Here is a 71,712-nt window from a genome sequence, read left to right on the forward strand (position 1 = left end):
TCGGCATTTAGAAAACGTATCAATGTCCAAAGAGAAAATAAGCGAATTCGCGTCTTTTCATTCACATAAATTCAGAAAATACAACACATCATTCACAGTGAACAAGGATTTATAATACAGCTGAACAAACATGACAACACAAGATTTATAAGTTTTTTTAGATTTACGATAATACTGTAAATTACTTATTAACCAGTCCTCAAATGTGGTTTGTTGCATTGTTTTGTGGTTCACAGTATGTCCTGGTGGTGGGGTTCACAGTATGTCGTAGTGGTGGGGTTCACAGTATGTCGTAGTGGTGGGGTTCACAGTATGTCCTGGTGGTGGGGTTCACAGTATGTCCTGGTGGTGGGGTTCACAGTATGTCCTGGTGGTGGGGTTCACAGTATGTCCTGGTGGTGGGGTTCACAGTATGTCCTGGTGGTGGGGTTCACAGTATGTCCTGGTGGTGGGGTTCACAGTATGTCCTGGTGGTGGGGTTCACAGTATGTCATGGTGGTGTGGTTCACAGTATGTCCTGGTGGTGTGGTTCACAGTATGTCCTGGTGGTGGGGATCACAGTATGTCCTGGTGGTGGGGTTCACAGTATGTCCTGGTGGTGGGGTTCACAGTATGTCCTGGTGGTGGGGTTCACAGTATGTCCTGGTGGTGGGGTTCACAGTATGTCCTGGTGGTGGGGTTCACAGTATGTCCTGGTGGTGTGGTTCACAGTATGTCCTGGTGGTGGGGTTCACAGTATGTCCTGGTGGTGGAGTTCACAGTAAGTCCTGGTGGTGGGGTTCACAATATGTCCTGGTGGTGGGGTTCACAGTATGTCCTGGTGGTGGGGTTCACAGTATGTCCTGGTGGTGAGAGTCACAGTACATCCTGGTGGTGGGGTTCACAGTACATCCTGGTGGTGGGGTTCACAGTACATCCTGGTGGTGGGGTTCACAGTACATCCTGGTGGTGGGGTTCACAGTACATCCTGGTGGTGGGGTTCACAGTACATCCTGGTGGTGGTCCTGCTCGCTGCTCCTAGCACGGCCCAACGCTCTCCTCCGAGTTATCAAGATGAACATTAAACTGATGGAGTTAAGGTTCATCCATTCAACTGCCCATTGTGCCACAGTTTCCCGTCACAGTCCCAAACACCTCCGGAACGTTTCCGGCCTTGTGATTGCTCCAGGGAGCCCCAAACTACTGCAACAAGGCTGTTCTAAGCCACTTCTAAGCATCTTAGGGAATTCCTTGCACCCCAAGAACTTAATGTGTGGTGGGCCGAAGACTCTGCTTATGGAAGACCTCGTGAACACAGACGTCTTCTCACTTCTTATCTAGGGCTGGGACACGGTGGGTCATGTGACTCAGTCTGAGGTACAGTGTTGGCACCGGCACCTCCCGGGGTCACCTCCCAGGGTCAACAGTGGCCTGCACTTGAGGCCTGCGTAGTGCTCCTTGCTGACCCCCACTGTTGCGAGCAACATATCTGCCCCATGCTTGGAGACAGGCATCACTCGAGCAGCGGGAACTATACAGAACTGGCGGGCTTAAGACCTGGATCTACTATGTGGATCTTCTATGAAACTATTGAAGCTTAAACTTCCGGGTTTCTAATCCCGGAGAGGCCCCCAGAAGTGACATAATTCATATTGCTAGAACACGGGGACACACCACTGGTCTTGGAGCCAGAACGGGGACACACCACTGGTCTGGGAGCCAGCACGGGGACACACCACTGGTCTGGGAGCCAGCACGGGGACACACCACTGGTCTTGGAGCCAGCACGGGGACACACCACTGGTCTGGGAGCCAGCACGGAGACACACCACTGGTCTGGGAGCCAGCACGGGGACACACCACTGGTCTGGGTGCCGGCACGGGGACACACCACTGGTCTTGGAGCCGGCACGGGGACACACCACTGGTCTTGGAGCCGGCAAGGGGACACACCAATGGTCTTGGAGCCGGCACGGGGACACACCACTGGTCTTGGAGCCGGCACGGGGACACACCAATGGTCTTGGAGCCGGCACGGGGACACACCACTGGTCTTGGAGCCGGCACGGGGACACACCACTGGTCTGGGAGCCGGCACGGGGACACACCACTGGTCTGGGAGCCGGCACGGGGACACACCACTGGTCTGGGAGCCGGCACGGGGACACACCACTGGTCTGGGAGCCGGCACGGGGACACACCACTGGTCTGGGAGCCGGCACGGGGACACACCACTGGTCTGGGAGCCGGCACGGGGACACACCACTGGTCTGGGAGCCGGCACGGGGACACACCACTGGTCTGGGAGCCGGCACGGGGACACACCACTGGTCTGGGAGCCAGCACGGGGACACACCACTGGTCTGGGAGCCAGCACGGGGACACACCACTGGTCTGGGTGCCAGCACGGGGACACACCACTGGTCTGGGTGCCAGCACGGGGACACACCACTGGTCTAGGAGCCAGCACGGGGACACATCACTGGTCTAGGAGCCAGCACGGGGACACACCACTGGTCTAGGAGCCAGCACGGGGACACACCACTGGTCTGGGAGCCAGCATGGGGACACACCACTGGTCTGGGAGCCAGCACGAGGACACACCACTGGTCTGGGAGCCAGCACGGGGACACACCACTGGTCTAGGAGCCAGCACGGGGACACACCACTGGTCTAGGAGCCAGCACGGGGACACACCACTGGTCTAGGAGCCAGCACGGGGACACACCACTGGTCTAGGAGCCAGCACGGGGACACACCACTGGTCTAGGAGCCAGCACGGGGACACACCACTGGTCTAGGAGCCAGCACGGGGACACACCACTGGTCTAGGAGCCAGCACGGGGACACACCACTGGTCTAGGAGCCAGCACGGGGACACACCACTGGTCTAGGAGCCAGCACGGGGACACACCACTGGTCTGGGAGCCAGCACGGGGACACACCACTGGTCTGGGAGCCAGCACGGGGACACACCACTGGTCTGGGAGCCAGCACGGGGACACACCACTGGTCTGGGAGCCAGCACGGGGACACACCACTGGTCTGGGAGCCGGCACGGGGACACACCACTGGTCTGGGAGCCAGCACGGGGACACACCACTGGTCTGGGAGCCAGCACGGGGACACACCACTGGTCTGGGAGCCAGCACGGGGACACACCACTGGTCTGGGAGCCAGCACGGGGACACACCACTGGTCTGGGAGCCAGCACGGGGACACACCACTGGTCTTGGAGCCGGCACGGGGACACACCACTGGTCTAGGAGCCAGCACGGGGACACACCACTGGTCAGGGAGCCAGCACGGGGACACACCACTGGTCTGGGAGCCAGCACGGGGACACACCACTGGTCTGGGAGCCAGCACGGGGACACACCACTGGTCTGGGAGCCAGCACGGGGATATCACGGTAGTGTCATCACAAAGGTATAGCCAGATGCAACAGACTGTAGAGTGCCTTTCATCGTGATTTATCTAATACATCACAGGAGTAAAAGTCAAGTCAATGCTGGAGTGAACACTGTATGATATACCAGAGTGCAGTGACACATTATTCTAAACATGACGGGCTTTTAAGACAGTTTGAAGGATGAATAACTGTGAATTTGTGATCCAGTGATAATGCCAACCCCAGGATATGGCAGAGGAAGCCCGAGTGATGGTCCCCATGTCGTCTTATTTATTCATGTTGGTGGGTGGAGGCGGCCTGCGGTTGTTGGAGTCCACTGTGTGTGTTCCTGTACCTTGTGTGTTAATGTGCTGGTGGTACTCTGTGCTTGTGGGACCTTACTCGTGTTCCACTTGTGTGGTGGTGTCCGTGTGCCCTGGTGTGTGCCAGTGTGCCCTGGTGTGTGTCAGTGTGCCCTGGTGTGTGACAGTGTGCCCTGCTGTGTGACAGTGTGCCCTGCTGTGTGACAGTGTGCCCTGCTGTGTGACAGTGTGCCCTGCTGTGTGACAGTGTGCCCTGCTGTGTGACAGTGTGCCCTGGTGTGTGACAGTGTGCCCTGGTGTGTGACAGTGTGCCCTGGTGTGTGACAGTGTGCCCTGGTGTGTGTCAGTGTGCCCTGGTGTGTGTCAGTGTGCCCTGGTGTGTGTCAGTGTGCCCTGGTGTGTGTCAGTGTGCCCTGGTGTGTGTCAGTGTGCCCTGGTGTGTGTCAGTGTGCCCTGGTGTGTGACAGTGTGCCCTGGTGTGTGACAGTGTGCCCTGGTGTGTGACAGTGTGCCCTGGTGTGTGACATTGTGCCCTGGTGTGTGACATTGTGCCCTGGTGTGTGTCAGTGTGCCCTGGTGTGTGACAGTGTGCCCTGGTGTGTGACATTGTGCCCTGGTGTGTGACAGTGTGCCCTGGTGTGTGACAGTGTGCCCTGGTGTGTGACAGTGTGCCCTGGTGTGTGACAGTGTGCCCTGGTGTGTGACAGTGTGCCCTGGTGTGTGACAGTGTGCCCTGGTGTGTGTCAGTGTGCCCTGGTGTGTGACAGTGTGCCCTGGTGTGTGACAGTGTGCCCTGGTGTGTGACAGTGTGCCCTGGTGTGTGACAGTGTGCCCTGGTGTGTGTCAGTGTGCCCTGGTGTGTGACAGTGTGCCCTGGTGTGTGACAGTGTGCCCTGGTGTGTGACAGTGTGCCCTGGTGTGTGACAGTGTGCCCTGATGTGTGACAGTGTGCAAGAAGGACAGGAAGGCACCATCAGGGGGGGACAGGAAGGCACCATCAGGGGGGGACAGGAAGGCACCATCAGGGGGGGGGACAGGAAGGCACCATCAGGGGGGGACAGGAAGGCACCATCAGGGGGGGGGACAGGAAGGCACCATCAGGGGGGGGACAGGAAGGCATCTTCAGGGGGGGGGGCAGGAAGGCACCATCAGGGGGGGGGACAGGAAGGCACCATCAGGGGGGACAGGACGGCACCATCAGGGGGGGGGGGACAGGAAGGCACCATCAGGGGGGGGGGCAGGAAGGCACCATCAAGGGGGGGGGGGCAGGAAGGAACCATCAGGGGGGGGACAGGAAGGAACCATCAGGGGGGGGACAGGAAGGCACCATCAGGGGGGGACAGGAAGGCACCATCAGGGGGGGGACAGGAAGGCACCATCAGGGGGGGGACAGGAAGGCACCATCAAGGAGGGGGACAGGAAGGCACCATCAGGGGGGGGGACAGGAAAGAACCATCAGGGGGGAAGACAGGAAGGCACCATCAGGGGGGACAGGAAGGCGCCATCAGGGGGGGGGACAGGAAGGCACCATCAGGGGGGGGACAGGAAGGCACCATCAGGGGGGAAGACAGGAAGGCACCATCAGGGGGGAAGACAGGAAGGCACCATCAGGGGGGAAGACAGGAAGGCACCATCAGGGGGGAAGACAGGAAGGCACCATCAGGGGGGGGGGACAGGAAGGCACCATCAGGGGGGGGACAGGAAGGCACCATCAGGGGGGGGACAGGAAGGCACCATCAGGGGGGGGACAGGAAGGCACCATCAGGGGGGGGACAGGAAGGCACCATCAGGGGGGGGACAGGAAGGCACCATCAGGGGGGGGGGGACAGGAAGGCACCATCAGGGGGGGGACAGGAAGGCACCATCAGCGGGGGGGACAGGAAGGCACCATCAGGGGGGGGGGAGAGGAAGGCACCATCAGGGGGGGGGGACAGGAAGGCACCATCAGGGGGGACAGGAAGGCACCATCAGGGGGGAAGACAGGAAGGCACCATCAGGGGGGAAGACAGGAAGGCACCATCAGGGGGGGGGGACAGGAAGGCACCATCAGGGGGGGACAGGAAGGCACCATCAGGGGGGGGACAGGAAGGCACCATCAGGGGGGGGGACAGGAAGGCACCATCAGGGGGGGGGGACAGGAAGGCACCATCAGGGGGGGGGGACAGGAAGGCACCATCAGGGGGGGGGGACAGGAAGGCACCATCAGGGGGGGGGACAGGAAGGCACCATCAGGGGGGGGACAGGAAGGCACCATCAGCGGGGGGGACAGGAAGGCACCATCAGGGGGGGGGAGAGGAAGGCACCATCAGGGGGGGGGACAGGAAGGCACCATCAGGGGGGACAGGAAGGCACCATCAGGGGGGAAGACAGGAAGGCACCATCAGGGGCGACAGGAAGGCACCATCAGGGGGGAAGACAGGAAGGCACCATCAGGGGGGAAGACAGGAAGGCACCATCAGGGGGGGGGGACAGGAAGGCACCATCAGGAGGGGACAGGAAGGCACCATCAGGGGGGGGGGACAGGAAGGCACCATCAGGGGGGGGACAGGAAGGCACCATCAGGGGGGGGACAGGAAGGCACCATCAGGGGGGGACAGGAAGGCACCATCAGGGGGGGACAGGAAGGCACCATCAGGGGGGGACAGGAAGGCACCATCACGGGGGGACAGGAAGGCACCATCAGGGGGGGACAGGAAGGCACCATCAGGGGGGGGGGACAGGAAGGCACCATCAGGGGGGGATAGGAAGGCACCATCAGGGGGGGATACGAAGGCACCATCAGGGGGGACAGGAAGGCACCATCAGGGGGGGACAGGAAGGCACCATCAGGGGGGGACAGGAAGGCACCATCAGGGGGACAGGAAGGCACCATCAGGGGGACAGGAAGGCACCATCATGGGGGGGGACAGGAAGGCACCATCAGGGGGGGACAGGAAGGCACCATCAGGGGGGGGGGACAGGAAGGCACCATCAGGGGGGGGACAGGAAGGCACCATCAGGGGGGGACAGGAAGGCACCATCAGGGGGGGGGGACAGGAAGGGACCATCAGGGGGGGACAGGAAGGCACCATCAGGGGGGGACAGGAAGGCACCATCAGGGGGGGGACAGGAAGGCACCATCAGGGGGGGGACAGGAAGGCACCATCAGGGGGGGGACAGGAAGGCACCATCAGGGGGGAAGACAGGAAGGCACCATCAGGGGGAGGGACAGGAAGGCACCATCAGTGGGGGGACAGGAAGGCACCATCAGGGGGGGGACAGGAAGGCACCATCAGGGGGGACAGGAAGGCACCATCAGGGGGGGGACAGGAAGGCACCATCAGGGGGGAAGACAGGAAGGCACCATCAGGGGTGGGACAGGAAGGCACCATCAGGGGGGGGGACAGGAAGGCACCATCAGGGGACAGGAAGGCACCATCAGGGGGGAAGACAGGAAGGCACCATCAGGGGGGGGGACAGGAAGGCACCATCAGGGGGGGGGGCAGGAAGGCACCATCAGGGGGGGGCAGGAAAGCACCATCAGGGGGGGGGGACAGGAAGGAACCATCAGGGGGGGGACAGGAAGGCACCATCAGGGGGGGGAGACAGGAAGGCACCATCAGGGGGGGGACAGGAAGGCACCATCAGGGGGGGGACTGGAAGGCACCATCAAGGAGGGGGACAGGAAGGCACCATCAGGGGGGGGGGGGACAGGAAAGAACCATCAGGGGGGAAGACAGGAAGGCACCATCAGGGGGGACAGGAAGGCACCATCAGGGGGGGGGGACAGGAAGGCACCATCAGGGGGGGGACAGGAAGGCACCATCAGGGGGGAAGACAGGAAGGCACCATCAGGGGGGAAGACAGGAAGGCACCATCAGGGGGGGGGACAGGAAGGCACCATCAGGGGGGGACAGGAAGGCACCATCAGGGGGGGGGACAGGAAGGCACCATCAGGGGGGGACAGGAAGGCACCATCAGGGGGGGGACAGGAAGGCACCATCAGGGGGGGACAGGAAGGCACCATCAGCGGGGGGGGACAGGAAGGCACCATCAGGGGGGGGGGGGAGAGGAAGGCACCATCAGGGGGGGGGACAGGAAGGCACCATCAGGGGGGACAGGAAGGCACCATCAGGGGGGAAGACAGGAAGGCACCATCAGGGGGGACAGGAAGGCACCATCAGGGGGGAAGACAGGAAGGCACCATCAGGGGGGGACATGAAGGCACCATCAGGGGGGGACAGGAAGGCACCATCAGGGGGAGGGACAGGAAGGCACCATCAGGGGGGGGGGGACAGGAAGGCACCTTCAGGGGGGGGGGCAGGAAGGCACCATCAGGGGGGGACAGGAAGACACCATCAGGGGGGACAGGACGGCACCATCAGGGGGGGGGGACAGGAAGGCACCATCAGGGGGGGGGACAGGAAGGCACCATCAGGGGGGGACAGGAAGGCACCATCAGGGGGGGACAGGAAGGCACCATCAGGGGGGACAGGAAGGCACCATCAGGGGGTGACAGGAAGGCACCATCAGGGGGGGGGGACAGGAAGGCACCATCAGGGGGGACAGGAAGGCACCATCAGGCGGGGACAGGAAGGCACCATCAGGGGGGGGGACAGGAAGGCACCATCAGGGGGGACAGGAAGGCACCATCAGGGGGGACAGGAAGGCACCATCAGGGGGGACAGGAAGGCACCATCAGGGGGGGACAGGAAGGCACCATCAGGGGGGGACAGGAAGGCATCACCAGGGGGGGACAGGAAGGCACCATCAGGAGGGGGACAGGAAGGCACCATCAGGGGGAGGGACAGGAAGGCACCATCAGGGGGGGGGACAGGAAGGCACCATCAGGGGGGGGGACAGGAAGGCACCATCAGGGGGGGACAGGAAGGCATCACCAGGGGGGGGACATGAAGGCACCATCAGGGGGGGACAGGAAGGCACCATCAGGGGGAGGGACAGGAAGGCACCATCAGGGGGGGGACAGGAAGGCACCATCAGGGGGGGACAGGAAGGCACCATCAGGGGGGGGGACAGGAAGGCACCATCAGGGGGGGGACAAGAAGGCACCATCAGGGGGGAAGACAGGAAGGCACCATCAGGGGGGAAGACAGGAAGGCACCATCAGGGGGGAAGACAGGAAGGCACCATCAGGGGGGGGACAGGAAGGCACCATCCGGGGGGGGACAGGAAGGCACCATCAGGGGGGGGGACAGGAAGGCACCATCAGGGGGGGGGACAGGAAGGCACCATCAGGGGGGGGACAGGAAGGCACCATCAGGGGGGGGGGACAGGAAGGCACCATCAGGGGGGGGACAGGAAGGCACCATCAGCGGGGGGGACAGGAAGGCACCATCAGGGGGGGAGAGGAAGGCACCATCAGGGGGGGGACAGGAAGGCACCATCAGGGGGGACAGGAAGGCACCATCAGGGGGGAAGACAGGAAGGCACCATCAGGGGGGAAGACAGGAAGGCACCATCAGGGGGGACAGGAAGGCACCATCAGGGGGGAAGACAGGAAGGCACCATCAGGGGGGGGGGACAGGAAGGCACCATCAGGGGGGGACAGGAAGGCACCATCAGGGGGGACAGGAAGGCACCATCAGGGGGGGGACAGGAAGGCACCATCAGGGGGGGACAGGAAGGCACCATCAGGGGGGGACAGGAAGGCACCATCAGGGGGGGACAGGAAGGCACCATCAGGGGGGGACAGGAAGGCACCATCAGGGGGGGACAGGAAGGCACCATCAGGGGGGGACAGGAAGGCACCATCAGGGGGGGACAGGAAGGCACCATCATGGGGGACAGGAAGGCACCATCAGGGGGGGGACAGGAAGGCACCATCAGGGGGGACAGGAAGGCACCATCAGGCGGGGACAGGAAGGCACCATCAGGGGGGGACAGGAAGGCACCATCAGGGGGGGGACAGGAAGGCACCATCAGGGGGGGACAGGAAGGCACCATCAGGGTGGGACAGGAAGGCACCATCAGGGGGGGACAGGAAGGCACCATCAGGGGGGGACAGGAAGACACCATCAGGGGGGAACAGGAAGGCACCATCAGGGGGGAACAGGAAGGCACCATCAGGGGGGGACAGGAAAGCACCATCAGGGGGGACAGGAAGGCACCATCAGGGGGGGGGGACAGGAAGGCACCATCAGGGGGGACAGGAAGGCACCATCAGGGGGGGACAGGAAGGCACCATCAGGGGGGACAGGAAGGCACCATCAGGGGGGGACAGGAAGGCACCATCAGGGGGGGGGGACAGGAAGGCACCATCAGGGGACAGGAAGGCACCATCGGGGGGGGGGGACAGGAAGGCACCATCAGGGGACAGGAAGGCACCATCAGGGGACAGGAAGGCACCATCAGGGGGACAGGAAGGCACCATCAGGGGGGGACAGGAAGGCACCATCAGGGGGGGACAGGAAGGCACCATCAGGGGGGGGGGACCGGAAGGCACCATCAGGGGGGGAGGACAGGAAGGCACCATCAGGGGACAGGAAGGCACCATCAGGGGGACAGGAAGGCACCATCAGGGGGGGGAAAGGAAGGCACCATCAGGGGGGGACAGGAAGGCACCATCAGGGGGGGAGGACAGGAAGGCACCATCAGGGGACAGGAAGGCACCATCAGGGGGACAGGAAGGCACCATCAGGGGGGGAAAGGAAGGCACCATCAGGGGTGGACAGGAAGGCACCATCAGGGGGGGACAGGAAGGCACCATCAGGGGACAGGAAGGCACCATCAGGGGGGGACAGGAAGGCACCATCAGGGTGGGACAGGAAGGCACCATCAGGGGACAGGAAGGCACCATCAGGGGGGGGGGGACCGGAAGGCACCATCAGGAGGGGAGGACAGGAAGGCACCATCAGGGGACAGGAAGGCACCATCAGGGGGGGACAGGAAGGCACCATCAGGGGACAGGAAGGCACCATCAGGGGACAGGAAGGCACCATCAGGGGACAGGAAGGCACCATCAGGGGGGGGGGGGACCGGAAGGCACCATCAGGAGGGGAGGACAGGAAGGCACCATCAGGGGACAGGAAGGCACCATCAGGAGGGGAGGACAGGAAGGCACCATCAGGGGACAGGAAGGCACCATCAGGGGGGGACAGGAAGGCACCATCAGGGGACAGGAAGGCACCATCAGGGGACAGGAAGGCACCATCAGGGGGGGACAGGAAGGCACCATCAGGGGGGGGACAGGAAGGCACCATCAGGGGGGGACAGGAAGACACCATCAGGGGGACAGGAAGGCACCATCAGGGGGGGGACAGGAAGGCACCATCAGGGGGGGACAGGAAGGCACCATCAGGGGACAGGAAGGCACCATCAGGGGGGGACAGGAAGGCACCATCAGGGGGGGGACAGGAAGGCACCATCAGGGGGGGACAGGAAGGCACCATCAGGGGGACAGGAAGGCACCATCAGGGGGACAGGAAGGCACCATCAGGGGGACAGGAAGAGAGCAGGGGGGGACAGGAAGGCACCATCAGGGGGACAGGAAGAGAGCAGGGGGGGGGGGGGTGCCAGGTCTGGTCGATGTCTCCCTCGGAGTCAATTATCGATCTCTTCTCCAATACTTGGCGAGAGGCGCCTCCACACCTGGCTAGCCCCGCCCTCCACACCTGGCTAGCCCCGCCCTCCACACCTGGCTAGCCCCGCCCTCCACACCTGGCTAGCCCCGCCCTCCACACCTGGCTAGCCCCGCCCTCCACACCTGGCTAGCCCCGCCCTCCACACCTGGCTAGCCCCGCCCTCCACACCTGGCTAGCCCCGCCCTCCACACCTGGCTAGCCCCGCCCTCCACACCTGGCTAGCCCCGCCCTCCACACCTGGCTAGCCCCGCCCTCCACACCCGGCACAGCCCCGCCCTCCACACCCGGCACAGCCCCGCCCTCCACACCCGGCACAGCCCCGCCCTCCACACCCGGCACAGCCGCGCCCTCCACACCCGGCACAGCCCCGCCCTCCACACCCGGCACAGCCCCGCCCTCCACACCTGGCTAGCCCCGCCCTGCACACCCAGCACAGCCCCGCCCTCCACACCCGGCTAGCCCCGCCCTCCACACCCGGCTAGCCCCGCCCTCCACACCCGGCTAGCCCCGCCCTCCACACCCGGCTAGCCCCGCCCTCCACACCCGGCACAGCCCCGCCCTCCACACCCGGCACAGCCCCGCCCTCCACACCCGGCACAGCCCCGCCCTCCACACCCGGCACAGCCCCGCGCTCCACACCTGGCTAGCCCCGCCCTCAACACCTGGCTAGCCCCGCCCTGCACACCTGGCTAGCCCCGCCCTCCACACCCGGCACAGCCCCGCCCTCCACACCTGGCCAGCCCCGCCCTCCACACCTGGCTAGCCATGCCCTCCACACCTGGCTAGCCCCGCCCTCAAACCCGGCACAGCCCCGCCCTCCAAACCCGGCACAGCCCCGCCCTCCAAACCCGGCACAGCCCCGCCCTCCAAACCCGGCCTGGCCCGGCCCCCTGAACACCTGGCCAGCCCCGCCCTCCACACCCGACCAGGCCCGGCCCCCTGAACACCTGGCCAGCCCCGCCCTCCAAACCTGGCCAGCCCCGCCCTCCAAACATGGCCTTTCCCGCCCTCCAAACCTGGCCTTCCCCGCCCTCCAAACCTGGCCAGCCCCGCCATCCAAACCTGGCCTTCCCCGCCCTCCAAACCCGGCCTTCCCCGCCCTCCAAACCTGGCCAGCCCCGCCCTCCACACCCGGACAGCCCCGCCCTCCACACCCGGACAGCCCCGCCCTCCACACCCGGCCTTCCCCGCCCTCCAAACCTGGCCAGCCCCGCCCTCCACACCCGGACAGCCCCGCCCTCCACACCCGGCCAGCCCCGCCCTCCACACCCGGCCAGCCCCGCCCTCCACACCTGGCTAGCCCCGCCCTCCACACCTGGCTAGCCCCGCCCTCCACACCTGGCTAGCCCCGCCCTCCACACCTGGCTAGCCCCGCCCTCCACACCTGGCTAGCCCCGCCCTCCACACCTGGCTAGCCCCGCCCTCCACACCTGGCTAGCCCCGCCCTCCACACCTGGCTAGCCCCGCCCTCCACACCTGGCTAGCCCCGCCCTCCACACCTGGCTAGCCCCGCCCTCCACACCTGGCTAGCCCCGCCCTCCACACCTGGCTAGCCCCGCCCTCCACACCTGGCTAGCCCCGCCCTCCACACCTGGCTAGCCCCGCCCTCCACACCTGGCTAGCCCCGCCCTCCACACCTGGCTAGCCCCGCCCTCCACACCCGGCACAGCCCCGCCCTCCACACCCGGCACAGCCCCGCCCTCCACACCCGGCACAGCCGCGCCCTCCACACCCGGCACAGCCCCGCCCTCCACACCCGGCACAGCCCCGCCCTCCACACCTGGCTAGCCCCGCCCTGCACACCCAGCACAGCCCCGCCCTCCACACCCGGCTAGCCCCGCCCTCCACACCCGGCTAGCCCCGCCCTCCACACCCGGCTAGCCCCGCCCTCCACACCCGGCTAGCCCCGCCCTCCACACCCGGCACAGCCCCGCCCTCCACACCCGGCACAGCCCCGCCCTCCACACCCGGCACAGCCCCGCGCTCCACACCTGGCTAGCCCCGCCCTCAACACCTGGCTAGCCCCGCCCTGCACACCTGGCTAGCCCCGCCCTCCACACCCGGCACAGCCCCGCCCTCCACACCTGGCCAGCCCCGCCCTCCACACCTGGCTAGCCATGCCCTCCACACCTGGCTAGCCCCGCCCTCAAACCCGGCACAGCCCCGCCCTCCAAACCCGGCACAGCCCCGCCCTCCAAACCCGGCACAGCCCCGCCCTCCAAACCCGGCCAGGCCCGGCCCCCTGAACACCTGGCCAGCCCCGCCCTCCACACCCGACCAGGCCCGGCCCCCTGAACACCTGGCCAGCCCCGCCCTCCAAACCTGGCCAGCCCCGCCCTCCAAACATGGCCTTTCCCGCCCTCCAAACCTGGCCTTCCCCGCCCTCCAAACCTGGCCAGCCCCGCCATCCAAACCTGGCCTTCCCCGCCCTCCAAACCCGGCCTTCCCCGCCCTCCAAACCTGGCCAGCCCCGCCCTCCACACCCGGACAGCCCCGCCCTCCACACCCGGACAGCCCCGCCCTCCACACCCGGCCTTCCCCGCCCTCCAAACCTGGCCAGCCCCGCCCTCCACACCCGGACAGCCCCGCCCTCCACACCCGGCCAGCCCCGCCCTCCACACCCGGCCAGCCCCGCCCTCCACACCTGGCCAGTACCGCCCTCCACACCTGGCCAGCCTCGCTCTCCAAACCCCGCCAGCCCCGCCCTCCACACCTGGCCAGTCCCGCCCTCCACACCTGGACAGCCCCGCCCCCGCCCTCCACACCCGGCCAGCCCCGTCCTCCAAACCTGGCCAGCCCCGCCCTCCACACCTGGCCAGCCCCGCCCTCCACACCTGGCCAGCCCCGCCCTCCACACCTGGCCGGCCCCGCCCTCCATAGGGGCCAGGCAGGGGGGAGGGGGAGTGTCACGGGGGCCAGGCAGGGGGGAGGGGGAGTGTCACGGGGGCCAGGCAGGGGGGAGGGGGAGTGTCACGGGGGCCAGGCAGGGGGGAGGGGGAGTGTCACGGGGGCCAGGCAGGGGGGAGGGGGAGTGTCACGGGGGCCAGGCAATGGGTGGGAGTGTCACGGGGGCCAGGCAGGGGGAGGGGGAGTGTCACGGGGGCCAGGAAGGTGGGAGTGTCACGGGGGCCAGACAGGGGGGAGGGGGAGTGTCACGGGGGCCAAGCAGGGTGTGGGAGTGTCACGGGGGCCAGGCAGGGGGGGGGAGTGTCACGGAGGCCAGGCAGGGGGGAGGGGGAGTGTCACGGGGGCCAGGCAGGGGGGGGAGTGTCACGGGGGCCAGGCAATGGGTGGGAGTGTCACGGGGGCCAGGCAGGGGGAGGGGGAGTGTCACGGGGGCCAGGAAGGTGGGAGTGTCACGGGGGCCAGACAGGGGGGAGGGGGAGTGTCACGGGGGCCAAGCAGGGGGTGGGAGTGTCACGGGGGCCAGGCAGGGGGGGAGTGTCACGGAGGCCAGGCACGGGGGGGGGGAGTCACGGGGGCCAGGCAATGGGTGGGAGTGTCACGCGGGCCAGGCAGGGGGGTGGGGAGTGTCACGGGGGCCAGGCAGGGGGGGTGTGTCACGGGGGCCAGGCAGGGGGAGGGGGAGTGTCACGGGGGCCAGGCAGGTGGGTGGGGAGTGTCACGGGGGCCAGGCAGTGGGGGGGAGTGTCACGGGGTCCAGGCAGTGGGGGGGAGTGTCACGGAGGCCAGGCAGGGGGGGGGAGTCACGGGGGCCATTCAGGGGGGCGGAGTGTCACGGGGGCCAGGCAATGGGTGGGAGTGTCACGGGGGCCAGGCAGGGGGGTGGGGAGAGTCACGGGGGCCAGGCAGGGAGGGGAGTGTCACAGGGGCCAGGCAGGGGGAGAGGGATTGTCACGGGGGCCAGGCAGGTGGGTGGGGAGTGTCACGGGGGCCAGGCAGTGGGGGGGATTGTCACGGGAGCCAGGCAGGGGGGGAGTGTCACATGGGCCAGGCAGGGGGAGTGTCATGGGGGCCAGGCAGGTGGGTGGGGAGTGTCAAGGGGGCCAGGCAGGGGGTGGGAGTGTCACGGGGGCCAGGCAGGAAGGGGAGTGTCACGGGGGTCAGGCAGGGGGGTGGGGAGTGTCACGGGGGCCAGGCAGGGGGGGGGGAGTGTCACAGGGGCCAGGCAGGGCGAGGGGGAGTGTCACGGGGGCCAGGCAGGGGGGAGGGGAGTGTCACGGGGGCCAGGCAGTGGGGGGGAGTGTCACGGGGGCCAGGCAGGGGGTGGGAGTGTAACGGGGGCCAGGCAGGAGGGGAGTGTAACGGGGGCCAGGCAGGAGGGGAGTGTCACGGGGGCCAGACAGGGGGGGGTGGGAGTGTCACGGGGCCAGGCAGGGGGACAGGGAGTGTCACGGGGGCCAGGCAGGGGGGGTGAGAGTGTCACGGGGGCCAGGCAGGGGGGGGGGAGTGTCACGGGGGCCAGGCAGAGGGGGGGGGGTGTCACGGGGGCCAGGCAGTGGGGGGTGTCACGGGGGCCAGGCAGTGGGGGAGGGTGTCACGGGGGCCAGACAAGGGGGGCTGGGAGTGTCACGGGGGCCAGACAGGGGGGGTGGGAGTGTCACGGAGGCCAGGCAGAGGGGGGGGAGTGTCACGGGGGCCAGGCAGGGGGGGGAGTGTCACGGGGGCCAGGCAATGGGTGGGAGTGTCACGGGGGCCAGGCAGGGGGAGGGGGAGTGTCACGGGGGCCAGGAAGGTGGGAGTGTCACGGGGGCCAGACAGGGGGGAGGGGGAGTGTCACGGGGGCCAAGCAGGGGGTGGGAGTGTCACGGGGGCCAGGCAGGGGGGGGAGTGTCACGGAGGCCAGGCAGGGGGGAGGGGGAGTGTCACGGGGGCCAGGCAGGGGGGGGAGTGTCACGGGGGCCAGGCAATGGGTGGGAGTGTCACGGGGGCCAGGCAGGGGGAGGGGGAGTGTCACGGGGGCCAGGAAGGTGGGAGTGTCACGGGGGCCAGACAGGGGGGAGGGGGAGTGTCACGGGGGCCAAGCAGGGGGTGGGAGTGTCACGGGGGCCAGGCAGGGGGGGAGTGTCACGGAGGCCAGGCAGGGGGGGGGGAGTCACGGGGGCCAGGCAATGGGTGGGAGTGTCACGCGGGCCAGGCAGGGGGGTGGGGAGTGTCACGGGGGCCAGGCAGGGGGGGGTGTGTCACGGGGGCCAGGCAGGGGGAGGGGGAGTGTCACGGGGGCCAGGCAGGTGGGTGGGGAGTGTCACGGGGGCCAGGCAGTGGGGGGGAGTGTCACGGGGTCCAGGCAGTGGGGGGGAGTGTCACGGAGGCCAGGCAGGGGGGGGGAGTCACGGGGGCCATTCAGGGGGGCGGAGTGTCACGGGGGCCAGGCAATGGGTGGGAGTGTCACGGGGGCCAGGCAGGGGGGTGGGGAGAGTCACGGGGGCCAGGCAGGGAAGGGAGTGTCACAGGGGCCAGGCAGGGGGAGAGGGAGTGTCACGGGGGCCAGGCAGGTGGGTGGGGAGTGTCACGGGCTCCAGGCAGTGGGGGGGATTGTCACGGGAGCCAGGCAGGGGGGGAGTGTCACATGGGCCAGGCAGGGGGAGTGTCACGGGGGCCAGGCAGGTGGGTGGGGAGTGTCAAGGGGGCCAGGCAGGGGGTGGGAGTGTCACGGGGGCCAGGCAGGAAGGGGAGTGTCACGGGGGTCAGGCAGGGGGGTGGGGAGTGTCACGGGGGCCAGGCAGGGGGGGGGGGAGTGTCACAGGGGCCAGGCAGGGGGAGGGGGAGTGTCACGGGGGCCTGGCAGGGGGGAGGGGAGTGTCACGGGGGCCAGGCAGTGGGGGGGAGTGTCACGGGGGCCAGGCAGAGGGTGGGAGTGTAACGGGGGCCAGGCAGGAGGGGAGTGTAACGGGGGCCAGGCAGGAGGGGAGTGTCACGGGGGCCAGACAGGGGGGGGTGGGAGTGTCACGGGGCCAGGCAGGGGGGGTGGGAGTGTCACGGGGGCCAGGCAGGGGGGGTGAGTGTGTCACGGGGGCCAGGCAGGGGGGGGGGAGTGTCACGGGGGCCAGGCAGAGGGGGGGGGTGTCACGGGGGCCAGGCAGTGGGGGGTGTCACGGGGGCCAGGCAGTGGGGGAGGGTGTCACGGGGGCCAGACAAGGGGGGCTGGGAGTGTCACGGGGGCCAGACAGGGGGGGTGGGAGTGTCACGGAGGCCAGGCAGAGGGGGGGGAGTGTCACGGGGGCCAGGCAGGGGGGGGAGTGTCACGGGGGCCAGGCAGGGGGGGTGTCACGGGGTCCAGGAAGGGGGGTGGGAGTGTCACGGGGGCCAGGCACAGGGGAGAGTGTCACGGGGGCCAGGCACGGGGGAGAGTGTCACGGGGGCCAGGCAGGGGGTGGGAGTGTCACGGGGGCCAGGCAGGGGGGGTGTCATGGGGGCCAGGCAGGGGGGGGGAGTGTCACGGGGGCCAGGCATGGGGGGGAGTGTCACGGGGGCCAGGCAGGGGGGGAGTGTCACGGGGGCCGTGCAGGGGAGTGTCATGGGGGCCAGTCAGGGTGGGGGGAGTGTCACGGGGGCCAGGCAGGGTGGGGGGAGTGTCACGGGGGCCAGGAAGGGGGGTGGGAGTGTCACGGGGGCCAGGAAGGGGGGTGGGAGTGTCACGGGGGCCAGGCAGGGGGGGGGAGTGTCACGGGGGCCAGGCAGGGGGGGGGGAGTGTCACGGGGGCAAGGCAGGGGGGGGGGAGTGTCACGGGGGCCAGGCTTTGTGGGGGGAGTGTCACGGGGGCCAGGCAGAGTGGGGGGAGTGTCACGGGAGCCAGGCAGTGAGGGGGGGAGTGTCACGGGGGCTGGCAGGGGGAGGGGGAAGTGTCACGGGGGCCAGGCAGGGGGGGAGTGTCACGGGGGCCAGGCAGGGTGGGTGGGTGGGAGTGTCACGGGGGCCAGGCAGGGCGAGGGGGAAGTGTCACGGGGGCCAGGCAGGGGGGGAGTGTCACGGGGGCCAGGCAGGGAGGGTGGGGAGTGTCACGGGGGCCAGGCAGGATGGGGGGAGTGTCACGGGGGCCAGGCAGGGTAGGGGGAGTGTCACGGGGGCCAGGCAGGATGGGGGGAGTGTCACGGGGGCCAGGCAGGGGGGGGGAGTGTCCCGGGGGCCAGGCAGGGTGGGGGAGTGTCACGGGGGCCAGGCAGGGTGGGTGGGGGGAGTGTCACGGGGGCCAGGCAGGGTAGGGGGAGTGTCACGGGGGAAAGGCGGGGTAGGGGGAGTGTCACGGGGGCCAGGCAGGGTGGGGGGGAGTGTCAAGGGGGCCAGGCAGGGTGGGTGGGGAGGAGTGTCACGGGGGCCAGGCAGGGTAGGGGGAGTGTCACGGGGGAAAGGCAGGGTAGTGGGAGTGTCACGGGGGAAAGGCAGGGTGGGGGGGAGTGTCACGGGGGCCAGGCAGGGGGGGGAGTGTCACGGGGGCCAGGCAGGGGGGGGGGGGGAGTGTCACGGGGGCCAGGGAGGGAGGAAGTGTCACGGGGGCCAGGCAGGGGGGGAAGTGTCACGGGGGCCAGGCAGTGGGAGGGGGAAGTGTCACGGGAGCCAGGCAGGGTTAGGGGAGTGTCACTGGGGCCAGGCAGGGGGGGAGTGTCACGGAGGCCAGGCAGGAGGGGGAGTGTTACGGGGGCAAGGCAGGAGGGGGAGTGTTACGGGGGCAAGGCAGGGGGGGGGGGAGTGTCACGGGGGCCAGGCAAGGGGGGGGGAGTGTCACGGGGGCAAGGCAGGGGGGGGTGGAGTGTCACGGGGGCCAGGCATGGGGGGGGGAGTGTCACGGGGGCCAGGCAGGGGGGGAGTGTCACGGGGGCCAGGCAGGGAGGGTGGGGAGTGTCACGGGGGCCAGGCAGGAGGGGGGGGAGTGTCACAGGGGCCAGGCAGGGAAGGAGGAGTATCACAGGGGCCAGGCAGGGGAGGGGGAGTGTCGCAGGGGCCAGGCTGGGGGGGGAGTGTCACGGGGGCCAGGCAGTGGGGGGGGGGTGTCACACGGGCCAGGGACGGGGGGAAGTGTCACGGGGGCCAGGCAGGGGGGAAGTGTCACAGGGGGCCAGGCAGAGGGGAAGTGTCACAGGGGGCCAGGCAGGGGGGGGAATGTCACGGGGGCCAGGCAGGGGGGAGAATGTCACGGGGGCCAGGCAGGGGGGAGAGTGTCACGGGGGCCAGGCAGGGTGGGGGTTGGGAATGTCACGGGGGCCAGGCAGGGTGGGGGTTGGGAGTGTCACGGGGGCCAGGCAGGGGGGGGGGAGTGTCACGGGGGCCAGGCAGAGGGAGTGGAGTGTCACGGGGGCCAGGCATGGGGGGGGAGTGTCACGGGGGCCAGGCTGGGGGGGTGTCACGGGAGCCAGGCAGGGGGGGAGTGTCACGGGGGCCAGGCAGGGAGGGTGGGGAGTGTCACGGAGGCCAGGCAGGAGGGGGGAGTGTCACGGGGGCCAGGCAGGGAGGGTGGGGAGTGTCACGGGGGCCAGGCAGGAGGAGGGGGGAGTGTCACGGGGGCCAGGCAGGAGGGGGGGGAGTGTCACAGGGGCCAGGCAGGGGAGGGGGAGTGTCACAGGGACCAGGCAGTGGGGGGGGGGGTGTCACGGGGGCCAGGCAGTAGGGGGGGAGTGTCACGGGGACCAAGCAGGGGAGGAGTCACGAGGGCGAGGCAGGAGGGGAGTGGCACGAGGGCCAGGCACGGGGGAGGGGAGTGTCACGGGGGCCAGGTAGGTGGGGGAGTGTCACGGGGGCCAGGCAGGGGGGGGGGCGTCACGGGGGCCAGGCAGGGGGGGAGCGTCACGGGGGCCAGGCAGGGGGGGGAATGTCACGGGGGCCAGGCAGGGGGGGGGAGTGTCACGGGGGCCAGGCAGAAGTGTGAGAGTGTCACGGGGGCCAGGCAGGGTGGGGAGTGTCATGGGGGCCAGGCAAGGGGCGGTGTCACGGGGTCCAGGAAGGGGGGGGGTGGGAGTGTCACGGGGGCCAGGCAAGGGGGGAGAGTGTCACGGGGGCCAGGCAGGGGGTGGGAGTGTCACGGGGGTCAGGCAGGGGGGGGAGTGTCACGGGGTGTAGGCAGGGGGGGGGTGTCACGGGGGCCAGTCAGGGTGGGGGGAGTGTCACGGGGGCCAGGCAGGGGGGGGGGGGTGTGTCACGGGGGCCAGGCAGGGTGGGGGGAGTGTCACAGGGGCCAGGCAGGGGGGGGAGTGTCACGGGGCCAGGCAGGGTGGGGGGAGTGTCACGAGGGCCAGGCAGGGGGGGAGTGTCACGGGGGCCAGGCAGGGTGGGGGGAGTGTCACGGGGGCCAGGCAGGGGGGGGGGGAGTGTCACGGGTGCCAGGCAAGGGGGGTGGGAGTGTCACGGGGGCAGGGCAGGGGGGGTGGGGTGTCATTGGGGCCAGGCTGGGGGTGAGTGTCACGGGGGCCAGGCAGGGTGGGGGAGTGTCACGGGGGCCAGGCAGGGTGGGGGGAGTGTCACGGGGGCCAGGCAGGGTGGGGGGAGTGTTACGGGGGCCAGGCAGGGTGGGGGGAGTGTCACGGGGGCCAGGCAGGGGGAGGGGGAGTGTCACGGGGGCCAGGCAGGGTGGGGGGAGTGTTACGGGGGCCAGGCAGGGTGGGGGGAGTGTCACGGGGGCCAGGCAGGGGGAGGGGGAGTGTCACGGGGGCCAGGCAGGGTGGGGGGAGTGTCACGGGGGCCAGGCAGGGTGGGGGGAGTGTCACGGGGGCCAGGCAGGTTGGGGGGAGTGTCACGGGGGCCAAGCAGGGTGGAGGTAGTGTCATGGGGGCCAAGCAGGGTGGGGGAGTGTCACGGGGGCCAGGCAGGGTGGGGGGAGTGTCACGGGGGCCAGGCAGGGTGGGGGGAGTGTCAAGGGGGCCAGGCAGGGTGGGTGGGGGGGAGTGTCACGGGGGCCAGGCAGGGTAGGGGGAGTGTCACGGGGGAAAGGCAGGGTGGGGGGGGAGTGTCACGGGGGAAAGGCAGGGTGGGGGGGGGAGTGTCACGGGGGCCAGGCAGGGGGGGGGAGTGTCACGGGGGCCAGGCAGGGGGGGGGAGTGTCACGGGGGCCAGGGAGGGAGGAAGTGTCACGGGGGCCCGGCAGGGGGGGAAGTGTCACGGGGGCCAGGCAGTGGGAGGGGGAAGTGTCACGGGAGCCAGGCAGGGTTAGGGGAGTGTCACTGGGGCCAGGCAGGGGGGGAGTGTCACGGGGGCCAGGCAGGAGGGGGAGTGTTACGGGGGCAAGGCAGGAGGGGGAGTGTTACGGGGGCAAGGCAGGGGGGGGGGAGTGTCACGGGGGCCAGGCAAGGGGGGGGGAGTGTCACGGGGGCCAGGCAGGGGGGGGGTGGAGTGTCACGGGGGCCAGGCATGGGGGGGGGGAGTGTCACGGGGGCCAGGCAGGGGGGGAGTGTCACGGGGGCCAGGCAGGGAGGGTGGGGAGTGTCACGGGGGCCAGGCAGGAGGGGGGGGGGAGTGTCACAGGGGCCAGGCAGGGAAGGAGGAGTATCACAGGGGCCAGGCAGGGGAGGGGGAGTGTCGCGGGGGCCAGGCTGGGGGGGAGTGTCACGGGGGCCAGGCAGTGGGGGGGGGTGTCACACGGGCCAGGGACGGGGGAAGTGTCACGGGGGCCAGGCAGGGGGGAAGTGTCACAGGGGGCCAGGCAGAGGGGAAGTGTCACAGGGGGCCAGGCAGGGGGGGGAATGTCACGGGGGCCAGGCAGGGGGGAGAATGTCACGGGGGCCAGGCAGGGGGGAGAGTGTCACGGGGGCCAGGCAGGGTGGGGGTTGGGAGTGTCACGGGGGCCAGGCAGGGTGGGGGTTGGGAGTGTCACGGGGGCCAGGCAGGGGGGGGGAGTGTCACGGGGGCCAGGCAGAGGGAGTGGAGTGTCACGGGGGCCAGGCATGGGGGGGGGAGTGTCACGGGGGCCAGGCTGGGGGGGTGTCACGGGAGCCAGGCAGGGGGGGAGTGTCACGGGGGCCAGGCAGGGAGGGTGGGGAGTGTCACGGAGGCCAGGCAGGAGGGGGGGAGTGTCACGGGGGCCAGGCAGGGAGGGTGGGGAGTGTCACGGGGGCCAGGCAGGAGGAGGGGGGAGTGTCACGGGGGCCAGGCAGGAGGGGGGGGAGTGTCACAGGGGCCAGGCAGGGGAGGGGGAGTGTCACAGGGGCCAGGCAGTGGGGGGGGGGGTGTCACGGGGGCCAGGCAGTGGGGGGGGTGTCACGGGGGCCAGGCAGGGGGGGGTAGTGTCACGGGGGCCAAGCAGGGGAGGAGTCACGAGGGCGAGGCAGGAGGGGAGTGGCACGAGGGCCAGGCACGGGGGAGGGGAGTGTCACGGGGGCCAGGTAGGTGGGGGAGTGTCACGGGGGCCAGGCAGGGGGGGGGAGCGTCACGGGGGCCAGGCAGGGGGGGAGCGTCACGGGGGCCAGGCAGGGGGGGGGAATGTCACGGGGGCCAGGCAGGGGGGGGGGAGTGTCACGGGGGCCAGGCAGGGGGGGGAGCGTCACGGGGGCCAGGCAGGGGGGGGGAATGTCACGGGGGCCAGGCAGGGGGGGGGAGTGTCACGGGGGCCAGGCAGGGGTGTGAGAGTGTCACGGGGGCCAGGCAGGGTGGGGAGTGTCATGGGGGCCAGGCAAGGGGCGGTGTCACGGGGTCCAGGAAGGGGGGGTGGGAGTGTCACGGGGGCCAGGCAAGGGGGGAGAGTGTCACGGGGGCCAGGCAGGGGGTGGGAGTGTCACGGGGGTCAGGCAGGGGGGGGGAGTGTCACGGGGTGTAGGCAGGGGGGGGTGTCACGGGGGCCAGTCAGGGTGGGGGGAGCGTCACGGGGGCCAGGCAGGGGGGGGGGGGTGTCACGGGGGCCAGGCAGGGTGGGGGGAGTGTCACAGGGGCCAGGCAGGGGGGGGAGTGTCACGGGGCCAGGCAGGGTGGGGGGAGTGTCACGAGGGCCAGGCAGGGGGGGGGAGTGTCACGGGGGCCTGGCAGGGTGGGGGGAGTGTCACGAGGGCCAGGCAGGGGGGGGAGTGTCACGGGGGCCAGGCAAGGGGGGTGGGAGTGTCACGGGGGCAGGGCAGGGGGGGTGGGGTGTCATTGGGGCCAGGCTGGGGGTGAGTGTCACGGGGGCCAGGCAGGGTGGGGGGAGTGTCACGGGGGCCAGGCAGGGTGGGGGGAGTGTTACGGGGGCCAGGCAGGGTGGGGGGAGTGTCACGGGGGCCAGGCAGGGGGAGGGGGAGTGTCACGGGGGCCAGGCAGGGGGAGGGGGAGTGTCACGGGGGCCAGGCAGGGTGGGGGGAGTGTCACGGGGGCCAGGCAGGTTGGGGGGAGTGTCACGGGGGCCAAGCAGGGTGGAGGTAGTGTCATGGGGGCCAAGCAGGGTGGCGGGAGTGTCACGGGGGCCAGGCAGGGTGGGGGAGTGTCACGGGGGCCAGGCAGGGTGGGGGGAGTGTCACGGGGGCCAGGCAGGGTGGGGGGGGGGAGTGTCACGGGGGCCAGGCAAGGGGAGGGGGAGTGTCACGGGGGCCAGGCAGGGTGGGGGATGTGTCACGGGAGCCAGGCAGGGGGGGAGTGTCACGGGGGCCAGGCAGGGGGAGGGGGAAGTGTCACGGGGGCCAGGCAGGGGGAGGGGGAAGTGTCACGGGGGCCAGGCAGGGGGGAGTGTCACGGGGGCCAGGCAGGGGGGGAGTGTCACTTGGGCCAGGCAGGGTGGGGGGGGGGTGGGAGTGTCACGGGGGCCAGGCAGGGTGGGGGGGGTGGGAGTGTCACGGGGGCCAGGCAGGGTGGGGGGGTGGGAGTGTCACGGGGGCCAGGCAGGGGGAGGAGTGTCACGGGGGCCAGGCAGGGGGAGGGGGAAGTGTCACGGGGGCCAGGCAGGGGGGGGGGAGTGTCACGGGGGCCAGGCAGGGGGGGAGTGGCACGGGGGCCAGGCAGGGTGGGGGGTGGGAGTGTCACGGGGGCCAGGCAGGGGGGGGAGCGTCACGGGGGCCAGCCAGGGGGGGGAGTGTCACGGGGGCCAGGCAGGGTGGGGGGAGTGTCACGGGGGCCAGGCAGGGGGGGGGGAGTGTCACGGGGGCCAGGCAGGGGGTGGAGTGTCACGGGGGCCAGGCAGGGGGAGTGTCACGGGGACCAGGCAGGGGAGGGGGAGTGTCACGGGGGCCAGGCAGGGGAGGGGGAGTGTCACGGGGGCCAGGCAGGGTGGGGGAGTGTCACGGGGGCCAGGCAGGGGGGGGGGAGTGTCACGGGGGCCAGGCAGGGGGGGGGAGTGTCACGGGGGCCAGGCAGGGGGGGGAGTGTCACGGGGGCCAGGCAGGGGGGGGGAGTGTCACGGGGGCCAGGCAGGGGAGGGGGAGTGTCACGGGGGCCAGGCAGGGTGGGGGAGTGTCACGGGGGCCAGGCACGGGGGGGGGAGTGTCACGGGGGCTAGGCAGGGGGGGGGAGTGTCACGGGGGCCAGGCAGGGGGGGGAGTGTCACGGGGGCCAGGCAGGGGAGGGGGAGTGTCACGGGGGCCAGGCAGGGTGGGGGAGTGTCACGGGGGCCAGGCAGGGGGGAGGGGAGTGTCACGGGGGCCAGGCAGGGGGGGGGAGTGTCACGGGGGCCAGGCAGGGGGGGGAGTGTCACGGGGGCCAGGCAGGGGGGGGAGTGTCACAGGGGCCAGGCAGGGGGGGGAGTGTCACGGGGGCCAGGCAGGGGGGGGGGAGTGTCACGGGGGCAAGGCAGGGGGTGGGGAGTGTTACGGGGGCCAGGCAGTGGGTGGGGAGTGTCACGGGGGCCAGGCAGGGAGGGGGGAGTGTCTCGGGGGCCAGGCAGGGTGGGGGAGTGTCACGGTGGCCAGGCAGAGGGAGGGGGAGTGTCACGGGGGCCAGGCAGGGGAGGAGGAGTGTCACGGGGGCCAGGCAGGGGAGGGGGAGTGTCACGGGGGTCAGGCAGGGGGGGATTGTCACGGGGGCCAGGCAGGGGGGGGAGTGTCACGGGGGCCAGGCAGGGAGGGGGAGTGTCACGGGGGCCAGGCAGGGGGGGGAGTGTCACGGGGGCCAGGCAGGGGGGGGGGAGTCTCACGGGGGCCAGGCAGGGGGGGGAGTGTCACGGGGGTCAGGCAGGGGGGGGAGTGTCACGGGGGCCAGGCAGGGTTGGGGAGTGTCACGGGGGCCAGGCAGGGGGGGGGAGTGTCACGGGGGTCAGGCAGGGGGGGGAGTGTCACGGGGGCTAGGCAGGGTGGAGGAGTGTCACGGGGGCTAGGCAGGGTGGAGGAGTGTCACGGAGGCCAGGCAGGGTGGGGGGAGTGTCACGGGGGCCAGGCAGGGTGGGGGGGGAGTGTCACGGGGGCCAGGCAGGGGGAGGGGGAGTGTCACGGGGGCCAGGCAGGGGGAGGGGGAGTGTCACGGGGGCCAGGCAGGGGGGGAGTGTCACGGGGGCCAGGCAGGGGGAGGGAAAAGTGTCACGGGGGCCAGGCAGGGGGAGGGGGAAGGGTCACGGGGCCAGGCAGAGGGGGGGGGGGAGTGTCACGGGGGCCAGGCAGAGGGGGGGAAGTGTCACGGAGGCCAGGCGGAGGCGGGGGGGGGAGTGTCACGGGGGCCAGGCAGGGGGGGGGGTGTCACGGGGGCCAGGCAGGGGGGGGGTGTCACGGGGGCCAGGCAGGGGGGGGGGAGTGTCACGGGGGCCAGGCGGGGGGGGGGGGAGTGTCACGGGGGCCAGGCAGGGGGGGGGAGTGTCACGGGGGCCAGGCAGGGGGGGGGAGATGGGTTTAAATTCTGCCGTAATATTGAATATGATCGACCAGATCCGTCACTATTCTGGGAAAATCACTTCCACCATGGGTATGTGGGGGAGGCTTCCACTATGGGTGTGTGGGGGAGGCTTCCACCATGGGTGAGTGTGGGAGGCTTCCACAATGGGTGTGTGTGGGAGGCTTCCACCATGGGTGTGTGGGGGAGGCTTCCACCATGGATGTGTGTGGGAGGCTTCCACCATGGGTGTGTGGGGGAGGCTTCCACCATGGGTGTGTGGGGGAGGCTTCCACAATGGGTGTGTGGGGGAGGCTTCCACCATGGGTGTGTGGGGGAGGCTTCCACTATGGGTGAGTGTGGGAGGCTTCCACAATGGGTGTGTGTGGGAGGCTTCCACCATGGGTGTGTGGGGGAGGCTTCCACCATGGGTGTGTGGGGGAGGCTTCCACCATGGGTGTGTGGGGGAGGCTTCCACTATGGGTGAGTGTGGGAGGCTTCCACAATGGGTGTGTGTGGGAGGCTTCCACCATGGGTGTGTGGGGGAAGCTTCCACAATGGGTGTGTGGTGGAGGCTTCCACAATGGGTGTGTGGTGGAGGCTTCCACAATGGGTGTGTGTGGGAGGCTTCTACCATGGGTGTGTGGGGGAGGCTTCCACCATGGGTGTGTGGGGGAGGCTTCCACCATGGGTGTGTGGGGGAGGCTTCCACCATGGGTGTGTGGGGGAGGCTTCCACCATGGGTGTGTGGGGGAGGCTTCCACCATGGTTGTGTGTGGGAGGCTTCCACCATGGTTGTGTGTGGGAGGCTTCCACCATGGGTGTGTGTGGGAGGCTTCCACCATTGTTGTGTGTGGGAGGCTTCCACCATGGGTGTGTGTGGGAGGCTTCCACCATGGTTGTGTGTGGGAGGCTTCCACCATGGGTGTGTGTGGGAGGCTTCCACCATGGGCGTGTGTGTGGGAGGCTTCCACCATGGGTGTGTGTGTGGGAGGCTTCCACCACGGGTGTGGGAGGCTTCCACCACGGGTGTGGGAGGCTTCCACCATGGGTGTGTGTGGGAGGCTTCCACCATGGGTGTGTGTGGGAGGCTTCCACCATGGGTGTGTGTGGGAGGCTTCCACCATGGGTGTGGGAGGCTTCCACCATGGGTGTGTGTGGGAGGCTTCCACCATGGGTGTGTGGGGGAGGCTTCCACCATGGGTGTGTGGGGGAGGCTTCCACCATGGGTGTGTTGGGGAGGCTTCCACCATGGGTGTGTGGGGGAGGCTTCCACCATGGGTGTGTGGGGGAGGCTTCCACCATGGTTGTGTGTGTGGGAGGCTTCCACCATGGTTGTGTGTGGGAGGCTTCCACCACGGGTGTGTGTGTGTGGGAGGCTTCCACCACGGGTGTGTGTGTGTGGGAGGCTTCCACCACGGGTGTGTGTGTGTGGGAGGCTTCCACCACGGGTGTGGGAGGCTTCGACCACGGGTGTGTGTGGGAGGCTTCGACCACGGGTGTGGGAGGCTTCCACCACGGGTGTGGGAGGCTTCCACCACGGGTGTGGGAGGCTTCCACCATGGTTGTGTGTGTGTGGGAGGCTTCCACCACGGGTGTGTGTGGGAGGCTTCCACCATGGTTGTGTGTGTGTGGGAGGCTTCCACCAAGGGTGTGTGTGGGAGGCTTCCACCACGGGTGTGTGTGGGAGGCTTCCACCACGGGTGTGGGAGGCTTCCACCACGGGTGTGGGAGGCTTCCACCACGGGTGTGGGAGGCTTCCACCACGGGTGTGGGAGGCTTCCACCACGGGTGTGGGAGGCTTCCACCACGGGTGTGGGAGGCTTCCACCATGGGTGTGGGAGGCTTCCACCACGGGTGTGGGAGGCTTCCACCACGGGTGTGGGAGGCTTCCACAATGGGTGTGGGAGGCTTCCACCACGGGTGTGTGTGTGGGAGGCTTCCACCATGGGTGTGGGAGGCTTCCACCATGGGTGGGGGAGGCTTCCACCACGGGTGTGGGAGGTATTGCCTGGAGCCCACAGTGGCCAGTTTGGCCTACTCCCCCCATATCAACCAGACAATTTTCCTCGCTATAAAGGTTTAATTTCGTGGATAAAGGTCTTCCTGGAAGAGGTCAAAAGAGGAGTTAATCTTGTGATGGTAACATGTGCTGTGTGAGGGAGTGGTGACCTCTCAGTGTCTATGTGGTAGTGTCCACCTCTGGCTCTTCAGTCACCAATAGTCTGATGTCTAGACTTTTTTTAATCTGGTCCTTAAAGTAGTCGAAAGAGGTGTGTGACGATAATCTCCTTCAAGAGATTGAGCCTGCTCTTCCCTCCACAATTACGTCGTTGTGGTTATATAAAACTACTATGGAAGAAATGTCCAACAACGACAACAACACCAGCAAGGCTTGCCAGAGCGCAAAACGTTGCAGCCAGAGACACCTGTTCAGACTCAAACCGCCAAACTACTCGTTGATCGCTACCGGCCCCGCTGATTGGTCGCCGGTCTGGCTGCACCTGCACTCGCCCCCCCATACTACTTGATGTCTGGGGTCGCCACGACCTCAGACCTCAGAATGTTCAGTGCTTTCGTAGTTATCACTCCTCCCGGCTAGACGTTAGCGTGTACTGAGAGAGGTGATAGCTTAAAGCCAATATTCCAGCACCTCCCATTTAACTTTGTGTTGCACTTCTTGTTATTTTGCCTTAACGTAACTTTTCATTGTGTCATTTAAGTATTCTTATTATTTTGATTGATTGATTTTATTATAAGAATTTGTTTGTCCATTTTTTCATGTTTTGATTTATCTAACGTAATTAAAATTTCATTGTTAAAATTTACTTGTGTTTTGTGTGTCTTCTCCTTACCTTACCACAGACGAAGTTCCAGTTTTCTATTTTTTTTTTTAACTATGTGACGAGGCCATACCCCTAGCCTTAAACAGCCGAACACCAACGCGTTACCGTCACAGGTGGCTTTCACAGCTTCTTCTTCCCACTGTATTTCACTCGTTAACTACACGTTCAGGAACCGAGTATTTCCTTTACTTTTCATCGGCTCATTTGCGTTTAGAGCCTCGGCCTGTGTTGTCTTGTCCTACATTCTCTCAGTTTTTTGAAGGAGCTGTCGTTGTCCAACTTGTCTATTACCCTCAGTATCTTGTATGTTGTGGTCCTATCCCCTTAGTTTGTTTTGACCTCTAAGGTTGTGAGATCTAGCTCTGTTAGCCATTCCTCATAACTTAGCACTCTTAGCTCTGGCACCAGTCATCTTGCTAACCTCTCTACTTATTCAATTTTTTGTTTTGCTATACGTTTGATAGGGTGTGGATTCCATGATGGTGCTGCATATTGCAGTACTGGTCTGACACCTGTTGTGTAGATGCTCTCAAGGAGATCTGACTCGGGCTTTTAAAGGATATTCTGCGTCTAGAGGAAGTGTTGGGAACACCAGAGGCAACATCCACTCTCAGTCCTCTCATTCCCATTCCTGCAGTTGCCTTATGGCATAGATGCCTCCTGGTCTCCTATTTTCACATGATAACCTTACACTTTTTGGTATTGAGTTCAAGCAGCCATTTATGTGCCCTAGAGATGTTCAAGATCTTCTTGTAAACTCCAGCAGTCCTCACCTGTTTTCACTTCCCTCATCAGCTTTGCATTATCAGTAAACATTGACATGTCTGAGGTCACTCCCTCGGGCAGGTCGTTCATATTAATTAGCAACAGCAGCGGTCCCAAGAGAGAGCCTTGTGGGACCCCACTTGTTACATTCCTCCAGCTGGAAACCTCCTCTCTGACTGACTCTTTGGTTCCTATCCTTACCCAGTTATCCCAGCCTGCCTCACCCTCTTGTACACCCAGTTATCCCAGCCTGCCTCACCCTCTTGTACACCCAGTTATCCCAGCCTGCCTCACCCTCTTGTACACCCAGTTATCCCAGCCTGCCTCACCCTCTTGTACACCCAGTTATCCCAGCCTGCCTCACCCTCTTGTACACCCAGTTATCCCAGCCTGCCTCACCCTCTTGTACACCCAGTTATCCCAGCCTGCCTCACCCTCTTGTACACCCAGTTATCCCAGCCTGCCTCACCCTCTTGTACACCCAGTTATCCCAGCCTGCCTCACCCTCTTGTACACCCAGTTATCCCAGCCTGCCTCACCCTCTTGTACACCCAGTTATCCCAGCCTGCCTCACCCTCTTGTACACCCAGTTATCCCAGCCTGCCTCACCCTCTTGTACACCCAGTTATCCCAGCCTGCCTCACCCTCTTGTACACCCAGTTATCCCAGCCTGCCTCACCCTCTTGTACACCCAGTTATCCCAGCCTGCCTCACCCTCTTGTACACCCAGTTATCCCAGCCTGCCTCACCCTCTTGTACACCCAGTTATCCCAGCCTGCCTCACCCTCTTGTACACCCAGTTATCCCAGCCTGCCTCACCCTCTTGTACACCCAGTTATCCCAGCCTGCCTCACCCTCTTGTACACCCAGTTATCCCAGCCTGCCTCACCCTCTTGTACACCCAGTTATCCCAGCCTGCCTCACCCTCTTGTACACCCAGTTATCCCAGCCTGCCTCACCCTCTTGTACACCCAGTTATCCCAGCCTGCCTCACCCTCTTGTACACCCAGTTATCCCAGCCTGCCTCACCCTCTTGTACACCCAGTTATCCCAGCCTGCCTCACCCTCTTGTACACCAGTTATCCCAGCCTGCCTCACCCTCTTGTACACCAGTTATCCCAGCCTGCCTCACCCTCTTGTACACCAGTTATCCCAGCCTGCCTCACCCTCTTGTACACCCAGTTATCCCAGCCTGCCTCACCCTCTTGTACACCCAGTTATCCCAGCCTGCCTCACCCTCTTGTACACCCAGTTATCCCAGCCTGCCTCACCCTCTTGTACACCCAGTTATCCCAGCCTGCCTCACCCTCTTGTACACCAGTTATCCCAGCCTGCCTCACCCTCTTGTACACCAGTTATCCCAACCTGCCTCACCCTCTTGTACACCAGTTATCCCAACCTGCCTCACCCTCTTGTACACCAGTTATCCCAGCCTGCCTCACCCTCTTGTACACCAGTTATCCCAACCTGCCTCACCCTCTTGTACACCCAGTTATCCCAACCTGCCTCACCCTCTTGTACACCAGTTATCCCAGCCTGCCTCACCCTCTTGTACACCAGTTATCCCAACCTGCCTCACCCTCTTGTACACCAGTTATCCCAGCCTGCCTCACCCTCTTGTACACCCAGTTATCCCAACCTGCCTCACCCTCTTGTACACCCAGTTATCCCAGCCTGCCTCACCCTCTTGTACACCAGTTATCCCAGCCTGCCTCACCCTCTTGTACACCCAGTTATCCCAACCTGCCTCACCCTCTTGTACACCCAGTTATCCCAGCCTGCCTCACCCTCTTGTACACCAGTTATCCCAGCCTGCCTCACTATCTTGTACACCCAGTTATTCCAGCCTGCCTCACTATCTTGTAGAGGAGACAGGGTGTGAGGGCCTACCACAGGCCTACTATGCCTACAGGCATAGTAGGCCAAGTGATGCATACATGTTGTACCTGGCTACTAGGTACAACATATTGTGACGATAATCTCCTTCAAGAGATTGAGCCTGCTCTTCCCTCCAAAATTACGTCTTCACAATTATATAAAAAGACTATGGAAGAAATGTCCAACAACGACAACAACACCAGCACCAGCAAGGCTTGCCAGGGTGAGCAGAAACGTATGCATCCAGCCACCTGTTCGAACTCCAACCACCAAACTACCCGTTGATCGCTACGGCTCCGCTGATTGGTCGCCGGTCTGGCTGCACCTGCACTCGCCCCCAATACTACCTGATGTCTGGGGTCGCCCCAACATCAGTCCTCAGAATGTTCCGTGCTTTCGTAGCCAGCACTCCTCCCAGCTAGACGTTAGCGTGTACTGAGAGAGGTGGTGGCTTTAAGCCAATATTCCAGCACCTCCCACTTAACTTTTGTATTGCACTTCTTGTTATTTTGCCTTAACGTAACTTTTCATTGTGTCATCTAATTATTCTTATTATTTTGATTGATTTTATTATACATATTTGTTTGTGCATTATTTTCATGTTTTGATTTATTTAACGTAATTAAAATTTCATTGTTAAAGTTTTACTTGTGTTTTGTGTGTCTTCTCCTTACCTTACCACAGACGAAGTTCCAGTTTTCTATTTTTTTTTATAACTATGTGACGAGGCCATACCCCTAGCCTTAAACAGCCGAACACCAACGCGTTACCGTCACAAGTTATATGGGGGCCTGTCCTAGGAGCTTCACTCAGGTACTGGTGCCAAGTGGTAATTTATGGTAAGCGTATTTAACTTTGTTAACGTAGCTTTACTATTTTTCATTCAATTTCATTTTTTATAAGGTGCGGTGTATTGTGCATTACGAGAGTAACATTAGTGAAGGTGAGACAACTTTGGATTACGTGGTGACTGTAGGCCGCAGTCATACTCTTAATTGGTCATCTCTCCCTCCTTGTTATTACTCGTATTTACCATCTATGTCCCTTGAATATTTCTCATTCTGACAGATCATCATATTGGTACCCTGGTACTGTGGTCTGCCCCGGGTCAAGAGTACCCAATCTTCTGCAATCTGACTGTAGGAGGACAAAGAGGGCCATAGTTCCTCTAGCTCGAACTTAGTTGCTGAATTGGGACCTCAGCAGCAGTTCTCGTCACCAGTTGACACCTCGCACCCCTACACGTCAGTCAGAGATGATGATACATACAACGGTAGGGAATTAGCTTATTTTTTCAGAGCACAAAAGTTCGCTAATTCTGTAAGTATCATATTAAATTCAGTAGGAAAAACTTGCTTTATGTCCTATAGAGACTTGGCAAGGTATGCCTACATCCTTGGACTACCAATTTTACTTTTGAAGCATTTAACTGTTTCATTTGTTTTCGAAACTCTGTTTCATTTGTTAGTAGGATTTTCTTGCCCTTATTCTCTTACATGAGTACCGGGTACAAGATTTCCTGCGCCCTTGATTTAATGTAATCATTTAATATCTTTCACTTAACGTTAATTGTTAAAGATCACACAGGATAGGTACCAGTTGCCACGTTGTCCTGTTTCTGACATTTCATTATTGAACATTCGTGTACCTTTATTTGCTAATTTCACCATGTTTCGTCTCCAAACTTTCCGTGCAAATCCAGCAGGTGAAATAGGGACTTTAAGTCGTGCCAAGAGGACTGAATTACAAACTCTTGCACATGAGTATCAACTAGAAGTTCCCTACCAAGCCAACAAAAATGACCTACACAACCTGTTGCTGGATTACTATTTAGAGCAAGGTAAGATAGACTCTGAAACTCATGAAACTTACTATATTGCAGATAAACCTGACTTGGCAACGCTGAAACTCAAACTAGAACTGGCAAAGATTGAAGAACGAACAGCTGCCATACGGAGGGAAGAACAAGAACGCGAGGCTGCTTTGAGGAGAGACGAACAAGAACGTGAAGCTGCCTTGAAGAGAGAAGAACACGAACGTGGACTCGCCCTCCAGGAACGTGAGGTTGCACTACTCCAGGAGCGGGAACGAGTACAGCTTGAAGCACTCCAGGAGCGGGAACGCGTACAGCTTGAAACCAAACAACGCGAGTTGGAAATACAACGCGAACATGACAAGCAACAAGCGACTCTGGCTCTAGAGTGTCGTCAACGTGAAATCGCCTTGGAAACTTCCCACTTCACTCAACGCCAGCAAGCTACTGCCAATCTTCCCGTCAGTTTTAATATATCACATGCAAGTAAGTTAATGCCATCCTTTGTAGAAGCAGAAGTTGATGTGTTTTTCACCACCTTTGAAACCCTTGCTAATCAACTCAGTTGGCCTGTCGACCAATGGGCCACACTTCTCAGAGTCCATCTTACAGGTAGAGCTGCAGTCACACTCAGTACTTTGGCGTCTGAGAATGACTACTACACTCTGAAACAAGCAGTGTTAGACGCCTACCTACTTTCCACCGAAAGTTATAGAAGGAAATTCCGTGACCACCTGAAGGCAAGTACCACTACCTTCCTCGAGTTTGCTAACACGAAACGGAGGTATTTCATGAAATGGCTGGAAGCAGCACATGTCTCTACTTTTACAGAACTCGTCAACCTGATGCTTGTTGAAGAATTCTTGAGACGTGTGCCGCCTCCTGTCCGCCTCTACTTAGCAGATAAAGAAGAAACCGACTACCTGAAGTGTGCTAAGTCGGCTGACACTTACAGCCTCATCCACCGGCTGACACCTGAACCATCCTCCAGTAAGAAGTCGTGGTACAGTTACGAGAAGGTGAGCCCCGATCAAGCTGGTTCACAACTGTACTGCAAGTATTGTAGACTCTATGGACATACCATAGACAAGTGTGGTAAGTCTCAATACAAGGGAACCACTGACCAACAACGACCCAAACCAACTCCTCCTAAGTCCGGTAAGCCTGTGATGAATGTTGGTGTTGATGTTAATGATCTTTCTCTTTTCAGTAACCACCTGTATACTGGAACTGTCTCTGCCAACGGTTCAAATCCGGAGGGACGTTTCAAATTGAAGATCTTGAGGGACACAGCGGCTCTACAATCGATCATCTTGAAGTCGGCTGTGCCCAACATAGTCTACACCGGGGAAACAGTCTTCATCACTGACCTCACTGCTACCACTCCATACCCTCTCGCCAGAGTCCACCTGGATTGTCCCTACGTGAACGGGGAAGTCCAAGTCGCCGTCAGGGAAAAGCCTTTTCCCATGCCTGGAGTGCAACTTCTCCTAGGCAACGACTTGGCAGAAGACCTGCAACCGACCAACCTGATCGTCATGGACAAACCCCAGGTGTGTAACTCTGTGCCAAGTAACCCTATTCTTGAGTATGTTCCAGCAGAGGTTCAAGAGAGTGATGATGTTTCTCCTCCGGTTCTCGTGACCACCCGTGCACAAGCCGCACGTCCACAGCCAGCTGACTCTACTGCTACCGCTGTCCCTCAAGACCCTCAGAAACTACCCCCGCATCTGACCAAGTTGGAGTTCCGTAAGTTGCAGAGGGAAGATCTTACTTTAACACCATTGTTTTTCCAGGCTGAGACTCAACCCGACAGTATTCCTGGGTTCTTCCTAGAGAACGACTTGCTCTACCGCAGATATAGACCCAGTAAACTGAAGGAGGAGGACGATTGGGCCAACACCGAACAACTTGTGATTCCCACCAGCCTGCGGCCCACTATTCTACACCTGGCCCACGGAGCATTCTCCCACTACGGCTTCAACAAGACTTACCATGGGATTCGTCAAGACTACTACTGGCCAGGTATGGTAAACAACGTCAAACAGTACGTAAAACAGTGTCATACATGTCAGATGGCAGGCAAACCGAACGTCTCCATTCCCAGAGCACCACTGATTCCCATACAGGTGCCTGCGGAACCTTTCCACAGACTCATAATAGACTGTGTTGGTCCTTTACCTCGGACCAGTTCAGGTAACGCCTACATCCTAACCATCCTGTGTCCTACCACCAGATTTCCCATAGCAGTTCCAGTGAAGAACATCACGGCTGCTACGGTTATCAAACATCTACTGAAGATCTTCACTCAATACGGATTTCCCAGGGAGATTCAAAGTGACTGTGGCACCAACTTCACCAGTGATCTCTTCAAAAGGACACTGGAGGAGTTCAACATCAAACAGGTATTGTCCAGCCCCTATCATCCTGCTTCACAGGGTTCTCTTGAACGTAGTCATCAGACCATCAAAGCACTCTTGAAAAAGTTTTGTAGTGAAACCTCAAAGGATTGGGATAAGCAGATTGACCTAATAATGTGTATTTTCAGAAGTCTCCCCAATGAGTCCCTAGGAGTATCTCCTTATGAGATGCTCTACGGCCGTAAGTGCCGTACTCCCCTTAAGGCTTTCAAAGACTCTCTCAGAGATGCCACCTTCAGTGAGCATCAGAATGTGCCCCAGTTTCTTCAAAACCTTCAGCACATTCTAGAGAGAGTCCACCGCTTTGCCCATGATAATCTATTGAAAGCCCAGGTGAGAATGAAGACTCATTACGACCAGACCAGCAAAGTAAGAAAATTCAAGCCGGGAGACTTCGTCCTTGCTTATTTCCCTATCCCAGGTTCACCTTTACAAAACAGATTTTCAGGACCCTACTGCGTCAAAGAGTGCAGGAATAATAATAATTATGTGATAGAGACTCCAGATAGGCGGCGGAAGACCCAGCTGTGCCACGTCAACCTCCTGAAGCAATATAATGGTACTCCTCCCACTGTCTTGACTAATTATTCCACATTCACAGAACCCTACATCCACAGTGAGACCTTCCCAGCTTCTCCTCCCGAAAGCACTGACAAGGAGTCAGCGCTTTCTAATTCCGAAATCCTTAATGATCTTCCCAAATACTTTCAGGATAATCATAGTGCACCTCTCGTCAAGATCTTCAGAGAACATCAAGAGTTGTTCAGAGATGATCCCCAAGAGTGTAATGTTACCCAGCACGACATCCAACTGCTCCCCGACACCCGGCCGATTCGTCAACCCTTCTACCAAATCAGCCCGAGCAAGAAGGAAGTCATGCGTGCTGAGGTGCAATACCTCTTGGATCATGGACTGGCTACACCTTGTGAGTCCCCCTGGGCCTCACCCTGTATCTTGGTGCCCAAACCCCAAGGTAAGGTGCGGTTGTGCACCGACTATCGTAAACTGAACTCTGTCACTGTCAAGGATGCTTACCCCTTGCCAAGGATAGATGACATCCTTGATGCCATTGGTAGTGCCCAGTACTTGTCCCAAGTGGACTTGCTTAAGGGGTACTATCAAGTGTGTCTAACGGAGCGCGCTAAAGAGATATCTGCCTTCATCACTCCTTTTGGACTTTTCAGATATGAACGCCTTCCTTTCGGACTATGTAATGCCCCGGCCACCTTTCAAAGAGCTGTCAACCGTGTCATCCAGGGCTTGGATAACACATACGCCTACCTGGACGATATCGTCGTAGCCTCCAACTCCTGGAGTGAACATCTGCTCCAGCTGCGACGTCTGTTCTCCAAGCTCCTGACAGCCGGCCTCACCATCAACCTGGGCAAGTCCACTTTCGCGAAAGGTAAAGTGCGTTATCTGGGTCATGTTATTGGGAGTGGCAGCATAGCTCCGTTAGACTCACACACTCAAGCCATCCTACAGTATCCACAGCCTACCACCAGGAAGCAGCTCCTGCGCTTCCTTGGTCTTGCCTCTTACTACCGTAGGTTTGTGAGGAATTTCAGTACAGTCGCCACACCTCTAATTCTATTAACCAGTCCCAAGCAACGGTATAATTGGACCATGCAGCAAACCGTTGCTTTCGAACAACTCAAATTCCTCCTCTGTTCTAACCCCATTCTCGCCTCTCCAGATATCACCAAGCCTTTCGTCCTTCATGTCGACGCCAGTGGTACCGGCGTTGGTGGTGTCCTGATGCAACTACGAGGCGAGGAGGTTCTACCTGTCAGCTACTACAGCTACAAACTGAAACCACACCAGAGGAACTACAGCACTATTGAAAAGGAGCTACTATCCATCGTCCTGAACCTCCAACACTTCGCTCCGTACCTACAAGGCGCCAGGTCTACCACCATCTTCTCAGACCACAACCCTCTCCGCTTCCTACATCAAGCCCAATTCACCAACCAGCGTCTTCTACGATGGGCTCTGTATTTACAAGACTTCAACCTGGAGATCCGCTATATCAAGGGTTCTGACAACACCATAGCCGATGCCCTCTCCAGAGTTTATGAAGTAGAAGCGACTCCATCCATTACTCCACTACATAACGACGTACTTCTTCCAGAACCGCAGGCTTCGGGGGAGAGTTGTGACGATAATCTCCTTCAAGAGATTGAGCCTGCTCTTCCCTCCAAAATTACGTCTTCACAATTATATAAAAAGACTATGGAAGAAATGTCCAACAACGACAACAACACCAGCACCAGCAAGGCTTGCCAGGGTGAGCAGAAACGTATGCATCCAGCCACCTGTTCGAACTCCAACCACCAAACTACCCGTTGATCGCTACGGCTCCGCTGATTGGTCGCCGGTCTGGCTGCACCTGCACTCGCCCCCAATACTACCTGATGTCTGGGGTCGCCCCAACATCAGTCCTCAGAATGTTCCGTGCTTTCGTAGCCAGCACTCCTCCCAGCTAGACGTTAGCGTGTACTGAGAGAGGTGGTGGCTTTAAGCCAATATTCCAGCACCTCCCACTTAACTTTTGTATTGCACTTCTTGTTATTTTGCCTTAACGTAACTTTTCATTGTGTCATCTAATTATTCTTATTATTTTGATTGATTTTATTATACATATTTGTTTGTGCATTATTTTCATGTTTTGATTTATTTAACGTAATTAAAATTTCATTGTTAAAGTTTTACTTGTGTTTTGTGTGTCTTCTCCTTACCTTACCACAGACGAAGTTCCAGTTTTCTATTTTTTTTTATAACTATGTGACGAGGCCATACCCCTAGCCTTAAACAGCCGAACACCAACGCGTTACCGTCACAATATATATATATATATATATATATATATATATATATATATATATATATATATATATGCGAACAAGCCTGAATGGTCCCCAGGACTATATGCGACTGAAAACTCACACCCCAGAAGTGACTCGAACCCATACTGCCAGAAGCAACGCAAATGGAGCCCTGTTGCTTATGCATCGTTAATCGCCTGGAAAGAGATGTTGTTGTCTTGCCTATATACTGAGTTCTTTGAGGCTTACAGTCCCCAAGTGGGCATTTGAAGGCATTGACGATGTTGGTCTCTTTTAAAGCGTTCTGCTTTGTGTCTGAAGAGTTTCTTATGAGTAGGTTGGCCGTTTTTTTGGTTTTATAGTAAATCGTCAATTGTATCTTCTGATTTTTGTCTGTAGGGATAACGTTCCTATCAACAATATCTTTCAGGACCCTTTCCTCCGTTTTATGAGCTGTGGAAAAGAAGTTCCTGTAAAATAGTCTAATAGGGGTGAAGGTGTTGTGTTAGTTGTCTCTTCAGAGGTTGCATGGCATTTCACCTTCCTTCTTATGTCGTCTTCAACGAAACCATTGGAGAAGCCGTTGTTGACTAGGACCTGCCTTACCCTACAGAGTTCTTCATCGACTTGCTTCCATCCTGAGCTGTGGCTGAGAGCACGGTCGACATAAGCGTTAACGACACTCCTCTTGTACCTGTCAGGGCAGTCACTGTTGGCATTGAGGCACATTCCTATGTTTGTTTCCTTAGTGTAGACTGCAGTGTGGAAACCTCCGCTCCTTTCCATGACTTTTACATCTAGAAAGGGCAGCTTCCCATCCCTCTCCATCTTGTAAGTGAAACGCAACACAGAATTCCGCTCAAATGCCTCTTTCAGCTCTTGCAGACATCTGACATCAGGTACCTGTGTAAAAATGTCAACATACCTGCAGTATATGGCCGGTTTCAAGTTCATGTCGACTAAGACCTGTTCGATGGTACCCATGTAGAAGTTCGCAAACAGGACACCTAGGGGAGAACCCATGGCAACCCCATGTACTTGCTTATACATGTGCCTATCCGGGCTCAAGAAGGGTTCCTCTTTAGTACAAGCTTGGAGTAGTTTCCTTAGAATGTTTTCTGGTATGTCAAGAGGAGTACAGGCCGGATCACGATGCACTCTGTCCGCTATCATCCCGATTGTTTCATCCACAGGTACGTTGGTAAACAGTGATTCTACGTCCAACGAGGCTCTTACCCCTGCGGCCTGTGTTCCCGCAGTAAGTCAACAAAATCCTTTGGAGACTTCAGGCTGAAGGCGCAAGGGACATAAGGGTTCAGCAAGCCATTGAGTCGCTTTGCCAGTCTGTACGTGGGTGTGGGTATCTGGCTGATGATTGGCCGAAGTGGGTTTCCAGGCTTATGTCTCCTGACATTTCCATACGCATACCCAGGTTTGTATTCCCAATAATCTTTGGCAGGTGGAGTCCGGATTTCTTGGCGTTCACAGTTTCCATCAATCTGTTGACCTTTGCTTTCAATTCGGCTGTAGTGTCCTTCGTTACCCTTTGGAATTTAGTTTCGTCAGAGAGTATGAGGTTCATTTTCGCCAGATATTCGTCTTTTTTAAGAATGACGTATATTGGCGACTTGTCACCTCTCCTGACGACTATCTCCTTGTTCTCATGAAGGTTCTTAGCTGCCACTTTGAGCTCGGAGGACAGTATGGTGCTTTTGTAGTTGCCTCGAATCTTTCCTCCTTCTGCAATAAGTTCTGCTTGTAAGGTGTCTTTGGTGGTAACCTTTTTTTTGTGTCTCGAGGTCGAATATGTCGTCCAACAGGATCTCCAACTCCACTTTCCGGGCCATCTCACTTGGTCTGGACATAACGTGACAGTTTATACCCAGATTTAGGAGAGTGACTTGGTTCTCAGTGAGGTTGATTCCAGCAAGGTTCAGGAAGCTGTCTCTTGGTCGTGGAATCGCCATAGGTCCTCCATATAATGTTAGTTTCTTGATTATCCTAGTTTCGGTGCTGAGTTTCGGTGCATATCACCTCACCCAAATGCAGGTATATAAGATGAAAGCTGTTTAAATTATAGCATAGTAGAACTCTGTTTAGTGTTTGCAGGTTATAGTTGTGTGTGTGTGTAAACTAAAGTCTTTGAAAATGTAATAAGTTATTACGAAACGCGTTCAAGCATCGCGTCAAAGTAGAAATAAAAATGAATTTTGGAGAATTGATTTTTCAATTACCATCGACAGTGAAAAGAAACATAAGAAATATTGAGAAAATTCGTGTTAGAATTATTACTTACTTTTTCGGTCATATTTAATACTATATGTTTACAAGTAAGACTGCTACCAATATATATATATATATATATATATATATATATATATATATATATATATATATATATATATATATATATATATATATATATATATATATATATATGTCATATATACATAGACATATGTATGTGTATACAGGATATGTGGAAGCTGGTCAGAATTACATTTCACCTTTGTAAATGCACATTAATGACACTATGTAAAAGACACATCGAACACTTTATGTAGCGCATACGTAAATCTGTGTTTCAAAGTATATATTTATGTATGTAAATTAGATTAGCATTTTATAAGCACTACAATCACTTTCTGTGGTTAATTGTTTAATTAACAGATCTCTTGCCCTGTCCATGGAGGACAGAAGAAAATGTATATATGCTGGTTAGCCTTGAAAATGAGTGGCCACGTTTGTGGTAGAAAAAACAACTAACCGGCTCCTTTCAATTCAAATTCAAATTTTTATTTAGGTAAAGTACATACATACAAGGGGTGATACAGATATTGATGAGTTTATAGATAGAGCTAGTACATACAATGCTTAAAGTCACTATTACGCAAAGCGTTTCGGGCAGGTAATCAAGCAATCTTGATTTGCGTGAGAAGGGTCACGGGACAGGTGCCAATCGGGTACACCTGTCTAATAAATCCTCTTGTAGGATCCACAACCGTGGTTCCTCAGGGCACGGACACCCAACTGGCTTCAGGTCGCCCTTACTCGTTGCTACTAAAGAGATACATCACTAATCTCCCTCTCACAGCTTCCTCACGCTTCACTCACGAAACTCCTCACAAGTAAGTAATTATCAAAAGAAGGCACCAAACAGGGAAGGCTATGTAGCACCATCAAATGTGCGGAATAATCAGAGGGCGCTAAATATCACCAAGGATGCCAATACGAGAACAGAAGTGCACAAGGCGAACGATATCAAAAGTATCTGAGTCACCAAGAATTCTATAGAGGGACAAGTGACCGCGAGGGACGGTCGGAAAGCAAGACACACGCTCGTCCTGGAAGTCAGGACATTCAACAAGGATATGCACGACGATAAGAGGGACAATGCAATTTAGACAATATGGAGCTGGGCGGCGCTCCATTAAGTGACCGTGAGTTAAGCGAGTATGGCCAAGACGCAACCTTGCTAGAGCCATTTCCCACCGCCAGTTACGGTGGCAGGAGGAAGGCCACAGGGACACACAATACTTAAGAGTACGCAAGGTTGTTACCAACAACAGAAGACCAACAACCCTGCCAACGGGCAAGGATAGAGAAATGAATAACCAGATAAAAGTAGGAAAAAGTAATACCTTTACGGGAAACGGGTCAAGTGCGGATAGCCTCTCTAGCGGCAGCATCCGCACACATTTAAAGAAACTTCAATATGGCTGGGAACCCAGCAAAACTCAACGGATTAAAATTTACTGGAGATAAGAAACAGCCAATGTTGAATCTCGACGACTACCGGATGGACAGGATTAAAGTACCTGAGAGCCATGAAGGCACTACGAGAGTCGACTACAACCACAAAGGAGGATTGACAACGAGAAAGCAGGCGATGGACAGCATAGAGAATAGCATAAAGTTCCGCTGTGAAGATGCTAGTCTCCGAAAGGCGGCGACACATACAAGTGTGGTCAGGAAAAACAACGGAGTAGCCCACACCATCCGCAGACTTAGACCCATCAGTGAAGATCGAAACGGAGAAGGAGTGTGAAGAAAAGTTCTCAAGAAAAAAGCGTTTCAGAACCGGAGGAGGAGTAAAAGCTTTAGTATTGTGTGTCAAGGATGTACAAAACTTCGGAAGGGGGACCCTCCACGGGTGCAAGGAAGAAACAATACGAGGAGAAATATGAGAAAGACGAATGGAAAGAGAGAGTTCTGTAAGCAAGATAGCCGGACAAAGAGGGAGGTGGTGAAGAGGAACAGGAACTACAGGAGGGGTAAAAGTCAAAGCACCACAGAGGCGAGAGGAAGGATGTTGCAAGGACAGCGCCAGATAGCGAAGACAGTAGCGATCACAGCGGTCCTGGAGAGATAGGAAGCCAGTGTCAACATACAAGCTGAGGGCGGGAGTCCAATGAAAGGCACCAGAGCCGAGGCGCAACCCAGCATGGTGCAAAGCATCAAGATGGTGAAGAGAAGCAGACGAGTAAGCAGGGCAACCATAATCGAGTTTAGACAGGACGAGAGAGAATGTAAAGTGGAGCATACTCCTATCTGCTCCCCAAGAAGTATGGGACAAAACCTTAAAGAGGGAAAGGGGCCTAAGAGCATTCAGCGCGGAGGTAAGAGATATGGGGCGACCAAGACAAATGAGTGTTAAAGGTTAACCCCAAAAGCTTAGCAGAATCCTTGTACACAATGGGGGTGACCATAAAGTGACAAAGAGGGATGAAGAATGACACGCTTCCAAGTAAAAGTCATAGCACAAGTCATGGACAGAGAGAACCTGAAGCCATGATCGTTGGCCCAGGACGACACTGCATCAATCACAAGTTGAAGCCACTGTTGAAGGAGAGGCGAATCATCACTCCGACAGCAAAGGGTAAGATCGTCTACATAGAGAGCGGAGAAGACGCCAGAAGGAAGGGAGGAAAGAAGACCATTGAGAGCAACAAGAAAAAGAGTATTGCTACCTTGGGGCACACCCTCATATTGCCTAAAGGGGGCAGAGAGAGCGGTACCAAGCCTCACTCGAAAGGAACGAGGAGAGAGGAAACTCTGGAGAAAGGGAGGAAGATTCCCACGAAGGCCAAAAGTATGAAGTTGGGACAGAATATGATACCGCCAGGTAGTGTCGTAAGCCTTTTCCAGGTCAAAAAGGACGACAACAACGGAGGTCTTTGCAGCAAAAGCAGTACGAATATAGACCTCCAAGTTCACCAGGACATCCGTTGTGCTGCGGCACTTGCAAAAACCAAATTGAGAAGGGATGTGGTGGTGATAGTGCTCTAAGAACCACATCAGACGAACGTTAACCATACGTTCAAAGAGCTTGCAGACACAACTCGTGAATCAATAGGGCGGAAGTCCTTGGGGGATGACCCGAGAGACCCTGGTTTCCGAACAGGGAGGACAACAGCATCGAGCCAGTCTTCAGGGACTGACGACGACTCCCAGACCCGATTAAACAGACTCGGTAAATACTGAGATGAGCACGGAGGGAGATGGCGAGGCATCTCATAATGAATGCCATCGGAGCCAGCCACCGTAGATCTGCAGAGGGCTAGGGCAGACTGAAGCTCAGAGAGAGAGAAGGGATCGTTATAGGGAAGGCTGAGATGGGTACAGAAATCCAAAGGACGAGATTCAAGAAGAGGCTTATGAAGAAGGAAGGATCGAGGGAGACGAGAACCAGAGCTAACAGACGAAAAGTGGGAACTCAATTCGGTCGCGACCTGCAACGGGTCCGCCACAAGAGTACCACAAAGGAGAAGGACCGGCGAGACATCAGGAACGACTTACCTGCTATCTTGCGGATATACTTCCAGATCAGCGGTAGAGGAGTATCAGACGTGATGGTGGAGACATAAGACATCCAACATGCACGTTTAGCCATACAGATGGTCCTACGGGCCACCTCACTTGCCTTCCGAAACCAAAGAAAAGATTCAGTTATCTGCTGGCGACGGTGTCTCTTCCAGCTGCACGCGGACAGCCCAAGCACAGTCCACATTCCACCAGGGAACGCACTTATGCGTTCCCCGAGAGGAAGAACAAGAAATAGAGCAAAGACGGTGTCATAAAAGAAGAGGATGCCGGGAGAGAGAGGCAGAATGGAGAGGTCAGAGATAGTAGCACGGAGGGTAAAGATGGGCCAGTCAGCCTCGGCAAAATGCCAACTAGGGAAGGAGAGGGGAGGGTGAAAAGAGAAAAAGGAAACAAGGATGGGGAAATGGTCACTGCCATGGAGGTCATCAAGAACCCGCCACTCGAAATCTAAGTAAAGGGAAGACGAGCAAAGAGAAAGATCAAGACAGGAAAGGGTGCGAGTTCGAGAGTCTACATGGGTGGGCTCACAAGAATTCAGAAGAGACAGAAGAAGAAAGGATGAACGGTTCGAGTAGGCGACCTCTGGTGTTTGTCAGAATATCACCCTAAAGGGAATGTCGACAATTGAAATCACCCAGCAGAAGCACAGCCTCTGGCAAGGAGTCCAGGTGTTGTTTAAGATCAGGAAGGGAAAACGGGACATTTGGGGGAAGATAAATGGAACAAACCGTGTATCATTTACGCACAAAGAGATGGGCAGCAGAACATTTGGAGAGGTGATGGAAAAAATAAGGGGACGAAAGGAACATCGGAGCGAATCAAGAGAGCAGAAGTGTTATGGACCCCAACTGGGGGGGGGGGGGGAGAGAAAGGAAGAGCCACAGAAGCGACCAGGACGAGCACCAAGCATCGGCTCCTGGAGACAAACACAAAGGGACAAAAACCGTGAAATCAGAAGTTGGAGTTCAAAGAAATTGGCGTAATATCTACGAATGTTCCACTGAAGAAGAGACATCAACAAAAAAGAGAAAGGATAGCAACAGAGAACAAGGAAGAAACAAAGGTGAAAGAGGAACACAGCACGTTAAAGATGCTCAGGGTCGGGATCAGGGTCAGCATAGTCAGGGTAAGGGAGCATGGGTAAACTGAGCAAAGACGGAGGGAAGGGAGCAGGAGAACAGACCAGAGGCAGATGAGCAGGGTCCGGAGGAGGAGACAACTGAGAGGGGCAGTGAAGGACAGCAGGAGGAGGGGGCAGAAAGAGGGAAGCACACCTCGGCAAGGGCAGCAACCGAGAGGGAAGCGGGGGCCAAAGAATCCTCCATAGCAGGAGCAGAGGGTGCGGACACCGAAACGAGAGGGGATGGAGCGAGTGAGTCAGAGGTAGGGGGCGATGAAAAAAGCAAAGCCTTCTTACCTGCCGGGAAGGAGGAAGGAGATGAGCCAGGCTTTCGCTTCTGACTCAAAGAGACAGGCGTCCCATCAACAATGTACTGGCCAATAGAATCAAGCGTCTCAGCAGTCTCAACAGGAGAAACAGAACGAGGGCAAACAACACGATGACCGCTGGGAGAGCGATGGACATCAGCCCGCACAGACAGCCGGCGTGGAGAGCCAAGAGACGGAGGAGAAAGATTAGAAGGAGGATCGGAGGGGGACGAGGAAGATGACATAGGATACATGACAGACTGGGCAGAAAGAAGAGGAACCCCAGACTGAGAACCATGAGGGGGACCCTTCGGGACAGAACTCAAAGGAACAGAGGAGGCGGTGGTGGGTGTGTCTGGGTCTGAGGCCCAGAAACGGTTGAGAGACTGAAGAAGGCGGTAAGGACAAGGAGAGGAAGAGCACGACACGCGAGCAAAGAGACAATAGCATAAGGGGGGGAGACAGGAAACTTGGCGCCTCGCCTCAAGAAAAGACAAACGTTCCCAGTGCTTCAAGGTAAGGACGGCTGCCTCAAGCTTGTAATGTATACTCGCACGGGAGAAGGTAGGGTGGACCTCACCGCAATTGAGGCAGCGAGCCTGGGGAGAAGAGCACTCCAACTTAAGAGTGACCTTTGTCTCCACACAAGGAACAGAGAGTACCGGAGCATCGGAGAGCACCATGCCCAAACTTCCAGCACTTATTACAGAGCCGAGGGGAGGGAATGTACTCCTGGACGGAGCACCTGGCACCAGCAAGAATGACAGGGCGGAAGGGTCCTACAATCAAAGGTAATCTTCACAACCAAAAGGGGGACGAGTAAACGTGTCTACCTGCAGGACAGAATGGCCCTGGGCTTTGAGGACATGCCGAATATCTTCGTGGCAGTCCTGTAGATTTCGAACACCAGTGGCAACATGGGGCGAGAGGAGAACAGTGCCAACACTGGCATTCAACCGAGCGGCAGGATAAGGCAGCCAAGTGGGCAGCTGCATCCTGAGGAGGAGCAGCAATGACACGCGTACCGAGACGGGTGGAGTTAAAAGTAGCAGAGGCATCTACTGAATCAACAAGGTGCCTATGGAGGGAGAAATCGTCAGGTGTAGAATCCAGAGGAAGTAGATCAAACTATTTGGCCCACGAGGCAGGACCAAACAAGGCTTGGTACGCATCAGTACGGGAAGGGATCGTGCGAGCGTGGCCGTGGCGTGGACGGCGCTGAAAACCCCCAGAGAGAGGGGGGGGGTTAAAAGGCGCAGTAGTCACAATAAAAGACTGAGCCGTGCCAAGGGACGAGGTGGTCACCACTGGGGGGCTTGTGGCTCGACCAAACCATAGAGGGAGAGGAGCCAAGGGGAGTAGTCAGGAGTGTCAAAGGAGGAGCAAGGTCAGGGGCCCAAGCAGCGGGGGCTACAGAGCCCAGTCTTCCAACACGGTTCGACTCGGGGGCTTGGTTGCCGACCCCACGAGCCTGAGAAGGAATAAGAATAACGGAATTCGACATGAAACGAAAGTCAGACATTCATACACGAATGTGCCCCCATACTCACCATGGAGCCACAATTAGACCCAGGACACCCAACAAAAAGCTATCGCCGATCATGCCGGGGCCCCCTCTAGGTGTGCGTCGTGAGTATACGCCCCACAAACGCCATCTTAAGAACCGTCAGTCCGTCGAGATCGAGTTCAGTGACAAAAGGAGGATTGACAATAAAATGGTCCCCTTGCTCTCTATGTCGGGTACTACAGTTGTATGGGTGCAAGAGTATGGCTCCTCAAACACCCAGGCGTCAAAATAGAAGTCCCAAAAAATAATCAAAACAGGCAAAAGGTCGGCAGGAAATGACAATTAGAAAGGAGAAGAGGGGGGGGGGGGAGAAAAACGAAACATAAGGAAAAGGAAAAGCAATCCAGCAAAATTAGAGAAGACAGCAGCAGGAGCATAAGGCTACAAAAGGACAGAGGACTGTCCCATGGAGCATCACACTCTGGCAGCCGACCACCAAGCCTCCTCATGGTGCCAACGGGCCGGATAGGGAGGGGGAAACTCCTCACAAATTCTTCTCCTTAAGCCACAAATATATTTCTTCCTCTGGAGCGATGACATGCGTCCTTCTCTTCAGACGTCCTCTCGACAAGTGACGTCCTAAGACCTTAGCACATGACATGCTCCCGCGATGATATCCTTTTTGCACACGGCACGTCGCATTCAGTCGACATCTCACCTCCAAGCTTTATCAAAGATTGATTGATAAAGATTAAGCCACCCTAAAGGTGGCACGGGCATAAATAGCCCATAAATGGAGGCTCTTTCGAGCCATTACCAGTACCAATAGCTGACACTAGAGATTTGTGGATGGATTGTGTGTTCATGGTGGATTTCAGCCTCGGAGGGCTGACTGTACCAGTTATGGAGCTGGTGGGTTAGTGTAGACCTCTAGGCCTTCTGTTTTTTCTTTGGTCGAGACGTGCTGCGAGTTGATATGGCCGTGCTGTCGTCGGAGGTTGGTGAGGGGGCCTCCATGAGGTCTTGTACCGAATAGGTGTCGTATTTGTGCTGCGGCGGTGGAGCTCCTACTAAGATTTCCTCATCTGAGGAGTCAGTAACATCCGTAGTTAGTGGTTTTGTCTTTCGTCTCGCAGCCTGAGTTAGAATCAGGTACGCAGATTAGTGGTAGAAGCTATTTCACGAGCGTTGGTGGTGCTGTTAGTGTTTGTAGACAGCACGTCTGCTAGTGTATGTGCTGAAATGGTGATGGTAGGAGTGTTGGGAGCTGGAGTGGAGGATACTGCTGTTTGTGCAGCCTGGGTCTTTGGTGGAGCTGGGGTCTGAGTTGAGATCGACCTTGTGGAATTCCCCTGTGCAGTAGGGGAAGTAGTGAAACCTGCACCAGGGGCTATGATGGGGTCCAGGCCATTGGCAAGTATATTACGTTCAGTTTACTGACAAAACGGTGGATGTCTGGTCCGGCAAGCCTCTCCACTAGTCTAATCAGACCAGGGATAATGCCTGCACGTGATGCAGGGGGCTGTGAAGGAACCTGTGGAGCCTTGGGTCCCCATTGTGAAGACTGGGGTCGCCTGGAGGGAGGAGCCACTATTTTGTAAAAATGCAAAGACTTCTGGTCAGTTGGTAGGATTGGTGGGGGGGGGGGGGTTGAGCGCCTGGGGCTCTGGTCGCGGAGGAAGAATGGTTGTCTCTATTTGCTTCAACCTGGGCCCTGATGTTTTCCTGTCTGCGGGGGCAGCGGTAGGAAATTGCTGGGTGATCGCCACCACAGAACAAGCAGCGATTGATTGTTGCCTTGCATATGGCGTAGTGATGGTCCTGTGATCACAAGCTGCACTTCTGGACGGGGTGCTGACACTTGTTGGTGGGACCAGGGACCTCTCTCCAGGGGTCCCTGCTCCCACAGGTACATTACCAGCTGGAGTACATTGTAAGTGGTCCCTCGAACCTCAGTTGGTGGTGGTGGTGCCACTGCTGGGTGGTGGTGGTGGTGGTGCCACTGCTGGGTGGTGGTGGTGGTGGTGCCACTGCTGGGTGGTGGTGGTGGTGGTGCCACTGCTGGGTGGTGGTGGTGGTGGTGCCACTGCTGGGTGGTGGTGGTGGTGGTGCCACTGCTGGGTGGTGGTGGTGGTGGTGCCACTGCTGGGTGGTGGTGGTGGTGGTGCCACTGCTGGGTGGTGGTGGTGGTGGTGCCACTGCTGGGTGGTGGTGGTGGTGGTGCCACTGCTGGGTGGTGGTGGTGGTGGTGCCACTGCTGGGTGGTGGTGGTGGTGGTGCCACTGCTGGGTGGTGGTGGTGGTGGTGCCACTGCTGGGTGGTGGTGGTGGTGGTGCCACTGCTGGGTGGTGGTGGTGGTGGTGCCACTGCTGGGTGGTGGTGGTGGTGGTGCCACTGCTGGGTGGTGGTGGTGGTGGTGCCACTGCTGGGTGGTGGTGGTGGTGGTGCCACTGCTGGGTGGTGGTGGTGGTGGTGCCACTGCTGGGTGGTGGTGGTGGTGGTGCCACTGCTGGGTGGTGGTGGTGGTGGTGCCACTGCTGGGTGGTGGTGGTGGTGGTGCCACTGCTGGGTGGTGGTGGTGGTGGTGCCACTGCTGGGTGGTGGTGGTGGTGGTGCCACTGCTGGGTGGTGGTGGTGGTGGTGCCACTGCTGGGTGGTGGTGGTGGTGGTGCCACTGCTGGGTGGTGGTGGTGGTGGTGCCACTGCTGGGTGGTGGTGGTGGTGGTGCCACTGCTGGGTGGTGGTGGTGGTGGTGCCACTGCTGGGTGGTGGTGGTGGTGGTGCCACTGCTGGGTGGTGGTGGTGGTGGTGCCACTGCTGGGTGGTGGTGGTGGTGGTGCCACTGCTGGGTGGTGGTGGTGGTGGTGCCACTGCTGGGTGGTGGTGGTGGTGGTGCCACTGCTGGGTGGTGGTGGTGGTGGTGCCACTGCTGGGTGGTGGTGGTGGTGGTGCCACTGCTGGGTGGTGGTGGTGGTGGTGCCACTGCTGGGTGGTGGTGGTGGTGGTGCCACTGCTGGGTGGTGGTGGTGGTGGTGCCACTGCTGGGTGGTGGTGGTGGTGGTGCCACTGCTGGGTGGTGGTGGTGGTGGTGCCACTGCTGGGTGGTGGTGGTGGTGGTGCCACTGCTGGGTGGTGGTGGTGGTGGTGCCACTGCTGGGTGGTGGTGGTGGTGGTGCCACTGCTGGGTGGTGGTGGTGGTGGTGCCACTGCTGGGTGGTGGTGGTGGTGGTGCCACTGCTGGGTGGTGGTGGTGGTGGTGCCACTGCTGGGTGGTGGTGGTGTTGGTGCCACTGCTGGGTGGTGGTGGTGTTGGTGCCACTGCTGGGTGGTGGTGGTGGTGGTGCCACTGCTGGGTGGTGGTGGTGGTGCCACTGCTGGGTGGTGGTGGTGGTGCCACTGCTGGGTGGTGGTGGTGGTGCCACTGCTGGGTGGTGGTGGTGGTGCCACTGCTGGGTGGTGGTGGTGGTGCCACTGCTGGGTGGTGGTGGTGGTGCCACTGCTGGGTGGTGGTGGTGGTGCCACTGCTGGGTGGTGGTGGTGGTGCCACTGCTGGGAGAGGAGCCACGCCACACAACCATCTCAGGCGGGGTAGTGGATATTTTCTTCAAGGAATTCCCTGACTTTCGCGATTTATGAGCATTGATCTTGCTCGTGTAGTCACGGGGGAGTGGAAACTCTTGAAGAGTTTCCAGATGTAATGGAGTGCCTCAACATGCCTCAGGTGTGAGGGAGTACCGTAACATGCCTCAGGTGTGAAGGAGTGCCTCACCAATGCCTCAGGTGTGAGGGAGTACCATAACATGCCTCAGGTATGAGGGAGTACCTCAGCGTGCCTCAGATGTGAGGGAGTGCCTCACCAATGCTTCAGGTGTGAGGGAGTACCATAACATGCCTCAGGTATGAGGGAGTGCCTCAACATGCGTCAGGTGTAAGGGAGTGCCTCAGGTGAGAGGGGAGTGCCTCAGCGTGCCTCAGGTGAGAGGGGAGTGCCTCACCGTGCCTCAGGTGAGGGAGTGCGCCTCACCGTGCTTCAAGTGTGAGGGAGTGCCTCACCGTGCCTCAGGTGAGAGAGTGCGCCTCGGGGGCCATCTATCGCAGTGCCGGTATAATCCTGCTCCTTCCTACACTTCCGGCACCCTCACCTCTCCTCATAATGAGAGGCCGGCGCGAGGCACTATTGGCTGCTGGCGTTAATGGTCCCCCTCGCATGCTGCTCCCCCATTACCATCGCCTGGAGGGCCATTATGACGTCACAGTGCCTCAAATCCGCAGTAAAATACCCGTCTTGGACCAACAGGCTGCCGACGCCGGTCCTCAAACACCGCTGCCCAACCACCTCTGATTTGTTGACATTCTGACCCCGAGTTAGTTGGCCTTCCTGAATCCTGTCGCTGATTTGACGCGGTGTTGCGTCACGCAGTGTTGCGTCACGCAGTGTTGCGTCACGCAGTGTTGCGTCACGCAGTGTTGCGTCACGCAGTGTTGCGTCACGCAGTGTTGCGTCACGCAGTGTTGCGTCACGCAGTGTTGCGTCACGCAGTGTTGCGTCACGCAGTGTTGCGTCACGCAGGGTTGCGTCACGCAGGGTTGCGTCACGCAGTGTTGCGTCACGCAGTGTTGCGTCACGCAGTGTTGCGTCACGCAGTGTTGCGTCACGCAGTGTTGCGTCACGCAGTGCCTTGCTTCCGGCACTCGTTATTTGTGGTGATAATGAGGCAGGAAGCTTGATACCATTGAGCCCCCCCCCCAGGACCCTCAGGTTAACCTGGTCAACACACACTCACCAGGTCAACACACACTCACAAGGTCAACACACACTCACAAGGTCAACACACACTCACAAGGTCAACACACACTCACAAGGTCAACACACACTCACCAGGTCAACACACACTCACAAGGTCAACACACACTCACCAGGTCAACACACACTCACAAGGTCAACACACACTCACAAGGTCAACACACACTCACAAGGTCAACACACACTCACAAGGTCAACACACACTCACAAGGTCAACACACACTCACCAGGTCAACACACACTCACAAGGTCAACACACACTCACAAGGTCAACACACACTCACAAGGTCAACACACACTCACAAGGTCAACACACACTCACAAGGTCAACACACACTCACAAGGTCAACACACACTCACAAGGTCAACACACACTCACAAGGTCAACACACACTCACAAGGTCAACACACACACTCACAAGGTCAACACACACACACAAGGTCAACACACACTCACAAGGTCAACACACACTCACAAGGTCAACACACACTCACAAGGTCAACACACACACTCACAAGGTCAACACACACACACAAGGTCAACACACACTCACAAGGTCAACACACACTCACAAGGTCAACACACACTCACAAGGTCAACACACACACTCACAAGGTCAACACACACACTCACAAGGTCAACACACACACACAAGGTCAACACTCACACACAAGGTCAACACACACACTCACAAGGCCAACACACACTCACAAGGTCAACACACACACTCACAAGGTCAACACACACACTCACAAGGCCAACACACACACACAAGGTCAACACACACTCACAAGGTCAACACACACACTCACAAGGCCAACACACACACTCACAAGGTCAACACACACACTCACAAGGTCAACACACACACTCACAAGGTCAACACACACACACAAGGTCAACACACACTCACAAGGTCAACACACACTCACAAGGCCAACACACACTCACACAAGGTCAACACACACACTCACAAGGCCAACACACACACTCACAAGGTCAACACACACTCACAAGGTCAACACACACACTCACAAGGTCAACACACACACTCACAAGGTCAACACACACTCACAAGGTCAACACACACTCACAAGGTCAACACACACTCACAAGGTCAACACACTCACAAGGTCAACACACTCACAAGGTCAACACACACTCACAAGGTCAACACACACTCACAAGGTCAACACACACTCACAAGGTCAACACACACTCACAAGGTCAACACACACTCACAAGGTCAACACACACTCACAAGGTCAACACACACTCACAAGGTCAACACACACTCACAAGGTCAACACACACACACAAGGTCAACACACACTCACAAGGTCAACACACACTCACAAGGCCAACACACACTCACACAAGGTCAACACACACTCACAAGGTCAACACACACTCACAAGGTCAACACACACTCACAAGGTCAACACACACACTCACAAGGTCAACACACTCACCAGGTCAACACACACACACAAGGTCAACACACACACAAGGTCAACACACACACACAAGGTCAACACACACACTCACAAGGTCAACACACTCACCAGGTCAACACACACACACAAGGCCAACACACACTCACAAGGTCAACACACACACACACAAGGTCAACACACACACACAAGGTCAACACACACACACAAGGTCAACACACACTCACAAGGCCAACACACACTCACAAGGCCAACACACACTCACAAGGCCAACACACACTCACAAGGTCAACACACACTCACAAGGCCAACACACACTCACAAGGCCAACACACACTCACAAGGTCAACACACACACACAAGGTCAACACACACTCTCACAAGGTAAACACACACTCACAAGGTCAACACACACTCACAAGGCCAACACACACTCACAAGGCCAACACACACTCACAAGGCCAACACACACTCACAAGGCCAACACACACTCACAAGGCCAACACACACTCACAAGGCCAACACACACTCACAAGGCCAACACACACTCACAAGGCCAACACACTTAGAAACTTGGAAACTTAGTACCCAGATGAGCCATAGAGACGTTAGAAAGAACTTTTTCAGTGTCAGAGTAGTTAATAAATGGAATGCATTAGGAAGTGATGTGGTGGAGGCTGACTCCATACACAGTTTCAAGTGCAGATATGATAGAGCCCAGTAGACTCAGGAACCTGTACACCAGTTGATTGACAGTTGAGAGGCGGGACCAAAGAGCCAGAGCGCAACCCCCGCAAGCACAACTAGGTGAGTACACTCACCAGGTAAGTAAACACTGGAGCAGACTGTCCAAATTACTCAACTATGAAACACTAACAACTAATATTCCCTCGTCTTCTTCGTCGTCTCGTCTAACTTCCTGTCTGCGTCCCTGCTGTCTGCGTCCCTGCTGTCTGCGTCCCTGCTGTCTGCGTCCCTACTGTCTGCGTCCCTACTGTCTGCGTCCCTGCACACAGTGTAGCATCCCTACTGTCTGCGTCCCTACTGTCTGCGTCCCTGCACACAGTGTAGCATCCCTACTGTCTGCGTCCCTACTGTCTGCGTCCCTGCACACAGTGTAGCATCCCTACTGTCTGCGTCCCTGCACAAAGTGTAGCGTCCCTACTGTCTGCGTCCCTGCACACAGTGTAGCATCCCTACTGTCTGCGTCCCTGCACACAGTGTAGCTTCCCTACTGTCTGCGTCCCTGCACAAAGTGTAGCGTCCCTACTGTCTGCGTCCCTGCCCACAGTGCAGCATCCCTACTGTCTGCGTCCCTGCACACAGTGTAGCTTCCCTACTGTCTGCGTCCCTGCACACAGTGTAGCTTCCCTACTGTCTGCGTCCCAGCACACAGTGTAGCTTCCCTACTGTCTGCGTCACTGCCCACAGTGTAGCTTCCCTACTGTCTGCGTCCCTGCACACAGTGTAGCTTCCCTACTGTCTGCGTCCCTGCCCACAGTGTAGCTTCCCTACTGTCTGCGTCCCTGCACACAGTGTAGCATCCCTACTGTCTGCGTCCCTGCACACAGTGTAGCTTCCCTACTGTCTGCGTCCCTGCACACAGTGTAGCTTCCCTACTGTCTGCGTCCCTGCACACAGTGTAGCATCCCTACTGTCTGCGTCCCTGCACACAGTGTAGCTTCCCTACTGTCTGCGTCCCTGCACACAGTGTAGCTTCCCTACTGTCTGCGTCCCTGCACACAGTGTAGCGTCCCTACTGTCTGCGTCCCTACTGTCTGCGTCCCTGCACACAGTGTAGCGTCCCTACTGTCTGCGTCCCTGCACACAGTGTAGCATCCCTACTGTCTGCGTCCCTGCACACAGTGTAGCTTCCCTACTGTCTGCGTCCCTGCACACAGTGTAGCATCCCTACTGTCTGCGTCCCTGCACACAGTGTAGCATCCCTACTGTCTGCGTCCCTGCTCACAGTGTAGCTTCCCTACTGTCTGCGTCCCTGCACACAGTGTAGCGTCCCTACTGTCTGCGTCCCTACTGTCTGCGTCCCTACTGTCTGCGTCCCTGCACACAGTGTAGCATCCCTACTGTCTGCGTCCCTGCACACAGTGTAGCATACCTACTGTCTGCGTCCCTGCACACAGTGTAGCTTCCCTACTGTCTGCGTCCCTGCACAAAGTGTAGCTTCCCTACTGTCTGCGTCCCTGCACACAGTGTAGCGTCCCTACTGTCTGCGTCCCTGCACACAGTGTAGCTTCCCTACTGTCTGCGTCCCTGCATAAAGTGTAGCTTCCCTACTGTCTGCGTCCCTGCACAAAGTGTAGCGTCCCTACTGTCTGCGTCCCTGCACACAGTGTAGCTTCCCTACTGTCTGCGTCCCTGCACACAGTGTAGCTTCCCTACTGTCTGCGTCCCTGCACAAAGTGTAGCTTCCCTACTGTCTGCGTCCCTGCATACAGTGTAGCTTCCCTACTGTCTGCGTCCCTGCAGACAGTGTAGCTTCCCTACTGTCTGCGTCCCTGCAGACAGTGTAGCTTCCCTACTGTCTGCGTCCCTGCACAAAGTGTAGCTTCCCTACTGTCTGCGTCCCTGCACAAAGTGTAGCTTCGCTACTGTCTGCGTCCCTGCACAAAGTGTAGCGTCCCTACTGACTGCGTCCCTGCACAAAGTGTAGCTTCCCTACTGTCTGCGTCCCTGCACAAAGTGTAGCTTCCCTACTGTCTGCGTCCCTGCACACAGTGTAGCTTCCCTACTGTCTGCGTCCCTGCACAAAGTGTAGCTTCCCTACTGTCTGCGTCCCTGCCCACAGTGTAGCTTCCCTACTGTCTGCGTCCCTGCACAAAGTTTAGCTTCCCTACTGTCTGCGTCCCTGCACACAGTTTAGCGTCCCTACTGTCTGCGTCCCTGCACACAGTTTAGCTTCCCTTCTGTCTGCGTCCCTGCACACAGTGTAGCTTCCCTACTGTCTGCGTCCCTGCACACAGTGTAGCTTCCCTGCACACAGTGTAGCGTCCCTGCACACAGTGTAGCATCCCTGCACAAATTCATCTCCTACAAAACTGAATATTATTTCCGTGTTGAAAATATGAGAGCTTTGGTGAGGCAAACTTGTTCAACCTCTGGGATGAGCTGACTTTTCCTATGCTTGACGTCCTTGTCGCCTGGCGCCACACAGAAGATCTACGCCTGGCGCCACACAGAAGATCTACGCCTGGCACCACACAGAAGATCTACGCCTGGCGCCACACAGAAGATCTACGCCTGGCACCACACAGAAGATCTACGCCTGGCACCACACAGAAGATCTACGCCTGGCGCCACACAGAAGGTAGTTTACTTGTTGCGTTCCAGTTTTCCAGTTGGTACTTCTGGGGGGGGGGAAATGGTGTCCGGCGCTGGCTTGGCTGAGAGGCGCCGAGAGTTGGAAGGTTGGTAGCGTGGCCTCAGGGCAGTGTGGCCGTCTGGCTCATGTTCAGCTGATGGTCAGTGGAAGACGAGGATGACCTGTCCACGACTGGGTGTAGAGCATTAGTGGACACTTCCTAGTTGACCCGTGTGGCTCCGAGGTCATGCGACCTCACACACACAGCTTCAGCAGTGTCTTCTTACTGGATGTTTACTTGTTTCACACTTCCTTACACCAGGGGGAGTTGTTCTTCCTCTGTCCTCGAAGACAGCCATCCGGGCCTTCAACAGGACACACCATCACCCCGGCAGACATGAGTATACATGCCAGCATATATCAGAGATCTCGGTGCCAGCTGCCACCCACAACAACACACACCACCAGGCAAGGCACAGTACCCCGGGAGACCAACCCGTCTCTCGTCCTGGAGACAGAGGCCTCCTATGTCATCACCCGTGACGGGCGCCAGCAAGCCTCGGCCACCTCAACACATCCCTCGCCCCTGCCACCCGTTGAGGGGGTGGTAACAACCACAATGCGCCCCTGCCACCCGTTGAGGGGGGTGGTAACAACCACAATGCGCCCCTGCCACCCGTTGAGGGGGTGGTAACAACCACAATGCGCCCCAAACGACCCGTTAGAGGGGGTGGTAACAACCACAATGCGCCCCTGCCACCCGTTGAGGGGGGTGGTAACAACCACAATGCGCCCCTGCCACCCGTTGAGGGGGGTGGTAACAACCACAATGCGCCCCTGCCACCCGTTGAGGGGGGTGGTAACAACCACAATGCGCCCCAAACGACCCGTTAGAGGGGGTGGTAACAACCACAATGAGCCATAAACGACCCGTTAGAGGGGGTGGTAACAACCACAATGAGCCATAAACGACCCGTTAGAGGGGGTGGTAACAACCACAATGAGCCATAAACGACCCGTTAGAGGGGGTGGTAACAACCACAATGAGCCATAAACGACCCGTTAGAGGGGGTGGTAACAACCACAATGAGCCATAAACGCCTACAAGTCAGGACTCCCCCGGTGGGCGACGATGTATTCATCAAAAGCCGTCTTGAAGATCCTCCAAGAAGGCGCCGGCACTACACCGTGACCAGGGTCAAGAAGGGGAGGATAGTGTGCTCTGTTGCTTGCGTGGAACACCGCGGAAAAACTCAGAGAATTCGAGAGCACACTTCGCCAAGTGCACCAACTGTGTCCACTCTCCCCATGTTAGTACACGGCCGACCCAACAGTCTTTATCAGCGGGACAAGCCGCTGGAAGGTGGCCAGGTGTGTGTGTGTGCATCACCCAGGAAGGTGGCCAGGTGTGTGTGTGTGTGTGTGCATCACCCAGGAAGGTGGCCAGGTGTGTGTGTGTGTGTGTGCATCACCCAGGAAGGTGGCCAGGTGTGTGTGTGTGTGTGTGTGTGTGTGCGCATCACCCAGGAAGGTGGCCAGGTGTGTGTATGTGTGTGTGTGTGCATCACCCAGGAAGGTGGCCAGGTGTGTGTGTGTGCATCACCCAGGAAGGTGGCCAGGTGTGTGTGTGTGTGTGTGTGTGTGTGTGTGTGCGCGCATCACCCAAGAAGGTGGCCAGGTGTGTGTGTGTGTGTGTGTGTGTGTGTGTGTGTGTGTGTGTGTGTGTGTGTGTGTGTGTGTGTGTGTGTGTGTGTGTGTGTTTACTAGTTGTGTGTTTTGCGTGGTTGAGCTTTGCTCTTTCGGCCCGCCTCTCAACTGTCAATCAACTGTTTACTAACTACTTTTTTTTTCCCCCACACCACACACACACACACACACCCCAGGAAGCAGCCCGTGACAGCTGACTAACTCCCAGGTACCTATTTACTGCTAGGTAACAGGGGCACTTAGGGTGAAAGAAACTTTGCCCATTTGTTTCTGCCTCGTGCGGGAATCGAACCCGCGCCACAGAATTACGAGTCCTGCGCGCTATCCACCAGGCTACGAGGCCCCTCTGCCTCGTGTGTGTGTGTTTACTAGTTGTGTGTTTTGCGTGGTTGAGCTTTGCTCTTTCGGCCCGCCTCTCAACTGTCAATCAACTGTTTACTAACTACTTTTTTTTTCCCCCACACCACACACACACACACACACACCAGGAAGCAGCCCGTGACAGCTGACTAACTCCCAGGTACCTATTTACTGCTAGGTAACAGGGGCACTCAGGGTGAAAGAAACTTTGCCCATTTGTTTCTGCCTCGTGCGGGAATCGAACCCGCGCCACAGAATTACGAGTCCTGCGCGCTATCCACCAGGCTACGAGGCCCCTCTGCCTCGTGTGTGTGTGTTTACTAGTTGTGTGTTTTGCGTGGTTGAGCTTTGCTCTTTCGGCCCGCCTCTCAACTGTCAATCAACTGTTTACTAACTACTTTTTTTTTCCCCCACACCACACACACACACACACACCCCAGGAAGCAGCCCGTGACAGCTGACTAACTCCCAGGTACCTATTTACTGCTAGGTAACAGGGGCACTTAGGGTGAAAGAAACTTTGCCCATTTGTTTCTGCCTCGTGCGGGAATCGAACCCGCGCCACAGAATTACGAGTCCTGCGCGCTATCCACCAGGCTACGAGGCCCCTCTGCCTCGTGTGTGTGTGTGTGTGTGTGTGTGTGTGTGTGTGTGTGTGTGTGCGTGCGCGCATCACCCAGGAAGGTGGCCAGGTGTGTGTGTGTGTGTGTGTGTGTGTGTGTGTGTGTGTGTGTGTGTGTGTGTGTGTGTGTGTGTGTGCATCACCCAGGAAGGTGGCCAGGTGTGTGTGTGTGTGTGTGTGTGTGTGCATCACCCAGGAAGGTGGCCAGGTGTGTGTATGTGTGTGTGTGTGCATCACCCAGGAAGGTGGCCAGGTGTGTGTGTGTGCATCACCCAGGAAGGTGGCCAGGTGTGTACTCACCTATTTGTACTCACCTATTTGTGCTTGCGGGGGTTGAGCTTTGGCTCTTTGGTCCCGCCTCTCAACTGTCAATCAACTGGTGTACAGATTCCTGAGCCTACTGGGCTCAATCATATCTACATTTAAAACTGTGTATGGAGTCAGCCTCCACCACATCACTGCCTAATGCATTCCATCCGTTAACTACTCTGACACTGAAAAAGTTCCTTCTAACGTCTCTGTGGCTCATGTGGGTACTCAGTTTCCACCTGTGTCCCCTTGTTCGCGTCCCACCAGTGTTGAATAGTTTATCCTTGTTTACCCGGTTTAATCCTCTGAGGATTTTGTAGGTTGTGATCATGTCTCCCCTTACTCTTCTGTCTTCCAGTGTCGTAAGGTGCATTTCCCGCAGCCTTTCCTCGTAACTCATGCCTCTCAGTTCCAGGACTAGTCTAGTGGCATACCTTTGGACTTTTTCCAGCTTCGTCTTGTGCTTGACAAGGTACGGGCTCCATGCTGGGGCCGCATACTCCAGGATTGGTCTTACATATGTGGTGTACAAGATTCTGAATGATTCCTTACACAGGTTCCTGAACGCTGTTCTGATGTTAGCCAGCCTCGCATATGCCGCAGACATTATTCTTTTTATGTGGGCTTCAGGAGACAGTTTGGTGTGATATCAACTCTTATATCTTTCTCTCTGTTCGTTTCATTAAGTACTTCATCTCCTATTCTGTATCCTGTGTTTGGCCTCCTATTTCCACCACCTAGTTTCATTACTTTGCATTTACTCGGGTTGAACTTCAACAGCCATTTGTTGAACCATTCACTCAGTCTGTCTAGGTCATCTTGTAGCCTCCTACTATCGTCCTCAGTTTCAATCCTCCTCATAATTTTTGCATCATCGGCAAACATTGAGAGAAACGATTCTATACCCTCTGGAAGATCATTTACATATATCAGAAACAGTATAGGTCCAAGGACTGACCCCTGTGGTACTCCACTCGTAACGTCTCGCCAATCTGAGACCTCACCCCTCACACTGACTCGTTGTCTCCTGTTACTTAGGTACTCCTGTATCCAACGGAGTACCTTCCCTTTCACTCCAGCCTGCATCTCCAGTTTTTTCACTAGACTCTTGTGTGGCACTGTGTCAAAGGCTTTCTGACAATCCAAAAATATGCAGTCTGCCCACCCTTCTCTTTTTTGCCTTATTTTTGTTGCCTGGTCGTAGAATTCAAGTAACCCTGTGAGGCAGGACCTGCCATCCCTGAATCCATGTTGATGCTGTGTTACAAAGTTCTTTCGCTCCAGGTGCTCCACTAGCTTTCTTCGCACAATCTTCTCCATCATCTTGCATGGTATGCAGGTTAGGGACACTGGTCTGTAATTCAGTGCCTCCTGTCTATCCCCTTTCTTGTATATCGGGACTACGTTAGCTGCTTTCCAAATTTCTGGCAGTTCCCCTGTTGCCAGTGATTTGTTATACACCATGGAGAGCGGGAGGCACAGTTCTTCTGCTCCTTCCTTTAGTATCCAAGGGGAGATTCCATCTGGACCTATAGCCTTTGTCACATCCAATTCTAGTAAACACTTCCTTACTTCCCCGCTGGTAATCTCAAACTCTTCCAGTGGTTCCTGGTTAGCTATTCCCTCTCTTATCTCTGGGATTTCTCCTTGCTCTAAGGTGAAGACCTCCTGGAATTTCTTATTCAGTTCCTCACACACTTCCTTGTCGTTTGTAGTGAATCCTTCTGCCCCTAACCTTGATTTCATAACCTGTTCCTTTACTGTTGTTTTTCTCCTGATGTGGCTATGCAACAATTTAGGCTGAGTCTTTGCCTTGCTTGCGATGTCATTTTCGTATTGTCTTTCTGCCTCTCTTCTCATCCTAACATATTCATTCCTGGCATTCTGGTATCTTTCTCTGCTCTCCAGTGTCCTGTTATTCCTATAGTTTCTCCATGCCCTTTTACTTTGCTGCTTAGCTAGCCTACATCTCTGATTAAACCATGGGTTTCTCATCTTCATTTCACTGTTTTCCTTTTGGACTGGGACAAACTTGTTTGCTGCATCCTTGCATTTTTGCGTGATGTATTCCATCATATCTTGGGCCGTCTTTTCCCTGAGCTCTGTTTCCCATGCTATATCTGCTAGGCATTTTCTTATCTCCTCATAGTTTCCCTTTCGGTATGCTAACATTTTGGTTTCGGTATCCCTTCTCGAGTTCAATAACCCTTCTTCAATCAGGTACTCAAACACCAATACACTGTGGTCGCTCATTCCTACTGGGTTCTCAAAACTGATTTCTCTTATGTCAGAGTCGTTCAGGGTGAAAACCAGGTCGAGTCTCGCTGGTTCGTCATTTCCTCTCATCCTTGTGGGTTCACTGACATGCTGGGTTAAGAAGTTTCTAGTCGCCACCTCCAGTAGTTTGGCTCTCCACGTATCCTCGCCTGCATGCGGTTCGTTGTTCTCCCAATCAATCCTGCCGTGATTGAAGTCCCCCATGATGAGCAGGTGGGATCTATTTCTACAGGCAGAAGAGGCTGCCCTCTCAATTATAGTGTTAACTGCCATGTTGTTGCTTTCGTACTCTTGACTGGGTCTTCTGTCATTTGGTAGAGGATTATATATTACTGCTACTACTATCCTTGGTCCTCCCATTGTCATGGTGCCTGCTATGTAGTCTCTGAAACCCTCACAGCCCGGGATAGCCATCTCCTTAAAACTCCATTCCTTTCTCATGAGTAGGGCCACTCCTCCTCCTCCTCTACCTTCCCTCTCTTTCCTTATTATTGTGTACTCCTGGGGAAACACGGCATTCGTTATGATTCCAGAGAGTTTTGTTTCAGTGAGTCCAATTACATCTGGGTTCACTTCTTGTGCTCTTTCCCTTAGTTCACTTGCCTTGCTTGTGATCCCATCTATGTTCGAGTACATTGCCCTGAAACTAACTCTCTTCTGCTTCTCCTCTGGGGAGGACCTGTGGGGTCTGGGGTGAGCGGGAGCTGGGAGGATCTGGTATGGGGAGACTGGTGGAGGAGGAAGGGCTTTGGGGGGGTAGGGGGGAGTGGGTGAGGGGGGGAGGGGGAGGGTAGGGGGAGTGGGTGAGGGGGGGGAGGGTTGGGGGGGTGGGTGAGAGGGGGAGGGTTGAGGGGGGTGGGGGATGGGGGAGAAAGGGGGGTTTGGGGGGGCAATAAAGTGGGGAGGGCTTGGGGGGCGTGGGGGAAGAGGGAAGGCTGAGGTGGTTGAGGAAGAGGGGAGGGTTTTGGGGAGTGGTGGAGAGGGGAAGGCTTAGGTGGGGTGGGGGAGAGTGGGGAGCTTAGGGGGGTGGGGGAGAATGGAGGGCTTGTGGGTGGGAGGGACAGAAGGGCATGTGGGAGAAGGGAGGGCTTGGGGGACGGGGGAGAAGGGAGGTCCTGGGGGGAGGGGGGAGGGGGAGGAGGGGGGTGAGTGGGAGGAGAGGGGGTGGGGGGGGGAGGGTGCCTTAGGTGGGTACTTAGTGGGGGGCTGACGGGGGTTGGGGCAGGTAGGGTGTCTGTTGGGTGGAATGAGGGGGTGGTGCCGCACTCCCTGTGGCTAATGCACTGTTTGAGGAGGGTTCCCCATTTCCCTCTGGGATTGTAGGGATCGGGGGTGTGGCTCCCTGATTCCTTTCTCTCTCCCTGCGCTCCTTCCTCGCGTCTGCTGCTTGCATTCTCTCTTCCCTTGTCATATCCCTCTGCAAGAATACTCTTTTGAACTTCTCCCCACCTGCTAGACAGCAGGTGGAGGGAAGTGTGTGTGTGTGTGTGTGTGTGTGTGTGTGTGTGTGTGTGTGTGTGTGTGTGTGTGTGTGTGTGTGTGTGTGTGTGTGTGTGTGCGCGCATCATCCAGGAAGGTGGCCAGGTGTGTGTGTGTGCATCATCCAGGAAGGTGGCCAGGTGTGTGTGTGTGTGTGTGTGCATCACCCAGGAAGGTGGCCAGGTTGCCAGGTGTGTGTGTGTGTGTGTGTGTGTGTGTGTGTGTGTGTGTGTGTGTGTGTGTGTGTGTGTGTGTGTGTGCATTACCCAGGAAGGTGGCCAGGTGTGTGTGTGCATCACCCAGGAAGGTGGCCAGGTGTGTGTGTGTGTGTGTGTGTGTGTGTGTGTGTGTGTGTGTGTGTGTGTGTGTGTGTGTGTGTGTGTGTGTGTGTGTGTGTGTGTGTGTGTGTGCGCATTACCCAGGAAGGTGGCCAGGTGTGTGTGTGCATCACCCAGGAAGGTGGCCAGGTGTGTGTGTGTGTGTGTGTGTGTGTGTGTGTGTGTGTGTGTGTGTGTGTGTGTGTGTGTGTGTGTGTGTGTGTGTGTGTGTGCGCATTACCCAGGAAGGTGGCCAGGTGTGTGTGTGTGTGTGTGTGTGTGTGTGTGTGTGTGTGTGTGTGTGTGTGTGTGTGTGTGTGTGTGTGTGTGTGTGTGTGTACTCACCTAGTTGTGCTTGCGGGGGTTGAGCTCTCGCTCTTTGGTCCCGCCTCTCAACCGTCAATCAACAGGTGTACAGGTTCCTGAGCCTATATTGGGCTCTATCATATCTACACTTGAAACTGTGTATGGAGTCAGCCTCCACCACATTGCTTCCTAATGCATTCCTTTTGTCAACCACTCTGACACTAAAAAAATTCTTTCTAATATCTCTGTGGCTCATTTGGGCACTCAGTTTCCACCTGTGTCCCCTAGTGCGTGTGCCCCTTGTGTTAAATAGCCTATCTTTATCAACCCTGTCGATTCCCTTGAGAATCTTGAATGTGGTGATCATGTCCCCCCTAACTCTTCTGTCTTCCAACGAAGTGAGGTTCAATTCCCGTAGTCTCTCCTCGTAGCTCATACCTCTCAGCTCGGGTACTAGTCTGGTGGCAAACCTTTGAACCTTTTCCAGTTTAGTCTTATGCTTGACTAGATATGGACTCCATGCTGGAGCCGCATACTCCAGGATTGGTCTGACATATGTGGTATATAATGTTCTGAAAGATTCCTTACACAAGTTTCTAAAGGCCGTTCTTATGTTAGCCAACCTGGCATATGCTGCTGATGTTATCCTCTTGATATGAGCTTCAGGGAACAGGTCTGGCGTGATATCAACCCCCAGGTCTTTCTCTCTCTCTGACTCTTGAAGTATTTCATCTCCCAAGTGATACCTTGTATCTGGTCTCCTGCTTCCTACTCCTATCTTCATTACATTACATTTGCTTGGGTTAAACTCTAACATCCATTTGTTCGACCATTCCTGCAGCTTGTCCAGGTCTTCTTGAAGCCTCAAGCTGTCCTCCTCTGTCTTAATCCTTCTCATAATTTTGGCGTCGTCAGCAAACATTGAGAGGAATGAGTCTATACCCTCTGGGAGATCATTTACGTATATCAGAAACAGGATAGGTCCAAGCACAGAGCCCTGTGGGACTCCACTGGTGACTTCCCGCCATTCTGAGGTCTCACCCCTCACTGTACCTCTCTGCTTCCTATTGCTTAGGTACTCCCTTATCCACTGGAGCGCCCTACCAGTTACTCCTGCCTGTTTCTCTAGCTTATGCTTAAACCTTGGGGTACTGTGTCAAAGGCTTTCCGACAGTCCAAAAAAATGCAGTCCGCCCATCCTTCTCTTTCTTGCTTAATCTTTGTCACCTGATCATAGAATTCTATCAAGCCTGTAAGGCAAGATTTACCCTCCCTGAACCCATGTTGATGGGTTGCCACGAAGTCTCTTCTCTCCAGATGTGTTACTAGGTTTTTTCTCACAATCTTCTCCATCACCTTGCATGGTATACAAGTTAAGGACACTGGCCTGTAGTTCAGTGCCTCTTGTCTGTCAACCTTTTTAAATATTGGTACTACATTAGCAGTCTTCCATACTTCTGGTAGGTCTCCCGTTTCCAGTGACCTACTATACACTATGGAGAGTGGCAAGCTAAGTGCTCCTGCACACTCTTTCAATACCCATGGTGAGATTCCATCCGGCCCAACAGCTTTTCTCACATCCAGCTCCAATAGGTGCTTCTTGACCTCATCTCTTGTAATTTCGAACCTTTCCATGGTCACCTGGTTTGCTGCCACCTCTCCTAGCACCGTGACTTCGCCCTGTTCTATTGTAAAGACCTCCTGGAACCTTTTGTTGAGTTCTTCACACACCTCTTTGTCATTCTCTGTGTACCTGTCCTCGCCCACCCTAAGTTTCATCACCTGTTCCTTCACTGTTGTCTTCCTCCTGATGTGACTGTGTAGTAGCTTTGGTTCGGTCTTGTCTTTATTAGCTATATCATTTTCATACCTTTTCTCAGCTGCTCTTCTCACACTAACATACTCGTTCCTGGTTCTCTGGTATCTCTCTCTACTTTCTGGCGTTCTGTTATTACGGAAGTTCCTCCATGCCCTTTTGTTCAGCTCCTTTGCTTTCATACATTCCCTATTAAACCACGGATTCTTCCTTTGCTTCTCTGTTTTCTTCTGTTGGGCTGGGACAAACCTGCTTACAGCCTCCTGACATTTTTGGGTGACATAGTCCATCATGTCTTGTACAGACTTAGTTCCGAGTTCTGTGTCCCAATGTATATCCCATAGGAATTTATTCATCTCCTCGTAGTTTCCCTTTCGGTACGCCAGCCCTTTGTTTCCCAGTTCTTTTTTGGGGGTGATAATTCCTAGCTCAACCAGGTACTCAAAGCTCATTACACTATGATCACTCATTCCCAAGGGGGCTTCGAACTTAACTTCCCTTATATCCGACTCATTTAGGGTAAATATCAGATCAAGCAAGGCTGGTTCATCCCCTCCTCTCATTCTTGTCGGTCCCTTGACGTGTTGACTTAGAAAGTTTCTTGTTGCCACATCCAGCAGCTTAGCTCTCCATGTGTATGGGCCTCCATGTGGGTCTCTGTTCCCCCAATCTATCTTTCCATGGTTGAAGTCTCCCATGATTAGTAGCCTGGATCCGTTCCTGCTAGCCACAGAAGCTGCTCTCTCTATTATATTGATGGTGGTCAAGTTGTTTCTATCATATTCCTGTCTGGGTCTTCTGACATTCGGTGGGGGGTTATATATGACTACTATTATAATTTTCTGTCCTCCAGTTGCTATGGTGCCTGATATGTAGTCACTGAAACCTTCACAGTTCTGAATTACCATCTCTTCGAAACTCCAACCTTCTCTTAGTAGCAAAGCTACACCACCTCCTCCTTTCCCTTCTCTCTCTTTCCTCACTACATAGTAGCCCTGTGGAAACACTGCATTTGTTATGGTGTTTGTTAGCTTTGTTTCTGTGAGTGCTATTATGTCTGGGTTTTCTTCTAGTGCCCATTTTCCGAGTTCACTTGTTTTATTAGTAATTCCATCTATGTTAGTGTACATCGCCTTGAAGCTCACTTTCTTCCAAAGTGTGTGTGTGTGTGTGTGTGCGCATCACCCAGGAAGGTGGCCAGGTGTGATGCACCTATGTGTGTGTGTGTGTGTGTGTGTGTGTGTGTGCGCATCACCCAGGAAGGTGGCCAGGTGTGTGTGTGTGTGTGTGTGTGTGTGTGTGTGCATCACCCAGGAAGGTGGCCAGGTGTGTGTGTGTGTGTGTGTGTGTGCATCACCCAGGAAGGTGGCCAGGTGTGTGTGTGTGTGTGTGTGTGTGTGTGTGCATCACCCAGGAAGGTGGCCAGGTGTGTGTGTGTGTGTGTGTGTGTGTGTGTGTGTGTGTGTGTGTGTGTGTGTGTGTGCGCGCGCGCGCGCGCGCATCACCCAGGAAGGTGGCCAGGTGTGTGTGTGTGTGTGTGTGTGTGTACTCACCTAATTGTACTCACCTAATTGTGCTTGCGGGGGTTGAGCTCTGGCTCTTTGGTCCCGCCTCTCAACCGTCAATCAACTGGTGTACAGATTCCTGAGCCTATTGGGCTCTATCATATCTACATTTGAAACTGTGAATGGAGTCAGCCTCCACCACATCACTTCCTAATGCATTCCATTTGCTAACTACTCTGACACTGAAAAAGTTCTTTCTAACGTCTCTGTGGCTCATTTGGGTACTCAGCTTCCACCTGTGTCCCCTTGTTCGCGTCCCACCAGTGTTGAAAAGTTCGTCCTTGTTTACCCGGTCGATTCCCCTGAGGATTTTGTAGGTTGTGATCATGTCCCCCCTTACTCTTCTGTCTTCCAGTGTCGTGAGGTGCATTTCCCGCAGCCTTTCCTCATAACTCATGCCTCTTAGTTCTGGGACTAGTCTAGTAGCATACCTTTGGACTTTTTCCAGCTTCGTCTTGTGCTTGACAAGGTACGGGCTCCATGCTGGGGCCGCATACTCCAGGATTGGTCTTACATATGTGGTGTACAAGATTCTGAATGATTCCTTACACAGGTTCCTGAACGCCGTTCTGATGTTAGCCAGCCTCGCATATGCCGCAGACGTTATTCTCTGCGGCATATGCGTTCCGGTTGGTGTGTGTGTGTGTGTGTGTGTGTGCGCGCGCGCATCACCCAGGAAGGTGGCCAGGTAGGTGTGTGTGTGTGTGTGTGTGTGTGTGTGTGTGTGTGTGTGTGTGTGTGTGTGTGTGTGTGTGTGTGTGTGCGCGCGCGCGCGCATCACCCAGGAAGGTGGCCAGGTGTGTGTGTGTGTGTGTGTGTGTGTGTGTGTGTGTGTGTGTGTGTGTGTGTGTGTGCGCGCGCGCGCGCGCACATCACCCAGGAAGGTGGCCAGGTGTGTGTGTGTGTGTGTGTGTGTGTGTGTGTGTGTGTGTGTGTGTGTGTGTGTGTGTGTGTGTGTGTCTGTGTCTGTGTGTGTGTGTCTGTGTGTGTGTGTGTCTGTGTGTGTGTGTGTGTCTGTGTGTGTGCGCGCGCGCGCGCATCACCCAGGAAGGTGGCCAGGTGTGTGTGTGCATCTCCCAGGAAGGTGGCCAGGTGTGTGTGTGTGTGTGTGTGTGTGTGTGTGTGTGTGTGTGTGTGTGTGTGTGTGTGTGCGCGCACCACCCAGGAAGGTGGCCAGGTGTGTGTGCACCACCCAGGAAGGTGGCCAGGTGTGTGTGTGTGTGTGTGTGTGTGTGTGTGTGTGTGTGTGTGTGTGTGTGTGTGTGTGTGTGCGCACCACCACCCAGGAAGGTGGCCAGGTGTGTGTGTGTGTGTGTGTGTGCGCGCGCGCGCACCACCCAGGAAGGTGGCCAGGTGTGTGTGTGTGTGTGTGTGTGTGTGTGTGTGTGTGTGTGTGTGTGTGTGTGTGTGTGTGTGTGCGCGCGCGCGCGCGCGCGCACCACCCAGGAAGGTGGCCAGGTGTGTGTGTGCATCACCCAAGTAGGTGGCTGCAGGTGTGTGCATCACCCAGGAAGGTGGCTGCAGGTGTGTGCATCACCCAGGAAGGTGGCTGCAGGTGTGTGCATCACCCAGGAAGGCGGCTGCGGGTGTGTGAGTGACGCTGGCCTCCGACACACCTGAGCAGCTGTCGTCACAGTCAGGTATGAGGTCATCTGACAACATAATCCCAAATCAATGACAGCCAACAGTTTTACCCGGCCGTCGTCAGCATCGTTAAGTGATTATGTTGTCAGCGGCCGTGGAGGCTCCCCCACGCCACTCCCAGCTGGCACATCTCCCATGCATGATATCCTCCCACGCCACTCCCACCTAGGAACTCTACCACCTCAGAGATCTCCCTCCCTCTCCCACTCCTCTCATATCTAGCAGCTCTACCACACAGAAGAGAGAGCTCTCACGTGCCTCTTCCAACTCTGCCTAGCTAAGGAATGTGGCTCTCCATACTTAAGGCGGCAGACGTTGCTCCAGTACACATAAAGAAGTGCCGCTCAGTGGTTGGTAACTACAGACCAGTGTCACTGCTCTCCGTTACTGGTAAAGTCCTCGAATCATTAATCTCTCGGCAAATAATAATTTTTGACCATCATCGGCTACTATGTGATCAACAGTATGGTTTTAGAAAAGGCGGATCTGCTGCTGATCTCTTGGTAAACCTCTGCACTAAGTGGCATCAGTCACTGGATGAGTCCAAGATCAGCTGTGTTGTTGCTCTAGACACAGCAGGAGAAATGGTCGGGTCTGGCACTCTTAGTAGTGAAGCTTCAAGCACTAGGCATCTCGGGCTCCATCTTAAAGTTAATAAAAGACTACCTTCAAGAACGGACTCTAAAGGTAGTCCTCAATGGAGCAGAAACCGAAAGCCACAGAATTGTTGGCAGCATTCCACAGGGTAGTGTGCTTGGCCCTCTGCTGTGGAATGTTTATTTCAACGATCTACTTCATCTCATTCCTGAAGCTCAAGTCTATGCTGATGATTGCACTCTAACCTTCACATACAGAAAGGAAGAAATGGCAACTGCTGCAGGACTCATCAATCACCAACTTTCAGTGACTTCTACCTGGGGCAGGAGATGGCAGGTCACACTTGTGGCTGAGAAGACAAGTGATGAAGATAACTAGACTGCACATGGCAAATCGGACAAGCTTGCAAATGGGCGGCATAAACCTAGAGTTCAAAGATGAAACTGACATCTTGGGAATGAAGCTCAACTCTTCAATGACAATGAAGAGTCACGTGCTTAAGAGTAGTCACTTGCATAAGAGTACCACAAGAGTACCACGAAGGTGAAGGACTCGCGAGACATTGGGAACGAACTTACCCTTATCTTGCAGATACGCTTCCAGATCAGCAGTTGAGGACGTAATGGTGGAGACATAAGACATCCAATATTCACGTTTAGCGGTACGGATGGTCCTACGGGCCACTGCACTCGCCTTCCAAAACAAGAGAAAAGACTTGGCTGTCTGCCGGCGGCGGTGTTCTGAGTAAAAAAGGAGGAAAGGGAGCTGTAGGACAGACCAGAGGCGGACGGGCAGGGTCCAGAGGAGTAGGAGGAGACAACCGAGAGGAGCAGTCAAGGACAGCAGGAGGAGGAGGAGGAGGGGGCAGAAAGAGGGGAGCACACCTCAGCAAGGGCAGCAACTGAGACGGAAGCGGGGCTAAAGAAACCTCCACAGCAGGAACAGGGAGCTCTTCCACCGAAATGGGAGGGGACGGAACGATAGTCAGAGAAAGGGGGCGAAAAAGAAAGTGAAGCCTTCTTACCTGCCGGGGAGGAGAAAAGAGATGAGCCAGGCTTTTGCTTCTGACTCAAAGAGACAGGTGTCCCAGCAACAATGTACTGGGCGTCAGACTCGAGCATCTCAATAGGAGAAGAAGAACGAGAGCGAACAACATGATCTCCGGGAGAGTGATGGACACAGCCCGCACAGACAGACAGCGTAGAGAGCCAAGAGATGGAGGAGAATGACGGGAAGGAGGATCAGAGGGAGAGGAGCAAGAAGACACAGGAGACATGACAGACTGGGTAGAAAGAAAGGGAACCCCAGACAGGGAACCAGGAGGGGGACCCTCCGGGACAGAACGTAAAGGAACAGGGGAGGTGGTGGTGGGCGTGTCCGGGTCTAAGGCCTGGAAACGGTTGTGAGACTGAGGATGGTGAGAAGGACGAGGAGAGGAAAAGTGCAACATGCGAGCATAAGAGACAGCAGTGAATGAGGGGAGACGAACTTGGAGCCTCACCTCAAGAAAAGACTCGGTGCTTCAAGTTGACGGCTGCCTCAAGTTTGTAACATATACACGCGCGAGAGAAGGTAGGGTGGGCCTCAGCGCAATTGAGGCAGCGGGCCTGGGGAGAAGTGCACTCCGACTTAGTGTGACCCTCATCCCCACACATGGGACAGAGAGACAGGACTAGAGCATCTGAGGGCACCATGCCCAAACTTCCAGCACTTATTACAGAGCCGAGGAGATGGAATACACTCCCGAACGGAGCATCTGGCACCAGCAAGAATGACAGAGGGCGGAAGGGTCCTACCATCAAAAGTAATCTTCACAACCCGAAGGGGACAGACGGCGACGACCACGAGGGGGACGAGTAAACGTGTCCACCTGAAGGATAGAATGGCCTTGGGCCTCGAGGATATGCTTGATATCC

This window comes from Procambarus clarkii, chromosome 7 (assembly GCF_040958095.1).
Source record: "Procambarus clarkii isolate CNS0578487 chromosome 7, FALCON_Pclarkii_2.0, whole genome shotgun sequence".
Lineage (NCBI taxonomy): Eukaryota > Metazoa > Arthropoda > Malacostraca > Decapoda > Cambaridae > Procambarus > Procambarus clarkii.